Raw genomic sequence first — 72,089 nt, 5'->3', positions numbered from 1 at the left:
TTAAGATTAACAATTAAAATTATAATTATGAAAATTACTAATCATCACGAAAATAACATCAATGATCTATAAAATTTATTCGACTCAAAGGATACGGCTTGAAAAAAAATTTGGTTAATTATTAACCCAAACAAGAAATAATTAATTGATTGAATTAACATTAATTTAGAATTAACAATTAATAAAATTTTCCTGAAGCCAATCTTCAAGAATAAATTAGGATCTCATTAAAGAAAATCTAATTATAGGCTTCCAAGAGGGATTAAAAAATAAATTAACTAGCAAAAACTCAAATGAAATAAATACTAAAATTAATGGGAAGGAAATTTGACTTATTTGTCACTCGAAAGAAATTTGATGCGTTGTTCCGAGTAGGAAGCTATGCATGAAGTCATAAATTTTTGCTCATCATATCCTTGGACCTTGCTTTAGCCTTACTTGGTGGAGAACATAAAATTTCTTTAGATCTTCAAAACATTGCCCCTTTTCTTATCAACAACAAGCCCTCTTACCATCATGTAACGCCAGTCAAACTTCCATTGCAGCAACTCACGAGGGTATCCAAGATCAAACACAAGCTTTTGGATGGTGCCATAGTATGATAGAGTCTCAAATGTCTCAGGCCGGTATTGTGCAAGAGTATAATCCATATTAAATCCCACAACCACAATGCTCTTCATGTTCAATGATCTGTTACAAAATATATTCTTGTGCATACCAATCCATCGAGGCATGTGGTTCACATTTTTTTCTTTGAAAATGGTGCACTAAAAGGTCTGAAAACTTTGACTTTCTCATCTTTAGTATATTGTTTTTCTTTGGTGCATAAACCATTGAGTGCTTATTCTTGCACGGACTCTCTTGCAGCAGTTGTGGTGACTTCACTTGCTTCATGGTCATCTTTTGATTCCTTGCAATTGTAATCAAATGAATCTCTCCATAATGGCACCGATTGTGTTGTTCCTCTACAAGTGAGCAGCCTCTGCAAATCCTGGGCTCCATTCAAACGTCTAAAGATAGAGGCATTTGCAACTCTGTGTAGCTGCTATTGATGTCAAAGCAAGCTAATGTGATTGCTTACTTGTAAGGCCTATCTAATTTAGCTGGTTTAACTCAAGTGTCTGTAAGGAAGATCAGGTTTAGCCAATGCAGATGCCAAACGAATCGCCAACAGAAAGCCAAAGCCATGGCATGTTCATGCTAGACAACTAGTTCAAACAGCGATAGGTATCCATAGCCATAGTCAAAGATTGTTCATCGTTGTCAAAAACTTCTTAAAGAGGCACTAAGCACCTGAAAGCCTGTGCAATTTGATTTTGAAGCTCTCTGAAGAAGGTCGATTCAGGTCAGTTATGGCAACGAGTGCGGGAGGAGGGCGGTGATGAGCGGGTTAATTAGTGAAAATTAGTGCTAATTAGGTCTCATTTGCTTAATTAGCTATCTTTTGAGTGGGTTAACTATAGACCTAATTAGAGAGATTAATTAGGGGTGATCACATCATTGGATTAGCCTAAATGTTGCTAATCCACCTATCAAATCCCCATCCTTAAACTCCTCACCACACTAGAGAAGAGTAATTAGAGAGCAAAGAAGGGGTTAAAAGGTGATTAACAGTGGGAGTAAGAAGAATTAAACATTAGTTATGTTAGAGTGCCTCTAAATTAGTTGAAAACCACTAATTAGAGGTAACCTATAACTTTAGCCTTTTTCCACCTACCCTACATTAATGAGAGGATCTCAGTTGTCCCCCACTCACTTTCCTCCAAATTTGAAATCCAAATTTGAATTTCAAATTTGCCACGGTTGTTCATACCTAGAGCCACGAGCGTACGCTCGTAAGCGTATGGACATACCATCCAAAAAATAAAAAATAAAAACTTGCCACACGGTCGTACCAAACTTTCCACAGCCGTACCTTCCTAAAGCCACAACCATACCTTCCTAAGCGTATGGACGTACCTTCCAAAAAAACTTACCAACCATGACCATACCAAACGTGCCACAATTGTACCTTCCTAAAGCTACGACCGTACCTTCTTAAGCGTACAAGTGTACCTTTAAAGAAAAACTTGCCATGGTCTTACCAAACTTGCCCACGGCCGTACCTTTTTAAAGCTTGGCCGCCGTAACAAACTTGCCATGGTTGTACCTTCTTAAAGCCATGGCCATACCTTCTTAAGCGTACAAATGTTCCTTCCAAAAAAAACTTTGACTTTTTTTTTGCCACGCCTGTACCTTCTTAAGGCCATGGACATACCTTCATAAAGCCACGGACGTATGCTCCTAAGCGCACGGATGTACCTTCCAAAAAATTTGTTTTTTTCCTTAAAAAATCAAATCTTTAGTGGTACTTAAGGTCTACCTCCTCGACTCACTAGGGTCACTTTTACACGTATAAAACGCCTCAAAAGACCATTTTTTATCTTAAGGGTGCATTCACACGCAAGGCAAAAGAGAGCTAAAACTCTTATTTTGGGCCGCACGTGCACTGTTGAAGCTTTTCTAAGCTTCCCTACACACCATGGACACCTTTTAGTCATGGTTGCATGCCCCCATTCTATTAGGCAACACAACCACCATAGATCATTCACATGTGGTCGCCACGCCACACACATTTGGCCGTCAGGGGCAAAACAATTTATGGAGCCCTCATCTAGTTGGGCACCTCCATACATGCACCCTGACCATGAATAGATGCACCAAGCACACCTACGGATCTTCCCCTCTAACAATGGATCTATTCCCACCCTTGTACCACCTCCCCTTGAGCCACAACTTGACATTACGAGCTTAGCACAAGCTCTAGGAAGGGGAGTGGCATACAAAACCCATGTGGGCGAAAATTTCACAGTGTGGGAGACCTCGTTTTCCACATAGAGGTTTTTAACCAAATCTGTCAAGCATTTGAAATTTTCAACGATGCAATTAAAGTCCACCTCCTTGGACTCAGCCTTGAAGACAAGGCAATGCAATGGTTCCAATCCTAGGACCCTCAGCACAAAAGCACTTTCAAAGCAGTGAGAGATGCCTTTATTCTTGGCTTTGCACCCTACGGGCCCAAATGGAGCCCCATCATCCAACTGTTCTAATTGGAACAAAAACCAGAGGAAACCTTATGCGACTACATCACACACATCAAGTACCTTGATTTGCATTGTGAAGAGAGGAAAAAATTGAGTGACAAGCACATAATGGACCGTTTCCTCTTGGCTTACACAATCCAAGGCTTCACAACCACATGTTGGTTAAGGACCCCTCCACCTTTGATCAGGCTTGCAAGATCTTTCTCGATGACAACATGCCAGAAAGCTATTCCACACAATTGGCCACCACGTCAATGACAACCCAAAGCTCATTTGTAACATTACCTTCCTCTCCTCCCGGGCACTAAGCCTTACTGGTGACACCACTCCCAACTAACTACTCACACATATTGCCACCACGACCTTCTCTAGTGCCCATCTTTCCAACCGTTGCCTCTCTAGGCAAACCCCATTGATCATGGAAAGATTCAAACCAAGTCCATTGCTAAACCCCTAGAGCCCATGTGCTCTGCCATCCTTGAGGCACCCGTAACACATCACCTCCCTTTGTCTTTGCCTCACATGGATCCTAAACCAATTGTGCACACTATAGGTGCACCCCGCAGGGAAACTGCCTCTTCTGTGTTTCCTCTGCCAAGGACCCCATCGAGTGGCTGAATGCCCTCAAAAGAAAAGCCTGCCAATGACACCACAATGGCATGGATGTGGAATTACATTACTTCAAGGAGTGCCCTTTGCAAATCAATTTCTCACTCCACAGTCGAAGGCATGCCATCCCTCAATGTGTTGAGCGTTCAACATGGGAAAATATCTAATGTCCCATTGAATGTCATCACACAATTACAGGCTAAGCTAAAGAAGGCAACATCCCAAAAGAAACAATGCTCTAAGCACATTGGCCAAGGTGACGATCGGGTGAGTATCTGCATTGGCTTAACAAAGACCACATCATCCTCCTTCGAGAGCGATTATCTAGCCAAAATGCCACTCCCCCCAAAAACTCACCAAATGGCAAAAATGGTTGGCTGCATATCCCAATGCCATCCTCGAGAAGCACCGTCTTCAGGAAGCCCAAGCATTGATAGAGCACTACCAGGCTCAACTAGAATCACTATCCATTTTTGTGACCTTTGAAACAGTACTTGAGTGCGCATTGTCCCCCATAAAACCTGAACTTCTGCGCCAACTAAGGCAGGAGCTCCCACTCATGCTCAAAGCCGAGGAAGATCTGTTTGCCAACATGACATTGATAAATGAGGATTTTGTCCCATATGTGCCTCCTAACCCTCCAGTGCCTATTCCACAAGCGGCCAAGCCCAAATCCCATGTTCACATCGAACCACTCAATGCGAACAATGACACAGACTCTAATAGGGACTTGCAAGGTGCCCACACAAGATTTTTTGAGGTATTTTACCCTCCTATGGCACCCAACTCTTGACCTCCCCCGCCATTAAATAAGCACCAAATTGAACTTCCATATACCTTCGCTGGTTCAAGTTATGATAATCACGGCCCCGCACTTGCATAAACTCCTCTCATCCAACGCGACTTGGCCACTCTCTCAGCCTTTCTTTCCTCCCAAATCCAAATGCCCATTAGAACCTTGTTAAAAGGTAATCCAAATTTATGGAATGATCTTCAAATTGGATGGAACGAAAACTCCATGCTTCTATGGAGGAGGGAGCTAACTCAGGTTCCTCGGATGAATTTAAGCCCCATCATCCTGAACTACTCCATCACCACAACCCACACCCCAAAGGTGCACCAACAATTTAAGTAAATGTGTTGGGCCACTACTTTGAAGGTGATGACACAAACATAGCCCTGCTTATTTCCTATAATGGACATGTGGTCAAAGGCATCCTTGATGGAGGTGCTAGTGTAAGCATCCTCACAAGAATATGCTGGGAAAATTGGGACCAACCATACCTTAATCCCACCACATTGGTGATAAAGCTTGCGGACTGGAAATCTGCATGACCCCTGGGCCTAGCGCATGACCTCAAGGTAAAAGTCTATGACACGAACTTTAACCTCACATTTGTAGTAGTCATGGACTTTTGTAACGTCACCTATGACAGCATCCTAGGCAGACACTTCATGCAACAAACACAACTGATCCATGACTCGGACACACATCATGTCTACCTCTGCAAAGGGTCTCAAATGCTCAAAGTTAATTTATATACCTGGCACTCACATTCCATGGCCAGAGGTTCCTCTGTCGAAAAGACAATGTGACCCCACCACCAGGAGCAACGATCTCTTTGTTTGTGATGCTTGTCATCATCAAGTCCTTGATGATGCGCGGGTGCCATACACGGTCGCTTTTGTCAATAGTGAGATAAAGTTGACCCATGACTGATTGAAAATCCTTGCTACACTTGATACCCTCCGAGATAGCAAAATCGGCATGCAATTCGTGCTCCCCCCAATAGCCAGTCCCTTCATGAACCCTACAAGGCCATTGCCTCGCTTAACATCTTGAGTGTAAGCGTAGCTCCCCAACATGAAATGACCACCCTTCAGGTATGGCTAGATTTCCCTTTGGCAGAAATATGCAAAAAAAATGTGCCTTGCTATCTCCCATAGCTAGCCACAATCTTTTGCCATGGGAAACCTGGGTCTCCCTAGGCAAAACATCTCTCAAAACTACCCATGCCAAAATTCAATTGCCTAGTGGACAACGTATACAAAGCCTTGGGTCTTTTACACAAACTATACATACTGTCTCTAACCCATTGGTTTGTAAGTTTTATGTGGTTCCCACCACAGGCGAGACAAAAGAAGCAGCTATCCTCGGAGGAAGCTGGGTCTAGAATGCTACAAGTACAATCAACTCTGCAACATAGCTTCCCTCAAGCTTCCACACGGCAAGGTAACAATGATCCTCTGGGATAGGGAGTGCATCAAACCCGATCCTCTTCTCCTACCAACTGCTTTCCCATAAAGGGTACTCTCTCACCCCCAACAAATAACTGGTAGGTCTTCCACTGTCCCCCCTGAACTTCCGCCAGAACTAAACCCACCAAGAATATGGATTGGACTCCCGATTGAGAATGGTCTACAAACGGGGCAAGCCCACATATATCCCATGGTCCACACCAATCTCATATTCTTGGAGGTATGGAAAACTCTTGGAAAACCCACACTAATAAAAGAAAACACTTACATTTAAATATCACATGACGTGTCTAATGAGTGTTGGGTATTTCATTCCTAAAATTTCTATTGAAAATAACCAATTGGAGTGCAAATTTCATGTCATAGATGTAGGAGCACTCTAAGGTCGCGTTATCATTGGAAAAGAGTGGATTGACGCCACTCACTACAAATCAATTGGTGCGAAGAAATGGCCACCATGGAAATCAATGGCAAAAAGGTCACTGTCCTCTTGTGTCCCCAAGAGAAAATCATCCACACACCCTCACCCTCGATTGCCCTCCCCCCTCATGCCCCATCCTCATCATCACTGGGGTAGTCACCCTTGTAACCACACCCCATACCTCACCAAAGCCGGTCGATCAGGCACTGTTGACACCCTCCAACAATGACAATCAAGCCTCGTTGTTGATAATCCCCCTCAACTCTACATCCTCGACCACCCACACTGTAAGCACCTGACCTCTTGCCTTTATCAATGGTGGGTGCCCAAGAATCTTCTTGCCGCTCAAGGATTCTACGATGGCTACACATAACTATGTATCCCCAAACGGCCATCTCCGCCACCCAAGTGCAACCAAGCCAACAAAAACCAATCCTAAGCCAAAGCTTCAACGTTGGCTACTCTCCAACCTCCTGTTACAAGAACAAGGCTACTATGAAGGAAACACTTGCCTTTGGCTACCTAAGGACGCCGCATGTGCTCATCCCACCACAACTCCCCAGGAAGTTGTGACAAAAGGCCCCATGACCGAAAGTTAGGCAACACCAAGCACAATGCCGCCAACGACGTTGGTTGCCTACCAACGTGCTCAAAGCTCAAGGCTTTCATGAAGGCAACACACACTCGTGGCTCCCCAAGCCACCACCATCAAAAGCCTATCCTCGGAGTCGACAACCTACACCTAGCTCAAAGCCTCGTCGACCAAAAACCAAGAAGCCTCGACAACCCACGGACCTTCATCACTCGGCAATGATGGGTGCCTAAGCGCCTCTTAGATGCCCAAGGCTTCCATGATGGGAACTCCATCATTTGGCTCCCAAAGCTTGACCCTCAATAGCTTGTCCAAACCACACCAACCAAGCCAGTACCCGTCCAATCGACAAAGATGGTTTGGCGACCAACGAGCAAGTAAGCCCTCTTCCTCAACTACACCCTACGGACTTGCCCACACCCAACCCATGGGAACTCAAAATCTCAATTTTCCTAGCCCTTTTCCCCCACGGAGCCTCGTCCACGAAGATCTACCTCCCTTGACTTCGTCACCAAACCAAGGGGGGTCGCTGCTACAAATGGTAGAACTTATCCAACCACTCAAAGATACACTCGAAGGGTAAGCTCAAAAATCTCACCAAATGGGCCTCTTAGTACAAAACCCTCTTTAGGGTTGCTGACCAATAAACACATGTTCCACGGGAGCCAAGATACCCATTACAGTGTCTTGACAAAGATGCTAGAGCTTCATTAACATCGCCATCGACATACAACATCTCAAAGCGCAAGCAGTCTCCATGCACATTGCCTCCTTGTCCCTTCAGAATTCCCCCCTCGCCACTTTCTTACTAACACCATTGTTTTACTAACCTCTCCTTAATAATACTACCTACCACTTGGATACTGGTCATTAAGTATTACGTGCTAGTCTACTGATTCAAGTACTCTGACTCCTCTAAAAAGGATGTCCAGCCGCAAAGGCGATAAAAAAGAAAAAACACCAAAGACAAATAAAGAGTACTACTGGGGGCACATATAAGAAAGAAAATTCATAAGAGCCCATAAGATTAACTACATACTTAATTGCCAGTACTCCACTAACTTCTTTCCATCATACTAACTCCCCCACCCCTCTCATTTTCGGATAGATAGGAGATCCAACCAAGTGCGACACTTTCCTGCCTACCTCAACAACCTCTTATCGATCACGAGGATGCGATCGAGTTTAGGAAGGGGAGTATGCGATCGAGTTTAGGAAGGGGAGTATGTTAACCACATGTTGGTTAACACATTCCTACGATAACTATGTCCGCACACTTATGTAATGGGTGCCAGCACTGTATTATAAATCATGTCATTTGATGAGGGAAATGCCCGAAAGGACCCCAAGTATTGAGCTTTGAAGGACAAACAAGAGAATCTTGGTCAATTGGCCAAACCATAGAAAAAAGCCTTGTAACTATGTTTTGGGCACCTCGGGTCACTTACCCCCGAGCAGCCTAGTGGAAAAGGCTTGGAACTATAAAAGCCAATTTCTCTTGTTTGTAACTTTGTGCAATAGAAGTGGAGTGTTCTCTCTCAACCTCTGTCTTGCAACTCTAATCTAGCATGTGTGGTGTGCTTAGGGTTAGGGTTTGGAGTGAGCAGTGCTAATCACTTGTTTCCTCATGCTTCCCTCATGCTTCTTCTCTCCCTCTTGCTCGAGTGATTAGGCTATGCGATCATCTTCCGTAGAGATCTCACACGATCTTCGGGAGAGAGGTTGCACCACCTGTTGGTATGATGAGGAGTGCGGGAGGAGGGCCATGATGAGCGGCTATGGTGGAGCTCTTGAGCCTAGCTGGATAGGCAACTTCCCAAGACACGTTAGGGTGAGCTTAACATCATCTATGAGAACTGTTATTCTTGCATCACATCCAAATACCTTTGAAATTTTTGCCAAAGGTTTAAACATGGCCTCAGCACCTGGATTATCTAGTGGATAGAGTTTCCTCTTTCTGTAGGTGTAGCATCCCTCTTGACTCTAAGTCACAAAGAAAGAGAGGCTTTCTCCTACATGATTTTGCAAATATTTCACCATACACAATACATTATGTTGCATGGCAGTTAACCAAATGCCTACACTGAACCTCCCCAATAAGGCCTTCAAAAATTCTATGCATCTTGGTCGAAGAACCATGAACATATTTCCACATTGGAGTGATGTTTGTATTTGTCACTTGTACCAACATCGCTTTAAGAGCAATCCATTTAAATCCAATATTATTGTTAACTTGGGCTTCTCTAAAGACACCAAAAAAAGTAGATCATCGATATTTCTTATTGCAATTGACTCCTTTTGATTGCCTATAGTGGTGGATTTTTTATGAAGCTTGCTATTGGATCCACTTCTCTGCACTCTTTGTTATATTCTGTACAATTAAACATTAAGAATGTTTTGTCAATTTCTATTATGTATTATTACTAGCACTCATAAATGCATTCATTGTTTGATATAATTCTTGGTACTCACATTAATCTGTTTAACTACTAAAAATGTTAGTATCTATGGATCTAAACTAGTAACTTAAAGTAAAAGGTCAAGAAGTTGGCCATACGTGCTATATGTTCTCTATATGTTCTCTATATGTTATGGCTTCAAGGCCACTCTCTCTACTATATAACCCTCGTTAAGCTTGATTATCAAAATTATTATATTCACTTATATTCATAAATCTCCTATCCATATGGTTTTGAGCATGTCCAGGACCTTTCGTTATGTTAAACTTGTATCATCAGTATCTTTGTCTCCTTGGATGATCTTGTCTTTATAATTTTCAAGAAAGTCGTGTTGTCTCCTTGCCTTCACCACCTCATCACTCTCTTTGAATATCATGATGCACGAAAACTGCAAAAAATATCGACTTGACTTTTATTCCATGATTTCACCACTTCATCTTGTTGCATCTCCTTGCCTTCACACTTTTCAAGAAAACTAGTAGATGCATCCACATTTGAATTGACTCGATTGCAAGTTGATTCTATTTAAACTTGTTGTAGATAAATATGTTGCAACAACGAGTGTAGATTGTCTCCACTTATTTAAAAAAATTCAACATTAACATGGAAATAAGTTAAAATCCCGACCTTAATATATAAATATCTATTTGTGGTTAGTTTCCACTGCTATTTTTGCTTGGACATCAAGTTTAGACAATCCTTGTGGAGTTTGTTGCAAATCACTTCCATCATTATTGAGAGCCTCCATTTTATATTCTTTAAATCTTTCAACGACGCAATCTTTGTGGCCTACAAAAATAAATTTGATTGCAATCATAATGAAGCTTCAAGTCAAGGTTGATCTCAATGAATATAACAAAGGGTGACAGCTCATGCATACAAACCATGACATGAGAACGTAAAACAATCATAACCAAGACCAATCATAAACAAAGACATATTAGGTAATTATTTATGACAAAGTTACTATAAATATTTATCTTAGGACTCAAACTTTTTCTCGAGGATTTGTTACAACTTTTCATATGTAGGGTGGTCACAAACTTGTGCTTGAACTTGTGTTACGCTTTTCTAGATGTATCTCATTGCATTGAACTAAAATTTGAGCTAACCTTTGTATATCAAGAAATTGGTTTGTGTCCCACCATGAAATAATCTAAATACTCAAACCAAGAAATATGCTCAAACTTAAGTTTGAGCCTTATCCTACCACGAATTGATTTGAATTACTTAAACCAAGATATTTAAGCTTTTCTAGATGTTTCTCATTACACTAAGCTAAAATTTAAGCTAGCCATTGTATCAAGTAACAAGTTTGTGTCCCACCATGAAATGATTTGAGTTACTGATTTGAACCAAGAAATATGCTCAAACTTAAGTTTGAGCCTCATCTTACTATGAATTGATCTGAATCTCATACTAAGAGATATGCCCAAAATTAAGTTTGACTCTCATCCTACTATGACCTCTTTAATATCTATTAAAGATAAGCAAAGAATACAAGATAATTCTTTGGAAGCTTTCATTATAATGATACAAATTTACATTCAATGTAATCAAGTTCATGGACATAAATAAATCTAAAAACAATGGATATTTGAAGTCTCAATATGTGTATTGATTTTCATATAATATAATACAAATTTACATTCAAGGTAATCAAGTTCATGGACATAAGTTAAACTATATTTTGAAAAGTCAATTTGAATTCTTAATAGACACATTAAGGATGATGCACAAAAGAGGTATTCATACATGAAGCCAAAGGTGCTATATATCATTGAACCACATATGAAAAGATATGTTGTGAAGTTAGAATCTCCACTTTTCACACAAAATGACGTTCATTTATGATCCACATCATTTAGCTATCCTTTCTTGTCTTCATACACCCACACTGCTTCCCAATGTGGATTGCATCTTTGAGTTTGTCATAGAAGATGATTCGAAAACTAACTTATCTCTAGCTCTTTCAAAATAATATACACTTCCTAATGGTGTCCATTATCTAGCTTCACAAAGCAAGTCTCCAATATGCAAACCTTGTTCTTCACTTTTCTAGTTGGTACATCTGCAAATATTTATCTATTAGATCACATCAATCCTTCTCTATAGATGGCTTGAAATTAATGGAGGATAAGAACAAAAACATACCTTTCAAATCTTGTAGTTTAGGCGTTTTATCTCTCTCCATATCACCACTTTTCAATTGAGATACTTCAATTCCATCATCTATAGCAAAGAGAGCAAGTTGTTTATTTACCAAGTCACTACCACTTAGTGTGATAAATATGATATAAGATACATTCTAAAAACTATGATTCAATCATCCTACAAAGAATTCAACCAAGTGATTAAAAAATAGTCATCCTCATTAAAGCTAGAATACATACTTCGCTCACAAAAAATAAAAGTAAAATTTAAACTATTAAGGCACGAAGATCACTCAATAGTAAACCTTCACAAAGAAACATGATTGAGTTTGTACAAATCAATGTTTCTATTGACTATGACGACACTTAGCAAATGAGCTTTATTACAACACAAATCCCTCAAGAAATCTTATTCAAGATGTAGTTTAATTTAAATAGTTGTTGATTCTTCCCTCCATAGATGTGCCCTTCATAAAAACACATTGCATGCATAATAGGCTCAATACCTCTTGGTTTTGATGTTGTTTCATCATTTTCTTTGCCTTCTTGGTGACCATCATGACTCCCTTGATCCACTTGCTTCTTAGCTTTGAGAGTTGACTCTACCTGATCCATGTCTTGATCTCCACCTATAAGGCAATAAAAAAACTTTAACTTGGGTATCGGCATAGATAAAAAACCTTGATAGAAAAGCATATATTACTAGCTCTACCTTTTGTTTTAGCATCTACTCTTTGCAATGACTCGGCTTTATATTCATCTTGGAATTATTACCCTCATCCACATATTTTTGTTGCTCATTTGACATTGTATCATCATCTTCTAGTGCATCTATGCCTACAAAATGTCTTCCTCATTAAGGTTAGGAGCCTCTATTCTCTCATGAATTTTCCTAACTTTTTTCACACCACTCAGTTAGAGATGCATCTTGATCCACCAGATTGGAGCATGTCACCTCCAATGATCTTGCCTTAGCATCATCCATAGTTATGGCAATACATTTTCTTTTGTTAAGCAGGCATTCCACAAGTGCAACCCCTCCAGTTAATACATCAGTAACATTTTTGTACTGTATGCAAAATCCCATGATGAGAGATCTAATGAACTCACGATTTTTGATATCATAACTAAATTTGATCTTCTTTTCCTCTTCTTGGCTTAAAGATAAACTTCATGAAATGTGCACCTTTTGGAATTGGTTGTTGCGAACCTTATTAATGGTCTCAAACATGTCCACCTTGCTTATGAAAAGAACCACAACTGCAACTCCGAGGGTGCCACTTGTCCAACTTTTGGAGCCACCCATGTCATAGCTTCTTATCTCACATAATGGAACTTCAAGACTATATTTGCCACAGCTTTTAGAAGTGTGCCAGTCTTTGTAAAGTCTATAAACGCAATAAGAAGATATTCGAGTTCTATATTGAGGTCATTCAAACCTTCAATGAGAAGAGTCCATAGTCCACAAAGTTGGTCCCTTGCTTCGAATGTGGGCATCCAATACTGCTAGACTAAAAGCAATAGGATGGATGTTTCTATTCATCTCTTTGATCTTCTTGATGTCCATGCCAATTTTTGTAATGCTCCATGAAAGTGCTTGCTCTTTAGAAACCTGGCCAATTGTTTTTCTGAATAAGTAAAACAAGTAAGATATTATTGTCTTTGGCAGGGATAGGCTGAATTTTTGTACGATTGAGCCTATCTTTTACCCAATCCATAGACCAAGAGCACAATTTATCATACTCCTTCTCCATATATGGTATGTGTTACAAAGTTCATCCCAACCTTTCTACGTTGTCGTAAGGTCACGGTAGAATGCTATGATTGCCTCCCTGAGGACATGATCTATCTTCATTTTCTTTGCAACTTCCTCCATGTCTTTGAAGTCACCCATATTTTTTCCTTTTTTTAGTAGAACTTTTCCTTTCATTATATCATCCTGAAGTGACATGGTCTCAGCTAGGAAAATGCATGCAATACATCTAAATAAGGTTGGTCCTAGTGTTGCAGTGCTGGGAGATTGCTTAAGTTGGCCACCCTTGAGACTACTCTCTCTCTTTACTTTATCAATAGCGATAGTAGCCCTAAGTTATTCCTTTTTGTTTGGGAGATTTCTATGTGCATATTCATCCAAAATAAATTGCCAATGTTTGAAAATATCATCCTCACAAAAAAGAAGGTGACCATCTATCTTGTAGAAGCCATTTTGAAGTGTGTGCCCGCTCGGTTGTCTCCACAAAGTTCTGCATCAATAATATGAAAATGTGGTTAGCAAAATAATTTTAAGACTAAAAATCATTGAAAGAGTAGAATATTTTTGGAATATTGTGAGAAATACTTACAATCCAATCATGGTGGTCTATCTTTGTAACATTTACACCAGGTTTGGGCCTTTTGTGGTCAACCACATGCTAACCATTGGCCCCTTGCTTGAGTGACTTAATCTAAGAATGGCTCCTTTTGCATGGACTTGGTAATTGAAATGTTGGCATCCTTGGAGATTAATGTTATTATTTTTAGGGGGCAATTAATTATGATGTTTGCCTTTCAACCACATGCTAACCATTGGCCCCTTGCTTGAGTGACTTAATCTAAGAATGGCTCCTTTTGCATGGACTTGGTAATCGAAATGTTGGCATCCTTGGAGATTAAAGTTATTATTTTTAGGGGGCAATTAATTATGATGTTTGCCGAAACTTCTGCTTCACAACCTCCAGCTTTTAATTATCTGACTTTTGCAATCCCTTTGCTGCACTAATTGAATGTTGACCTGAGATGATCCAGTAACGACATCTTTGAGGCTCGAATCTTCTAGTGGCTTGTTTGTATTTAGATCATACGGCATCAAAATGGTCAAGACTTGCTCATGCTTTGGGTGAGTGGCTTTATCATGTCTTATTAATTTTACTTAATCCTTATTGAGCTTCCTATAAACATATTGAAGGGGTGCACATTTACACTTCAATACATCAATATTGAACACTTTTTCCATGCCAATCTTGTAATATTGGTTTTGGCTTTCCAAATTGAGCACTACTTATTCAAATTGTCAAGAAAGTGATAAAGTGACCAATCTTGTCATAGAGTCCATGGAGTCTAAAAAATTTCGTGAGAAATATCTTGGCTATGCTAGAACAACTGTATAGGTCTTCTTTACTAGAATAAGATGAGCTAATTTAGTCAACTTATCAACTACTACCATAATAGCATTATATTGTCCTTGAACCTTAGGGATTTGCATGACAAAATCCATACTGATACATTTACATTTTATTTGGGACACATCTAAGGGTTGAAGGGATTTGGGTACCTTAATTCTCTCTACTTTGACTTTTTGACAAACTAAACATTTCCAAACATAATTCAAGATATTCTTTTTCATACCTAGCTAAAGACACTTTTTCTTACAAAAGTGTAGGTTTTATTGTTGGAATTAGGGTTAGGGTTGCAACAATGCACACACATAAGATAGAGAAGCTTAAGAGCACACAAACACACTAGATTAGAATGAAAAAATGTGTCCCAAATACAAAAGATAAGTACACACCCCAAAATGAGTAGATAAGAGGGTGTACATACTGTGAGACTCAACCCCCTTCGCGCATCGAACTCTGGAGTGCTGGCAGTGGAAGTAGCAACCTTGTGCGTAGGGAAGACTTTCCCACTCGGGGCCTCGCCCATGAATGTCCGGACAAGAGACTAATCCGGCAGTTCTTCCAAAACCGAACCCAGACAAAAACTTCCCTCGTACCGAGAAAGCATAGGCGATTCCTCCAGGAAAATCTTCTAACGTAGTCAAGGGCCTTATCTATCCTTTGTATTCCGACCGAACCTATGGGTCACATGGCTGAATCAAGGAGGAACTTGCACTTGGTTCATATAAAACATCGCTTTTTTCCCCTTAAGCGAGGCGGCACAGCCATTGATTCTGTCCCATAGAACAAGAATCTTCATGGGACTTACTTTAACTACCGTAACTTAATCTTAACTAAACTTAGTTGTAGGAATCCACCGATCCAGCCTAACCCCAATGGCCCATGGGTTAGCCAACCGCCCTACCACTATATTGGTGGGATTCCTTTTTATAAAAATTTGGTTGTGTTGTCTCGGGTACCAGGGAAAAGAGTTCCCAGGCCGCCTAGCCGGCACTCATGCAAAATTCAAAATAGACACACCACTTACGCACCCAATATGAAATTGCCTTTTCTCAGATTCAACTATCTTCAAACATAATTGGAATGAAACCACAGTGTTTCCATCATAATCCTCAAAATTCGAGTTGTTTTACAATCAAATTGTCATCCGGACTCTCCGTTGAAGACATGGCTCTTTGAGTCCAAATATAAGGCATTAGGCTCTTTTCTTGCATGTATAAACTACATATATCATAAGATGCAAACACGATGTCTATTCTAGCATGTTCACTTGATTTTGCATAATGACCATACCTTTTAAAAGATGGATGATCCCTTCCTAAGAGGATATAATGTGTGGTGTATACAAAAGAACATTCACAAGAAGTAGGATCTTTCACAGCACAAAACAAAGATAGATAAGAATATTGTATTACTATAGTGATATAATAGATGGCAAAGCCCCATGCTCTTCTACTACTTAACCAGTGCTACTCCTCATAATGGGGGCCATCAAACATGAGCTAGCCAGTGTTGAAAATAGCAAGCAAATGTTAGGAGCAAGGGGGAGTGCTATGTGACCCTCAAATGATGCATGAGTTGTATTAGTCATAGACTAAGGTTCAAAGGCTCAAGGCCCAAGTGGGTACTCACTTCAAGGGAGGTGGTCCTCAAAAACAAGCAAGATTAGGGGATGTCTTAGTCAAACTTAGGAGCCACAATTACTGGCTAATAGAGATGCACTTAAGCCTATATAAAGGCCCTCTATCTAATGGAATACGATATGAGCTTTTTGCTAAATCTCTTTCGTGTTAATATGTTATAGTTTTGTCATCAGTCTTAATCTCTTTTTTGCATTCTTATTATGTGAAAATGTTGATGCGCACACGTTGATCCTCCTATAGGTATGAAATTATTAGAGCCAACCATCATCCCTTGATCATCTATGCCTCCTAGGAGGATAACCCTAGTTAGCAAAATCATTAGCATCAATAATTAGCCATTAAATCTTATTTTCCCCTCTTTTCCCAAGCTCCAAAATCATCAAGAATCAAAGTGCTTTGGTTCATGAACTATAAGGCAACATCATTTGGAGCAATTACATCAACTCAAGAGGCTACAAGGCATCTATGGGGGAGTGAAGTGATTAAGATAATCATCCAAAAAGCTCCATGTTAGGTGGCAGCAAAACAAATCCAACATGTGAGGGTAAATTTGATCTCTTTCTCATATTTAGCATGGTTGTTTGAGCCATGGGTTCATCATATACCATGTGGAGAGAAAGTGTATATTGATTTGTTGAGCACAAACAACAAGTATTTGACCTTTAATCTTCAAATCATTCTTGTTGTCAATAAAAAATTACCTCTTTTAATAGTGTGATTATTGCTAATCATACTTAATTTTTTGAGCCATTAAGGGTCCAATTCTACCATCATTGGGGTGTTGCTAAAGCCTTATGCATCATCAAATTCATTTTGCCCCTTGGTTTGGTGCTCTAAATTTCTCTCCCAAAACATGGTATTCTCTAGTTTTTCAATTTTTAAAATTGGGAAGAGTTAATCATATAAAATGCATCTCTCTACCTTTGTAAAGGACTAGACACTAGTATTGTGTCACTCCATTGCTAAGACCTTCCCATGCCCATAAATGAAATCATGAAAACTCCACTCGTAGTTGATAAATTAATGATGATCGATGGCAAGTAAAGCTTAAATTTATATTCATGAAGGATGGAGTTCGGGGGATTGTGAGTGGAAGGGATAAGTATCCCATCTTGGAGGGAGAAGGAGAAAAGGTTTTCGCTTAAAAGAGATGAGATTGCCATAGCCAATATCACATTAGGGCTAGGAGATAGTTTCATCCATCATATTGCATTAGAAGAAAATTCAAAAGAAGCATGAGATGAACTACAAAAGTTGTCATTGGTGGCAAACAAAAGAACTCTAAAATTAGTTTAAAAAATTAAGCATTTAGCCCATTGGTTGCTACCTTGAAAAATCTACCCTACCTGACCTCGACATTGAAGAAAGCAACCTTGATTGAAGAGGAGAAAAGACTCAAAGTCAAAGTAGGTGGCACATTATGAGGAAAAAGCATTCTCCACCAAAGAACCAAAGCAAAGTGCAACTTTACTGGTAAACTAGGCCACATGGAGAAAGATGCTTGGAACAATCAGAAGACCCAAGCCAATACTCAAGAAAACACAATGATTAAAGAAGAACCAAATGGAGGGGCTTCCCACCAAGAAGGAGGCCAATCATCAGAACATCTCTTCTAATTAATAGAAGAGGACACCTCTTCCACCTTGTGTTTAACTCACTTATTGTATACCTACCCTTGTGTAAAACTTCAAGCTCTAAGCCAACATTGTAGCCTATGAGAGGCACCTATGATAGAACACTCTAGCAAATGACTAAGAGTGTAGATCTAGTGTATGTATGGTGGTAGTAGTTCATCAATTGAGGGGGAGTGTTAAAAATAGCAAGTGATGTTGGGTAAATCTTAGGAGCAAGGGAGGAGTTCCGTGTGACCTCAAATGATGTATGAGTTATATTAGTCCATAGACTAAGGTTCAAAGGCTCAAAGGAAGCATAAATGTGAAAGTGTATGTGGAATGTCCAGTCCAAATGTGAAAGTGTATGTGGAATGTCCAGTCCAAATGGAGGCAAAAAGAAGGCACCAAGTGGGTGGTCCTCCTCAAATCTAGGCAGGATTAGGGGATGGCTTAATCAAACTTAGAAGCCACAATTGGTGGCTAATAGAGATGTACTCAAGCCTATATAAAGCTCCTCTACCTATCTCATGGAATATCATGTGAGCTTTTTGCTAAATCTCTTACCTTGTCATTATGCTCACTTTTATGACTAGTCTTAGTATATTTCTTGCATTCTTATTATCTCAAAAAGTTGATACTAATCCATTTCTACACACCTTAATCATCTCTAGGTATGAATTCAACTCCAGATATTACAATATGTGGGTAGAGTATTGATATCCAACTCCCTTTACTTCTTTGGAAATCTCTCTCTCAATGGCCTTTAATGTCACATAGTTACATGTCCATTGGATTGCATTGCTATTTCAACCTCTATTGAAAGAGTTTTCACTTCTTTGATCAAGTGCGCAAACAGTAGGTTAAGGTGTGTTAAGTTGGTTACCTTTACCATCAAAGATTGAGCTTACTTTACCTTTGCCATTGTCTCCCTCTCTTGCTATAAAGCTTGCTTTTTGTGTTCAATCTAGAAAATACATGTATTTTCCACAAAACCAAAGTTGTCATATCCTTCTCCTCGGCCATTCAATGCAATGTGAACGATCTTCTCATCACCATAATTGGATTATGAAATGCTTCAACTAAAACTAGTCTCGAAGGTCCCATAATCTCACAAGAATGTTGGATCCTAACTTACTGTATGATCTTTTGAGATGTAACTTTCTAGATTGCATAATAGAATCCCATGGAATCAAAATTGAGAATACCATATTGAAATTGTCCCACGACAAACTGGGGATGCACGAGGTCCATGAGAAAAAACACGACTTGTGCCTGGGTTGAAACATATATTTTTTTAATATACGTCTAGGTAGAACAGTCCCTGAAGTATTGACACTTATTATTGGTCCTTTTATCATCCCAAAAAGTTTACATAAATCTTTGAGAGGTTGTTGGACATTGCCACACCTTCTTCGCTTGTAAAGTTATGGTTCGTCGCCCACGATGCCTACATGGTAGATGTGGCCGCCCACGTCTGCTCGCCCGACCAACCCGACAATGCCTATCACCCGCTCATCGCGTTCACACCCGCTGCCTCACGTTTGTCGGCACCGCTGAGCTAGCTTTCGTGCCCGTTTACATTAATGGTTGCCGCGTGCTTAGAGGACCACGCAACGGCTGTGCCACTCAATCTTGGATGGGCGAAGGGCCTAAGGCGAACTATAGGAATTAACTCAATGTGTTGGATGACTTGGCAAGTATGCAAGAATAGAAATAAATGCATTCTTCATCTTGGAAAGTGGTTGCAAATTCTTGCAATACAAGGTACAACTACCAAAAGCTACAATTGTCAACGACAATCACAGCCCCAAAGAAAGGAAAAGGACCTACAACTAGCTGTCATTAGGCAAGTGTGGGATGCTTGAGTCCAAAGGCATTTAACAATGCAAAAGACCACCTCTATAGGTTGAGGCCACAAATATGATGTTAAAACCATGTCTTTCTTTGGAAAAGGACCTACAACTAGCTGTCGTTAGGCAAGTGTGGGATGCTTGAGTCCAAAGGTATTTAACAATGCAAAAGGCCAAAGGTATTTAACAATGCTTGAGTCCAAAGGTATTTAACAATGCAAAAGGCCACCTCTATAGTTTAAGGCCACAAATATGATGCTAGAATCATGTCTGCATATACACTTTAAGGAGAACCTTGAATTCAACACTAAAAACAAGGATCTTCTTTTTGTTCCCACGGAGTTGTGCTCTTAGTTAGATGGAACCTTTCGTGTGTGGCTTAAATGAATCTCCTTATGAAGGCTCAAGCAAATGACATATTTTGCAAACCCTTTGGGAGCATCACTTATAAGTAAATTCACGCATCAACAAAATGTGTCTACGATGCTCCTTTTTGGATTGATAGGTGACACCAAACCCAGCCTCAAGGCAATTTTCTCATTGGCTACTTATTAGCAGGGTAATTGTTTTCCCTAGACTTCAAAAAGAACAGAACTCCATATGGTGTAAATGCCATCAATCTTGGCCGGAAAGTCACCTCATGTAGTCACTTGCATAACAGGCATTAAGAGTTTACTTTCTACTATAACATTCCAAGCACATGCTATAAGCAACAAAGGCACTCAATAATCATGATTGCAAGGCCATACGAGCTTGATCTACCTTCAAAAAGGGCAAAATACTTAATCATTTCGACTGGTCACGTGGAGCATAATTAGTAGCAAATGTGTCTCCAAATCAAGCTATAATCCAAATGAGGAAGTGCCAATACATAGGCAAAGCCATCATAAAAATTGTAAGCGCAAAAACACAATACCCTTGAAAGGCAATCTTCAAGTATCGTAAATGTCATAAAAATGGGGTAACAAATGGTTCTCAGTTGTTGTATATGCACAATCATCAAAATCTCCAAGGGTGGTTACACCATTTAGGTTAGGAAGAGGGAGGAGTGTGAATAGTAGATAGTGTTGACAGTGCACTCTAACCTAGCACTAGCTCTTCTAGGTAACAATAAGAAGAGGGAGGAATAGTTCTCGCATCTGAAACAAGCTCCTGTGTAAGATCCCTCTGCCCCCTCCGCGCACTGGACTCCCGGTAGCTGACAGCGAAAGCAGTCCCCTCATGCGTGGGGCAGGGTTTCTCACTTGGGGCCTCGCCCACGAATGTTCGGGCATGAGACTAGGCTGGTGGTCACTCCGAAAACCGCAACTGGGAAAATTTCCCATGCCCAGAAAGCGGGGATGATTCCACCTTTTTGAATTTTCTTAACGAATTTTTCTAACGAGATCAAATCTAAACTATCCTTCACCTGAATAAACCAGATAGAAGGAAACTATCACTGATATAATTTGATCATCTGAGCGATTTCAACGCTTTTTTCCTAATCAAGATCAGGCACAGCCGTTGATCCACTCAATTGAGAAAATTATCAGGGAATTAACTAACTACTCGAATCCTAGCGTAATCCTAAGATTTTTCAGTTTGATTATTAAAACTCCACTGATTCCAGCCTCCCATCTGGCCCATGGGTTAGCCACCACCCTGCCACCACTGGAATCGGTAGATCCAAACAAGTACTCACCCACCCATAATTGAAATGCCTTTCTTAACTTTAGCTTTAGAAAACAGATACGCACACACTCCTCTTTAAAACTTAAAAATAATCCATTGACAAAATAGATATGATCACAGATTTCATAATTCAAAATTTCATTCAATCCATTGTTTTGAAAAAACAATACCAATCTGGACTCTCCGTTGGGACCAACTAGTCAGCCAACGAGATCTAGTAACAGATTACAATAATCACTTCGTTAACATATATATATCTTCCTCGACATACGTATGGGTGTCCTACGGACCACGAGCCCGTGCATCGCCTGGTCAGAACCCTCCAAGATCCTCCTTAGGTATCCTAGCACTTCACTCAGGGACCGCTTCGTTCATCGTACTGGAAGCACACCATTTTTCACCATACCCAGGCTGGTCAAGACCTGGGCAGGTTTTTGCCGTGTGAGCTGTCCCTCGAACACTCCCCGCCAGCTATTGCAACCGAACTTCCCTTAGATAAACATATATGCCAAATTCTCCCTCTAGCATTCTAGAGTAAGACAGTCCTTTAAGAAAAACAGGGTTTCTATGCAAGTTTTCAGTTTTGATTTTGTTTGAAAACCATGAATAAATCTTAAATCCGTATCCCAATACTTCTAGATCCAGGTCTGAATTCCAGACAAAATTCCTCAAATTCTGTTAACTTGATCCTCAGATCAAAATGAAAAGTCTTAACTTAGTTTCAAATTCGGTGGGTGTTTTGAGTGCATTTTTTCTGAACTGGGCACATCATCATTGATTGAAATTGATGAAGGAATTAGGTCTTGGTCAATAGTCTGAATCAGAGTTTAGGTCTAGAAAGGTTCTTTCTAAACTATCTTTCTTGAAAGGTAATATTTCAATTTCTCTTTTTCTAAATTTCGTTCATTGAATATTTGCTTACAGATTTCTAAACTAATCTCATGAATTCCTAGGAGGAATAAAATAATCATTTATCTCGATCTTCGACTTCGATAGTTTATTTGAATTTTCTCATTCCCATCTTAGTGAATATGAAACGCTAGAATTTCCTCTCTCATATTATCTGCTTATTCATTTTTGTAATTTTCATGAAAATTAATAGAGGATTAAGGAGAACCCTTTTTAATTATAAAGATTCTATATGCATCTATTTATGCATAAAAATCATTTATGATAAAAATCACACTTTTAATATAAAAAATTATCTTTTATGCATAAAAATCATTTACGATGAAAATCACACTTTTAATATAAAAAATATCTTTTATGCATATGTTTATGCATAAAAATCATTTATGATGAAAATCACACTTAAAAAAATATATATATATCCTTTATGCATATGTTTATGCATAAAAATCATTTATGATGAAAATCACACTTTTATTATAAAAAATTTATCTTTTATGCATATGTTTATGCATAAAAATCATTTATGATGAAAATCACACTTTTAATATAAAATATATATCTTTTATCATCATAAAAATCAATTATGATAAAAGTAACACTTTTATAATTAAAAAATATTCTTTTATGCATAAAAATCAATAATGATAAAAGTAACACTTTTACAATAAAAAAAATATTCTTTTATGCATAAAATCAATAATGATAAAAGTAACACTTTTATAATAAAAAAATATTCTTTTATGCATACTTTTATGCATAGAAATCAATAATGATAAAAGTAACACTTTTATAATCAAAAAAATATTCTTTTATGCATAAAAATCAATATGATGAAAGTAACTCTTTTATAATAAAAAAATGTTCTTTTATGCATTATTTTATGCATAGAATCAATAATGATAAAAGTAACACTTTTATAATTAAAAAAATTTCTTTTATGCATAAAATTCAATAATGATAAAAGTAACACTTTTATAAAAAAAATTATTCTTTTATGCATACTTTTATGCATAGAATTCAATAATGATAAAAGTAACACTTTTATAATTAAAAAATATATTCTTTTATGCATACTTTTATGCATAGAAATCAATAATAATAAAAGTACCACTTTTATAAAAAATATTCTTTTATGCATAGAATTCAATAATGATAAAAGTAACACTTTTATAAAAAAATATTCTTTTATGTATAGAACTCAATAATGATAAAAGTAACATTTTTATAATTTAAAAAATATTCTTTTATGCATAGAATTCAATAATGATAAAAGTAACACTTTCATAATTAAAAAAATTATCAATATGTATCTTTCTATGTATGAATGAAAATGGCACTTTTAGAATACTCTAAGGATGGGGATTACTCTTTTTGATTAATAAAAGATGAAATTTATTTCATAAATTTTCAAAAAATTTCGCCATGACCTCCTTTGTATGGCTGACCATTTTTCAATTTTAACTCTCTAAAATTAATTAAAAGTTCACCAAGAGTATTTAAATCATTCTAATGTAAACATTTTCTACTTATTTAAGAGAAACATTATGAAAAACTTGATTTTATCCAATAATCAATCATCTAGGATAAAGAATGGTTGGATTTACTAAAGAAGAGAGGGAAATGTCTTTTTTTAATGAGGCATAACATCATTTCATTTTAGAGAAGATAAAAATCATAAAAAACCATAAAAGAATTAGAAAAGAGAAGAATCTCCAACTTGCATGGATAATTTGAGAGCTTTCCTTTGGCTTGATGGTTTGAGGGTTCTACTCTTGTTTGAAACAAGAGTGGCCACCAATCTTTTAGAAGAGGGAAGGTCAAAAAACTAATGAATTATGAGTAAAATTCACAGTTTTTGACACTTGGGAGAAGCTGAGTAACAGTGCAAAACACTATTAAGTTTTAAAAAAAGGGGAGGCTTCTATTTATAGGAAAAATGAGCTTCTAAAGCCAACTGATTCTAGAATTTTTCAGATCAGTTTGGCCAATTTTTGACCATTTTTGGGTCAGTTTAGTCCACTTTTTGGATCTAGTTGAAACAAGAGAGAGGAGAGATAAATATATCTCATTATTTGGGAGTTTAAAACTCTTCCACACATGTGAAATAGGCGCCTCCTTCATGAGGGGAATTCCCCCATACTGAGGTGTCAAAAATGCATCATTTCATCTAAATATCTCTCTTTTTTAACTATGAACCTTGTCCTTAGTCAACTCTTCATCTTATGTGAGTATTTACTCATTTTTGGGGGATTTTCCTTTTATTCTTCTATTTATCTCCTCCCTACATTTGGATGAATCTTATTGGTCCATAGGAACCTTAATTTAAAAAATTTCAAAAATCTGGACCCCTAGGATAATGCCTCTTGAACAAATTATACATGATTTCTAATACATCTTCTGAAAATCTTTTTGAATATTTTAATAAGATGAGATATTTTCTATCCAAAAATATTTAAAAATTGAATTACCACTCGCTAGAATATTTTCTCTCTCTAGGCCAAAACTGGTAGAAACAAGATCTTTTATATTTCTGAAGAGGGATTTGATTACAGGGGAAGATGCTGGACATCTTCAGAGGTTAGGGAGGAATCTTACATCCTGGGAAGTTTCCAAACTTCAACTTCAGCTCCATTTTCCCCAGTTTCCCTCAGTTCATTTCAAGTGACTTCAGAGTTTCAACCATCGTATTCCAAGTTACACAAATTTTGTTAGAGTGTCAACTTTTGTCTTCGTCATTAGGCACAAACAATATAGGACCAAGGGAACTTGCTAGTTTCTTCAAAGCCAGTCTCAGCCAGGGGAGGAGGCATAATATATAAACCCAGACTCGGCGCACGATTCCCTAAGACTCTGATTAACATCGAACATGGGATCAAAGGGCATAGCATGAATTAATATTGACCTCATGATGAATAATGGTGCTTTTGCAAACAAATCAACTACCAACCGCTCTTTAACAAATAGCACACTGAAAAACCCTTTCTCGAGAGATGAGACAACCCTCTCATGAAATACTTCATCTTGAATCCACCTACCCATCTTTGCTTTATTAGGCAATTTCCCCGAGCAAAACAGTATTATTGCACTACTAATGGAGAATAGACCAACTTGCCTCTTGACCAACTCTGACGAGATGTTAATACATATCTTACTATTGCGCACGTTCTCCTGAAGTTGCTGAGGATTCAAACGGACAGAGATCCGATCTTCTTTGTGAACCCTTCTTCTCCTTTACCTTCCCTTTCTCTCTTCATTTCGCCTTTTGAGTCCCATTCTCCCCATCCCCCCTCTCTAGTCTCTTCCAGTTGATCTCAGTCGCCAACCATCGTTTCGTTGTGTGCAAGCATGTGCTCGTGTCAAGCAACTTTTTATTTTAACTAGTGGGCGAACTCGTGCTTCGTAGGTCTCCTCAAACCTTCAAATTTAAATTCTACCCCAACTCCTCTTCCCGAACCTCTCCAAATTCTTGCCACATGGCAGCTTTGTGAAACTCTTCCTTTATATATATATGTATATGTGTGTGCGTGCACACGCATGTGTGTGTGTGTATATATATATATGCATGCGTGTATGTATGTATGTATATATATATATATATGTATATATATATATATATGTATATATATATATATATGTATATATATATATATGTATATATATATATATGTATATATATATATATATATATGTATGTATGTATGTATGTATAGAGAGAGAGAGAGAGAGAGAGAGAGAGAGAGAGATTATGCTTCGTCCACATATGTCTAGTTGCTTCTCAACCACATTGAAATCCCCCATCTAAATACAAGGGCATCGGATATCCAATTTACAGATCCACTCCCACATTTCCCTCTTGATTTTGTGATTATGAGCCCCATATATGTTGATTAGCCATAGCTTCTCCTCATCTAATTGAACCTCCACAACTAGTATCCTACCATTGGGATGGTTGGTAATGATAATAGGCTTCAAATCTTTCTTAATGATAGACATAACCCCACTATAACCTGATTTCACCCCCCATACAATTCTACCCAATCTTCGAAGCTTTCTCTCCTCCCCCGTTTAGTATCAACTAGATTATGTTCTTGGATAGCCATTATGGACAGATTCCAATCTTTCACCATCCCCCAAAAGGTTGCTTTTTTTTTGGGTCCTTCAACCCTTTAGCATTCCAAGTGCATCCCCTAATCTTGATTCTCTTATTCATTCTAAACAAGTAGTAGAAACAATCGATGTCTCCAACCCTTCTTCCCCTCCTGTCTCTATCCTTAGCTCCCCATTCCCTGTTTGAAGCTCCCTCCAAGCAGTATTCACTTGCCAATTGAACCTCCCCATGGAAGAGGTCTCACTATCCTCCCCACAAAAGGAATAAAGGGGTTAGAATATATAAGAGAATTGAGCCCTTCCCTAGACTTGGCTGCTTCTACCCCTTTCCCTCCCATTTAGAAACTTTCAAGTGAGAAAGTTAAGGGTGAACAACAGGGTAGGTAAACTGAGAGCTCATCAGAGAAGACAAGAAAGGCAATATTGGGGGAATCTGTTGGATGTATTACAAAAGAAGAGGCAACTGAATGGCTTGTCTAGGATGGAGATGGATTAGTACTTGGAATGCCAGACTCACCTAAAGGAGGAAGATGATAAATTTTTCAGAGAAACATAAAAAGGGTATAGATGGATAGTATATAATTACAAGAGAAAACGAGCCATGTATTTGTTTGGGTTAGCCATAGAAAGAGGGAGTAGAGAGCTGCAAGGACAAATTAGAGATGAGAATGGGCAGGAATTAGGGGGTATTCAACACATTGCTCTGAAGTGGGTATATTTTTTGGGTCCTACTAAGTCTTAAGGAAGATACCTCCTAGGAAATATTTTAGGTAGAAACCAAACTCTTAGACTTGGTCAACAAAAGAATTAACCTAATAAAGCTAGATATAAGATAGGGAGATTGAGATGGAGGAATGTTGGGAAGCCATGAAAAATTTGGGTAAGGAGAAATCCCCAAGTTAGGATGGGCTTTCAATTGAATTCTTTATAGCCTTCTGGGACTCTTTGAAAGATTAAATATGGGCTACTTGTAAGAAGGCCTTCTCCTCATGTGAGTTAGACAATGATACGAGGGAAGGGATGATAAAGTTAATACAATAGCTTGCCTGTACTCATTTTAACCACTGGAGGCCTATTACCTTACTCACAGTGATTTACAAGATATTGGCAAAGGTCATAGCTTTGAGAATCAGCCTAGCTCTTCAAGAGGTGATCTCTAACAAACAATATGGGTTCATTAAAGATAGATCTATGTATGATAATATATTTGCAGCAGTGATTAGGTAAAGATATAGCTCACAGGAGGACAGGCTAGCAATGTGTTATCTAGATTTAGAGAAGTCTTATGATAAAATACATTCGTCCTTTGTGGCAACAGTGATGGAGAAGTTGGGTTTTGGTTACAAGATTGTTTCTTGTATTTACACTCTTACAGCTGGAGCATACTTTAAGCTGTTATTAAATGGGAGACTAGTTGGGGGTTTTGATATCAGAAGATCTGTAAGACAAGACTGTCCTCTAGCTCCCTTGTTGTTTGATACGGCGTATCATCCTTTGCTAATAGCCTTAGAATACGGTAGTGAAAAAGGGTCAGTCTCAAGACTGAAACTTAAAAATGGGGAATAGTTGATTATCCAATGCTTTGCTGATGACTCCCTATTATTTTTAAAAGTTGACAATGAGAATGTAAGAAATGCTTTACAATTAGCAGAGCTATTTACTAAAGATTATGGATCTAAGTGCAACATTCATAAATCCAAAATCATAAGCATGACTGAGGAGGACAACTTTGATATGGAAAGATGGGGCTGTGATGTTATAAAAAAGGGAAGGCTTATTAGACACATGGGGGTTCCTCTTGTTGTGGGAGTGAGCAATAAGGACTTGATAGATTGGGTAATTGAAAGATTTTGTACCAAGTTAGGAAATGGGAAGGGGTTAGGGTGTCTTTTCACGATAGGATTGCTATTGTAAATACAATCCTTAATGCTTATATTATGTTTATCTACCTGTAATAGAGTTTAAGAAATGTCACTGGAAAAGAATTATTGCTCCTATTAGAGAAAATATGTGGAAGAATGGTAACAATGGAAAAAAGACTCTCTTGGTTGGCCTGGGATAAGGTTGCCCTACCAAAAAACTTGGCAGGTACGGGGATATTGCACCTACCTACTCATGCTAAGGTTATAATGATAGTTAGCCTTCCCAAATTCCTTCAGCAAGAAAGAATATGGACTAAGATGCTAAGAAAGGGGATAGAAGACACATAAGTGCAACTTAGAGGCAAATGGTTTGGACTAGATTGGAAGGAGAAACTATTATCATTTTCCCCCTTGAAAATGATGAACTCTCCCTTTTGTAAATTCCTATGCTCAAATTGGAAAGAGGCAATGGGCTTGATTAGTTGGAATGGGTGTACCAGAGCTTTTGGGAATTCTTTATTAAGCATGAACATGTGGTGGACTCATAAGTTTAAACCCCCTCTAGCCCTCCTTGATACAAAGATCTCTAGAAGATTGAATAAAAGACGTTTAAGGAAACGAGGGGACATTTGGGACTTCTCCCAAGCTGGTTTGGAAAGAACTACAATAGGTGGAGAGAAAGCTCAGACTACAACAGAGTGAGGTTCAGATCTTGAGTTTAGTGCTGGATGAGGTTGGTCTTCCACAACGTTTAATGAAGCCTCTTGGTTTCAGGACTAGACCTGGTTCAATGGGGTCAAATTGGATATAATCAATACTATGATATTGTATGAAGAGATGAGTAAAGGTGAAATTAATGTTAAATATTGCAACAAAGTTCAGAGAGTTAGCTGGGGCCTGAACACCTGGAGGAAGAGGTGGAATCTGCTATGGGAAGCATTAATCCTAGTGAAAGCTCAAATTTTATGTGGAGAGTATGTTTGCTAGCTCTACCTCTTGGCTTTAGACTTCTTCAAAGGAATTTCACTATTGAGACATGCCCTAGATGTAAAATAGCAATGGAAGAGGGGAAACATGCTTTTTGGGACTGTCATGCATTAAGGGGGTTTTGGGGGGAAATTGGTAAGCGGTGACTCTTGAGGGGATTGGCTTCTGGGGAGATTAAGCAAGGAGGAAGATGAGATTGATCCAATATTTTGTATTATAAGATACCGTTGCTTGTGGGAGGTTTGGGTTTCTAGGAATGTGTTGATATTCAATAAAGGGGCCAATAAGGGGGTGAATGCTACATAAATGATATTCAAATGTGTTGGCATGTATACTATATTAATAAGATGAATAATAATATGTATGCTAAGGCATTACAATCGAGGATTAGGTGTTTCAGACCCTTGATGATGAGATGTTAATACATACTTGGATATCCTAATGTTCCTTGACTGTTGGCAAGTTTACACTTGGGATCATGTCAGAATCAAATATCCCAAACTTGGGTCGAGATCCAAAAGGTGGTATTTGAAGGAAAAGCAAACATAGGAGATATTTTTGGCCCTGATTGAGAACCCCCTGGGACGAAGACCAGTAGTGAAGGTGTGGACCAAAGGGGAGTATTTTGAAGGACAGTCACCCAAAGGCTTCACGTATGAAGTGATGGTTTTCATTTCTCTTGGGAAAGATCCTCCTTTGTATTGGAAAACTAGAAGTGAGATATGGTTTGTGATCTTCTTAATAGGAAGTGGGATTAGAGGTAGAAAGCTTTTTGTAAAAACATGTGATAAAGTTGTAGATACTAATATACTAATAAATTATTGTAAAAAAAAGCTGCTTCAAGTTGAAGGTAAAGAACCTTTGATTTTTGCGAAAATTTAGTTATTATTAATACCTTCATTATCTGATGGGCAGCTCAAATAAATAACAGTATAAATATTTGGCTTTTAGATTTCCAGGCCTCGTCTGGTAGAGGGTTAGGGTTTGGTCATCTACAGGAACGCTAGAAGAAAAGTCTAGGGTCAGGGTGAAGCGTCGCCATCTGAGCGTTCGAGCAGTGATCGCCTGAGAAGAAAGGGGCATCGCAGCATTGAAAGCAGGGAACTAGGGTTTTGTGAACGCTTACGTCTCAAGCAGGTAGCAGAGCAAGTTTTTGTCGTCTCTGCATTTAACAGCAAAAGGAAGGGATAGCGTTTGCGTACCCCGGCAGAGAACGGGTGAAGAAAAAGAACAAACAAAGGGCTAGGTTTAGGGTTTGCAGCTTGGCCATCCCTAAGCATTATACGAAAAGGCCTTTGCTAGATTTTTACAGCATTACGCTGTCAACAAAGCCATTTCAGCATCATCTCCGTCAAGAAGAAAGGGTCAGGGATAGACTTCTGCGATCATCACCATCCACTATCACAGCAGAAGATCCTGCAATGGCCGAGACTATTTGCCCCGAGTGCAGGAAGGCAACCGAGGTGGTCCTGGACCATGCAGCTGGGGATACTGTCTGCATAGAGTGCGGGCTAGTGTTGGAGGCTCGCTCCATTGATGAGACATCGGAATGGAGAACATTTGCCAATGAGTCAGCCGACAACGATCCAGTCCGTGTAGGTGGCCCGTCAAATCCTCTGCTCACAGATGGTGGCCTGGCAACTGTCATCTCTAAGCCGAATGGTGCGCAAGGGGATTTCCTTTCCTCCCTTGGGCGCTGGCAGAATCGAGGCTCAAACCCGGATCGCTCCCTCATTCAGGCTTTTCGCAGTATAGCGACAATGGCAGACCGGTTAGTATTGGCTCTCTAACTCGTGTACTTTCCTGCTCCTTGCGCTGTTCTCTCTACATATCCGTTTTCTTACAGACGAGTAAGGGTAAGGCCACAGGGATGCATCTCTCTAGGTATCCATATCTTGGAGCCAATTTTTGAAGTTTTACAGAATTGTGAGGGATAAAGCCAGTTTCTAAAGACGTGCAGAACTGCAAGCCTTACTGCAACAGCAATCCAGATTCAGGTTTCAGATGGCTGAGCATTTTGCAGCTACCTCAATAGGTCAGCTGTGGTCTCACAAGCCATCAGCAGCAGATGCCAGTTGTCATTTACGCATTGGCTGAGCATTCTTAAATTAGCATGCGAGCTAATTTTAGGCGGTTTAGCCTGTCATTCTTGGAATGCATCCACCCTATGCCGTCGACATTTGATAGTGAATCTCATTGTGCCTGAAAGAGTGCCTTGTGGCCTGTATTCTACAGTCAAGGTGAAAGCCTCCCACTTTGAAACTTAAAGAGATGTGTAGTAACCAAATCCCACCTAATCCCTGATTGTTTACTTACTTCCTTTGTGACATTGGATTAGCTTGCATCCATGCTCTACGATAACAAGTCCGGCTTAACAAGGATAAGTGTCAAGAGAGATATACAATTTGCAATGTTGACATTTGTAGGTCATGATTGCGGAGTCAAGTGCATTTTCATGCACACTCCAGAGCATGTGCAGGTTATTCACCCATGACCTTTTGGCCAGTCCCCAACATGGCAGCCTTATTCTATGGCACTGCTAGATCAGACTTTGGAGCCAAGCCTTTGGTAAGTTTGGATCCTGGAGACTGATAACACCATAGTTACAGCCAAAGCACAGGGATTTTCGGTGGTGTCCAAGTGTTGAAATGCGCTTCAGCCAGCTTTGGCAGAGCGGCACATTTTAGCCGTCTCAACCATTTCCTTCATGCCTTTTCAGCCGTTTTCCCCCGTAAAGTCCCCGAATTTTCTCTTTTGTTTTTTCTTCTCACCTGGTTTTCCCCCCCTAGTCTCTCTTCATATACTCACTTTGTTACATCTCCATTTGTTTCTCCTCTTCTTCTTCCTCGTCTCGTCCCCTTCTCCTTATTTTGCATCTCCCTTCTGACATGGGCATTTCCCTGTTTCAGCTGTCAGAATACGCAGCGGAGATGATGACGAGATCCGGGAACACGAGCAAAAAACGCATGCAGAAAAACAGCACAAGAGAGAGAGAGATGTAGGCGTGTAACTCTGCTTTGATATACACAAGAAGATCCCGGTATGATACACTGAGTGGTATGGGCTGGGGGCCTATTTATATGCCCCCAGATGAGCAGTTGGCCTGCCTGAAAAGGCCCTCCACGACTGTAGCAACAGTCGGCCAGCAGCACATGAGGCCCACGATTGCAGACATCCAGTCGGCCAGCAGTGAGACACTTCACGACTCCACGACTGATGTCTGAGCAGTCGGCCAGCTACTGGGTCCTCCAGCCGTCTCAGGGCTGCCTCCCAAGCCACAGAAAAATGGGAAAAATAAGGGAAAAAATACGGAGAGTGGGGAAAAATGATAAAACACCTCATAAGGGCGGGCACACCCACAACAAAGGCCCTGGTGTATAAATCTAGACAGGAGATGACTTCTAACACCCCCTCTCAGCTCCTGGCTGTGAAACCAACCACAGGGAGCTGGGGTGCCGCCTGAGCAAATCCTGAGAGAGCGACTTCGTGAAGAGGTCCACCGTAATGTCCTCCGTTGAATAGAAGTCTAGCAAGATGTCATCAGCAACGATTTGTTCACGAACAAAGTGCCTCTGGATGACCATGGGTGCCTCTAGTGGAAGCCCAAACCTGCAATGCAACCTCTGCATCCTCACCACCTCACAAGCAGCATCACAAGCAGCCCTGTACTCTGCCTCTGTACTCGACATGGCAAAAGATGACTGCTTCTCACTCCTCCATAAAACTGCTCCTGGGCCTGAAGTAGATCTCCTCGATCTACTGGAGGTTCTTTGTCCCGAACACTAGGAGACATCAGAGCATAAGTTACCTGTTCAATTTCCTCTGATTGACGAACACAAGAACTACCAACATCGGTACTGGAAAGTTCCTGCCAACTGCTGCCATCTACTGGCAAGCTATCCACCATCTAGTCTCGGAAAGCCTGTACCTGCAGCGTATCCACACACAAGTGGCCATTACCAGACTGCCACTCATCACAAACTTGAGGACCTGGGAGAGAGTGCTGAAAGCTTGTAAACTCCATTCTCCACTCCGCCTTCCCAAACCACTTGGCCTGTTGCTTTGTCTCGGAGAGCAACAAAATGCTCATCAAACTCCACCCGTACGCCAATCTTGCAAACCTGATGCACTGACAACAGATGAAAACCAAGTGCCGGAACATACAACACTTGGGAAGAATGCTTCCCCCCTTTGCCATTGGGAACTATCTCCATCCTGCCCTCATTGTGAACTGGGATAGTGGACGTATCCCTAGTAAGAATATGACCAGAAAGCTTGCAGAGATCCTGTAAACCGGAACGGGAAGGAGTCATGTGCCTGGAAGCACCACTATCGAGAATCCACTCCCGAGTATCCGTTGCGGAGAGTCCTCCAATCTCCTCCCTGCCTGAAGAAAATGAAACATCGGTGTCCATCACCTCTAGGTGCACAAAAGCCGGAGTCTTCATGATTGCTACAGAGGAATCTTCACGCTTCTTGGTCTTCCGCTTGGGACACTGCCTCCAATAGTGGCCTTTCTCGCCACAATCATTACAGGTCCTCTCTGCCTTCAGTTTCTCACGGTCAGCGTCGGACTTCTTCTCTGAAGACTTCTCCGATGAAGTCTTCCCTTTGCCCGAGTTACGGCCTTATGACCGTTGGCCAGTTAAGGCCTCCGAACCTCCACCCTGAGGAGGGTTCGTGAATCGTTCTTGGTTCAGGACCATGGGCACAAGCTCCTCCCACGTGATGGTGCTGAGCCTGCCACCACTGGTAATCAAAGAAGAGTAAAATGTTGAGTACAAAGAGGGCAAGTGCGACAGCAACGTTATGGCCATGTCCTCTGACGATATCTCCTTCCCAGCCTAAAGAACTTCCTGTTGAAGAGCCTGCAGCTTGTTAATATGCTCCCGCATCGTCGACGACTTTGCAGGGCTCATAACCCGCATCTGTACTTCCAAGGAAATCCTCTTCATGGGCGATACCCTGTTGTAAAGAGAAGCCAAATGCTGCCATATACCTTTGGCCAGCGTCATATGCTTTACATGATTGATTACCTGTGGTGTGCAGTTGAGGAAAATAAACGAACGAACCTTGGCGTTGACACGATCCCACATCTGTGTCTGAGCCTCCCGGTCCTTTCGGATCGACGGTAACTCCCCTTCCTCTACTTCCAGCGGTGGAACACCAACAACGACGAAATCAGCGAGGTCGTAAGACTCCAGAATAGATTCCATCATCACCTTCCATATGCCGTAGTTACTCCCGTCCAACTGACGGTCCACTGGGAACGTGGGGAGTGTCGGGATCTTCACATGTCTCTCGGCCATCTCAAACAGATTTGCCATTGCGGGGATGTCCTCTAAAAAGGGTGGGTAGGTGGGAACAAAGAAGAACTAATACCTGCAAGTGGCTGTCCAGCAAATCAGCTCGCCTTCCTCTTGCACCTTCTCTTCCCAATCAGCCCAAAACAGTCCACCAATCAGCCACACAACAGTCCCCCTCTTGCTCACACAAATCCCAAGAACTATCTAGAGCCTAGGCTCTGATACCATGTCAGTATACGCAGCAGAGATGATGACCAGATTTGGGAACACGAGCAAAAAACGCATGCAGAAAAACAGCACAAGAGCGAGAGAGATGTAGGCGTGTAACTCTGCTCTGATAAACACAAGAAGATCCCGGTATGATACACTGAGTGGTATGCATAGAAACATGGGACGGGGAACGGGAACGGGAACGGGAACGGGGACGGGGACGGGGACGGGGACGGGGAACGGGACGGGAACGGGGCAAAAGGCCGTCCCGGGGACGGTGGAAAAAACGGCAATCTGAAAACGATTGTTTTTTTGCAAATTTTTTTAACACACTTGATTTACACTTAGAAACCAAGACATTAAGCACAAAATTGCACCAAAAAGAGGAGAAATGCATAGTCGTATTAGCAAAAAACTATAATGGGGCACCGATGGCGTGATAAACAAAAGTGAGTGTACAATGATCAATCTAAACAAAAATGCCAAATGGCATAATGAAAGGCCCAAGGAGGGTGTACACTCAAGGCAAAATGACTAAGTGCCAAGATACAAGACTCAAGAGACTAGGCAAGAGGCTGAAAAGGGTGAAGATCAATCGTGACCTCCTCGGTGAAGTCCTCCATAGGCTGGTCCTCAAGTGGGAGGGGAGGGGGAGGTGGGGGGGACAATGCCTCGGGCACAACCTCAAGCTCCTCTAAAATCTCGGCCCTCTGCTGATCAGAGAGATGTGGGTCCTGCTGTGCCTGCTCCCATTCGGTGAAAGGATCTGCCTTCTTTGTCAAGCCCTTGCAAAGCATTCGCAAGTTGGCACTGACAAACATCAAATCATTTGCACGCTGTACACCAAGGCGGTTCCTCTTCTTAGAGGCAATGTGGCTATAAACTGACCAGAGTTGCTCTAGGCAACTGCTACTGCAAGCCTGTGAGAGTACGCGCACAGCAAATTCCTGCAACTTTGGAGTTTCCGCACCATAATCCTCCCACCAAAGTGCAGACCCTACCTTGAAGCGGTCCGCCTGTGCATCTGCCAAACCAAAAGCCCCCCGCTTCTCTCTATAAATCTGCAATTGGTCCTTGATTGTGCGGCGATCCTCCTCACTAGTGTAAAGGCGATCCAAGGTTTGTCGAAGGCCTTTGCTCACCTCTTTGTCCTTGTGTTGCCCTTTGCCTTGAAACTCGGGATCAACAATGTAGGCAGCAGCATGGAGGGGAGAGTGGTAGGCTTGCCACCTTTTCAAACATAGGGATTTGACCTGTTTATAGTGAGGCTTGACTTTGAACATTGCTTTTAGCTTCTCTGTCATGCGATCCATTGCCTCGTACACTTTGCCAATGCATGGTTGAGTGGAATCCACCACCCTAAGGAGATCAATAATCGGTTGCACCATCTCCACAAGCGCCTTGGCCTCCTCCCACCATGCCGCATCATCCGCCCTTTCCTTGCAAAATTTGCCGACCGTCGTGGAAGCCTCTGAAGTGCGTGCAAACTCATCACTGAGGAAGAGTCCCCTCAATGCCCCGCTACATGTACACAAGCGGCCTAGCATGAGAAAGTTGAATGCAAACCTCGTCTCGGAATACTTAAGAAGAGAGAGGCTTGACTTCTTGGAAAACTCGTGCTGCACCCTGTGATGGTTGAGGACAAAGGTCACTATTTTGTTGGCACCCTCAATGACAGGTGCAACCCAATCCAAGGCCCCTATGTCTTTGATAAGGTTGTTGAGGCAATGGGCCATGCAAAAGCACACGGTGATGCGAGGATAAGTTGCTTGGAGAATTGTCCCCGCCGCCCTATTTGCCGGTTCTCCATCCGCACATATGGCAATGACATTCTCCACCCCCACCGTCTCTAGTGTTGTTGCCCACTCCGCAGCAAGTATCTCGGCACTCTTCCCCGTCCCGGAAGCATCATGGGAGTCGACAAAGTATGTCTCCCCTCGTGAGTAGGCAACAACTCCATGGATGGAGCGCTTTCTAGTGTCACTCCACCCATCAACGACGAGGGTAACACCATTTTCAGCCCATTGCTCTTTCATGTGGTTGGCCGCCACCTCCACGCTTGCCTTCTCCTTGTCAAGGAGAGAGGTGCGGATGGTCTCCGAAGAGGGGGGAACATAAGAGGGTCCATACTCCGCTATCAATTTGCACATGGCCCGAAAGTATGGAGATCTATCCAAAACACCATATGCAAAACACAAACAAAATTCAGATTTTTACCATCATTTAGTCTTTTAAGTTTTAGTCTTTAAAGTTTAAAGTTTAGAGCATGATATTTGAATTTTGAATAGTACATGAGCATAGTGCCAAGGACTTACCGTGCCGCCCGAAATGCTATGTGGTCATGAAAGAAGAATCGTGCCACCGCCATGTCCACCTCCTCTTTCAATTGAGGGTTCCAATTCTCATCAAGAGTACTTTGGCGTCCCCGGGAAGCGGATGCCTCTCTTGATGAACGAGGTACATGCGGCGTTGATGTCCTCACAAAGGATGTGGGTCGACGGCCACTTGAGGATTGCGTTTTGCCAACTCGGCCGCCTCATAAACCACAAGCTTTTCAAGGAGCTCCTTCTTCTTCTCGGCCGAAACCTCCTTGCAAAATTGCACTTCGTTGCCGGGCTCATGCAAGAAGTGAGCACGCACACTGTGGGCACCGCCGGTTCGCTTGTAGCCGCAAAGCTTACATACCCATGGTCTTGAACCACCCCCTTGACCGTATTGTGAGCACTCTACCTCATCCCACCAACTCCATCGATGTACGGCGGGCCTCCTTCTTCGTGATGGAGTGGGTGTTGAAGTGGTGGAGGCGGCGGCGGACCCGGGTTGAGGAGAGGAAGGGGTTTGAGAAGAGGATGCCATAGTGATAGAGGCTAGAGTAGAGCTTGAGATGGATGGTAGAGCTTGAGAAAGAGTCAAGATGGAGAATTGGGATGGAGATGTTGGAGAAGGAGAGCTTGGACAATGGAGAGGGTGAGCTTGGAGAGGGAGAGCTTGGATGTTGGAGAAGGAGAGCTTGAAGAGGGTGAGCTTGGAGAGAGAGAGCTTGGATGTTGGAGAAGGAGAGCTTGAGCCTTGAGCCTTGGGTCTTGGAGAGGGAGAGCTTGGAGAGGAGATGGCTTGAGGAGAGCATGGAGGTCTCTTATATAGAAGATGGGGAGCCATGTGGGAGAGCTTCAGCCTTGAGGAGGAGTTGCGCATCACCAAACGGCTAGGAGAGACAGCCGTTGAAGCCCCGCCCAACGGTCAAAAACTGCGCCAACGGTCAGTTTGACCGTCCCCGTACGGACAGGGAACGCCGTTCCCGGAACGTTCCCGGGACGCGTTCCCGGCGTCCCCGTTCGCGTCCCGGCGTCCCCGTTCCGCTGTCTGGCTGCCGTCCCCGTCCCTCCGTCCCGCGGACGTCCCGCCCCCGTCCCAGGCGTTCCCCGTCCCTAGGGTCCGTTCCCCCCGTCCCATGTCACTATGGTGGTATGGGGCTGGGGGCCTATTTATATGCCCCCACATGAGCAGTCGGCCTGCTGAAAAGGCCCTCCACGACTGTAGCAACAGTCGGCCAGCAGTGAGACACTCCACGACTCCACGACTGATGTCTGAGCAGTCGGCCAGGGTCCTCCAGCCGCCTCAGGGCTGCCTCCCAAGCCACAGAAAAACGGGAAAAATAAGGGAAAAAATACGGAGAGTGGGGAAAACTGATAAAACACCTCATAAGGGCGGGCACACCCACAACAAAGGCCTTGGTGTATAAATCTAGACAGGAGATGACTTCTAACACCCCTCAAAATGCTTGGTTCTTTTTTTGTTTTCCCATTTCCCACAACCATGGATAACACTCTTGTTCACTTATGATTTGTTGAAACTTTTACTTTCCACTTGGAATACTCTTGTTTACTTAGTTTTGTTGTAACTTACTGTTTTCTAAATGCTCTGCTTGGATTAGTATCATTTAACATCCTCAGTTTGTTTTTTACTTTAAAGTTGCCTTGCTTCACTTTGAATAATGTTGAGTAGATTCCAATGGGTGTTTGTTTGATTGACAGGCTGGGTCTAGTGTCAACGATCAAGGTGATAGCCAAATCTTTCTGGTCAAGTGGCTCACTATAGATCAGAACCAAGTCAATGGCTCATTATATGATTTTTATACATTTTTTCCTGATTGGTTGTCGCAAAGAGACATTGTGATAATCTAATTACTACAGGGAAGTAGTGTGTTTTTTATTTGCCTACATTTGTGATAGTGCTCTGCAAAAGCAAGAAGTTATGACCACAGATTGTAGAGACCACAACTCTGGATTCCTTTAAGGTGAAGGTGTTCATACCGGTTTTATATTTTTTTTGGACATGAAGGATAGGGCAAATGAAATCTACAAGAAAGTGGAAGACCTGAAATCCATCAGGGGAAGAAACCAAGATGCTATTTTGGCTGCTTGTCTTTACATTGCTTGTCGCCAGGAGGATAAGCCTAGAACTGTCAAAGGTGAGTTTATCTGGCTTTTTTACTGTGTTGTTGTGTACCTATCCCTTTGTTACACTGGTTCTCACATTGGTTTTAACTTTTACATGACAGAAATATGCTCTGTAGCTAATGGTGCTTCCAAGAAGGAGATTGGCCGGGCAAAAGAGTTCATTGTCAAACAGCTGGAAGAAGAAATGGGCAAATCTATGGAAATGGGAACCATACATGCTGGGGATTTTCTGGTGGACTTTTTTTTTTCTTCCTTTGCAGTATGTAGTGATGTTGTTTACTTCAGTCTGATGCCAGCTACTATTTGATGATTTATTACTTTGTTTCTTTACAGAGGAGGTTCTGTTCTCATCTTGGTATGAGCAATCAGTCAGTAAAAGCTGCAACTGAGTCCGTTAAAAAGTCGGAGGAGTTGGATGTTAGGTAAGCAATTAAGTAGTAACTTCAACTTGCTTCACCTTTCGTGAGATGAAGACAGGAGCTCTCTCATCTGGACCAACAGAGAGGCTTGCGCGTGCACACCGCACAGAGAGAGAGAGAGAGAGAGAGAGAGAGAGAGAGAGAGAGATGTTAATAACGTCTATGAACGATCTGAAGGGTCTATGAGAATGAAAGATGTTACATGTGATCCATGAGTAAACTGGATGTCAAGACAACATGAAAATGAAAAAATGAGCTGCCGAGAAAAATATAGGGCCAAACTACTATATAGGCCTGGAATTACAATATGAGTAGCAGAAGAGCCTCATGTGTCCGAACTCATATGTCCTCCTCCTCATGGACCGAGTATCTGGCCTCGATGTCCACCACCTGTGGGAGTTTCTCTTTCCGTCGCTGAGGCAAGTCCCAGAACTGGAGCTGTTGGGGTTTGGGTCTCCAGGAGTGGGGATGTGTGGCTCTCTGGAGGACATGTGCTCTCTCTCGAAGGACTCCCTGAGTGCGTGGAGTGCTCACTCTTGCGGGGACCTCTAGCCCCGTCTTGGTCAATCTGATCAAGCCCCGTCTTGGTCAACTGAGCGTCAGCCAAGGTTTGCTTGGAGGGCCAAAAAAGTTAGTGATAGATGTTTGTGCGGTATCTTGCCTGTCGGGCTGCTGCCTCAATAGTCTCTCTATGTGGTCCCTCAGCTCTCCTAGCCATCTCTGAACTCTGTAATGCATCACCTGAGACCTGTGACAGGTCCTGAACACCTCCCTGCAGAGAGTGGTAGCATTTGTGAGACTGGGTATCTAAGTATGTAATGCTCGTTTGTCTTTCTCATTTGTGGTATATAGCCTACAAAACCGTCCGTCCCATGGGATGACCTCTGCACTCCTTGGCTCAATCCGAAGGCGATCTGGAGACAACTGGCCAACGGTCGAAAGGTCGGAATAACAACAAGGGCAAAGGGAAGGCTTCACCGGAGAAGTCTTTTGAGAAGGAGCCTGATTCAGAACGAGAGAAGCTGAAGGCCGAAAGTTCATGTAATGATTGTGGCGAGAAAGGCCACTACTGGAGGAAGTGCCCTAAGCGGACAGGGAAGAGTGCTGATTCCTCAGCCTCAGCTGCAAAGACTCCGGCATTTGTGCACTTAGAGATGGTGGTCAGGTCGTATCTTTATTGGCGATAACTCCACTATTCCGATACATAGTGAGGGCTGGATGGAGATTATTCCCGACGGCCGGTAAGGGAGGCAAGCATGCTTCCAGTGTTCTTTATGTCCTTGCTCTGGGTTTTCATCTTTTGTCAGTGCATGAGGTATGCAAGACTGGCTTTCGGGTGGAATTTGAGGAGCATTCAGTTGCTCCAAGGGACCGTGAGAGTGGCCAAGTTGTTTGGGCGGTGTGGAGAATGGTATCTACAAGCTCTCTGCACTCTCCTCATTGACAGGTTCTCAAGTCGGAGATTTGTGGCACTTTCGTTTTGGCCACTTAAATGTGGATGCTTTGAGGCGCGCCTTCCGGGACCAGATGGTGGTTGGCTTGCCAGATGTTGGTAGTAGGCAAGGACATTGCAGTTCTTGCATACGTGGTAAGCAGCACAGGGAATCCTTTCCGAAGCAGGCTTCCAAGCGGGCTTCGAAACCATTGGAGTTGATTCACACTGACCTGTGTGGACCTCAGCAAATACCATCTTTGGGAGGATCTCTCTACTTTATGCTGCTTGTTGATGATTGTACCAGATTCACGTGGGTCTACTTTCTTTCCTAGAAGGACCAGGCTTTTGCTCGGTTCAAGGATTGGCACGTGATGGTGGAGAAAGAGTCTGGATTTCAGGTCAAGACTCTCAGGGCTGACAAAGGAGGTGAATTCTCCTCGACTGTATTTCTCAGATTTTGTGCAGATCATGGCATCAAAAGGGAACTGGCCAATACCGGATCGCCTTCGGAGAATGGAGTTGTTGAACGCAAAAACAGGGCTGTGGTGGAGATGGCGAGGACCATGCTAGAGCATCGTGATCTTCCTCGTCCACTTTGGGGTGAGGCTGTGGCAACGACTGTCCATTCCATTAACCGATCTCCGACGACTTCAATACCCCATATGACTCCATTTAAGGCATATTTTGGCAGGAAACACGATGTCTCGCACTTCCGTGTCTCTGGGAGTGACGCGTATGTACATATTCCGAAGAAGCAGAGGGGGAAGCTTGACCGCAAGCTGGTATTTGTGGGGTATAACTCTCTTTCCAAGGGATAGAGGTTGTATGATCCAGATAGGAACGAGATTGTTGTCAGCCGAGATGTGGTCTTTGACGAGCATGTTCCAGCATCCACTGTCGAGGAGCCGCCACTTCTTGGAGATCCAGAGGAGTCTGATGATGATTTCCAATCTATCATTCCAGTTGATCCACCTCAGTCATCACAGGAGGTTGAGCCCGCAGTTGGAGTAGAGCCCCCGCGACCACAGGAGGCTCCACGATCTGTTCGAGTACCTAGGTGGTTGTTAGACACCCTTCGGGAGTCGGTGCGTTCCTTAATGGTGACCTGCAGGAGGAGGTGTACGTTGAGCAGCCTCCAGGCTTTATTGTTCCAGGATCGGAAGGGATGGTTTACAGGTTACGTAAGGCCTTGTATGGTCTTAAGCAGGCTCCCAGGGCTTGGAATCAGAAGATTGATTCCTTCTTTATTCGGACTGGATTTCAGAGATCGGTTGCAGATCCGAACCTGTATCTCTTTCGGGAACGCAGCATGGTCACACTTATCATCCTTTATGTGGATGATCTCATTCTCACCGGCGGTCATGTGGAGCACATTGGAGTGACGAAGGCTGCCTTGTCAAAGGAGTTTGAGATGACCGACTTAGGCTTTCTCCACTTCTTTTTGGGATTGGAGATCTGGCAGTCCCAGAGGGGGTTTTTCGTCTCTCAGCAGCGGTATGTTCGTGAGTTGCTTGAGGCCTTTGGGATGGAGAACTGCAAGTCTATTACTTCGCCGATGGACCCGAACACAAAGTTAACCGTTACTGATCCTTGTGAGCCAGTTGATGCCTCGCAGTACCGGAAGTTGGTTGGTTCATTGATCTGGTTGCTGAACACCAGATTGGACTTGAGCTTCTCCGTTGGGTTGTTGAGCTCTTTTATGTAGACACCATTGAAGTCTCATTGGGACGTAGGATTGCGGATCTTGCGGTATCTGCAGAGTACGAAGGATCTGGGACTCTCTTACACAGGAGGGAATGGAGTCAGGCTCCAAGGTTGGAGTGACTCAGATTGGGGAGGAGATCTAGACACGAGGAGATCTACTTCAGGATACAGTTTTACCCTCGGCTCAGGAGCAGTTTCTTGGAGCAGCAAGAGGCAGCCAACTATTGCCCTTTCTTCGACAGAGGCAGAGTATCGGGCTATGGCTGCGGAGGCTGCTAGGCGAGATTGGGTTTCCACAGAGGGAGCCCACAGTCATCCAGTGCGATAACCAGAGTTGTATAGCTATTGCTTGGAATCCGGTTTTCCGTGCCCGGACCAAGCATATAGAGATACAGTATCACTTTGTACGTGAGAAGATCTTGGCTGGTGACATCTTGCTACTTTATTGTTCGACGGAGGACAATGCGGCGGACCTCTTCACGAAGTCTCTACCTCAGGCCACGCTCAGGCGGCACTCCAGCTCCCTTGGGTTGGTTTCACAGCCAGGAGTTGAGAGGGGGTGTTAGAAGTCATCTCCTGTCTATATTTATACACCAGGACCTCTGTTGTGGGTGTGCCCGCCTTGTATAAGGTGTTTTATCATTTTTCCACACTCCCTGTATTTTTCCCTATTTTTTCCCATTTTTTCTAGTGGTGGGGAGGGTTGCCAGAGGGTGGCAGGCGCACTCCAGAGCTGGCCGACTGTCCCAACAGCAGTCCTGTGGCTGGCCGACTGCACTCAGGTGATGCGTGGGCTTCAGGGCTGCTGGCCGACTGCACATAGATGAGTCGTGGGCATTTTTCTGCTGGCCGACTGCATTTATGCAGTGGTGGGCACTTTTTATGCTGGCCGACTACATTTATGCAGTTGTGGGCACTTTTTATGCTGGCCGACTGCTCTCCCAAGGGCATATATATAGGCCCCTTGCCCCCACCACTTATTCATTCAGTTTTCTCGGGATCTTGTGTATAGAGAAGAGTTTACACACCTATCTCTCTGTGTTTCTTGTGCTGTTTATTTTCTGCAGTCTACTTGCTCTTGTCTACCCAAGTTTGGTTATCATTTCCGCTGCATATTCTGACACCTAATGGCTTGGGACATGTGTTTGTGGAGATAATTGGACCTCTGAATGAATCCGTTCCTAATGACACTCAAGAAATGCACTTTGGAAGACTGGAGCTTCGGGGAAAGCTCGATCGGGATATCCATGTCTATATGAAGTGGGTCATCCCAGGTGGATGATGCCATTAATTTCTTGCCCTGAGAGATCAAGAAAGGGGGAGTCCAAGCTGTACTCAAAGGGAGGGGGTGGTCCTTTTGTAAGCCACGTGACTCCAACCAATTGGTGGTGCGTGCATACCAACAATTGCTTTGACCCTCTTGTGCCAACTGTTTAAAGGACTCCAAAGCTAATTGTAGGAGGCCATCTCTATGTCATGCATAGACATGATGTTGCATGTATGTGACGGCCTGGAACATGCCATCTATGACGAGAGGGGCTGATCCAAACTCGGTGAGTACTATGGCATTTGGCATGGATGGCTTCTGATCGTGCGTGACATATCAACTATTTCTTTGACTCTCTTGTGCCAACTGTCTAAAGGACTCCAAAGCCAATCATAGGAGGCGATTTCTCTGTCATGTGTAGACATGCTGTATGTATGTGATGGCCTGGAACATGCTATCTATGATGAGAGGGGCTGATCCAAACTCCGTGAGTACTATGGCATGGGGAACAGATGGCTTACTTCTGATCATGCGTGACATTATCATAACCTGCAATCTCTCCACTCTCCTCCAGTCATTTGCTCCAAGGTTTGGTCCCCAAAAAGATGCTCCATGTATCACCATTGTGCGAACTAAAGTATCAAAGATTCAAAAAGCCAGCATTTGGTACTAGGCTCCTGTAAGTGAGCTTGAAAGCACTCTCTCTAAACGAGCCATACTGGCATATCCTCGTGCCATGTATGCCTGGCAGCCAGGATCATAGTAAAGAGTGGGCTAATAAAAGTGATCCAGAAATATGTGTATGATGTGACCAGCTCAACCTTATCTCTTTGTACGTGAAGGAATGTTTGGCTGCAATTGGGTAGGAGGTGTTAAAAAGCATAATCTTGGTCTTTCCAAGATTTCCTGTGAGGTCCCTCTCATCACAAAGGCCTGCAATGCGTCCATGTGGTGCTGCAATCTCTTCGCTGAGTTCGAGATGAGGACTATATCATTTGTGTATAAGAGGATAGGTATCATTGTCTGTGCTAGCCGCGACCTTGTGTCTCCCAATCATTTGATAAAACCCGAGATCTTATCAATCTATAGCCCAAAAAGTGTCCGGAGAGAGTGTTTGACCACCCTAGGACTACGGTTGCAAGTTCGAGATCATGTGTAGGATAGATCTCTAAATTTACGAGACTCGTAAGCTACTACTCTCCGATCTTGAGAAAGTACACAACCTATTTGGTTTCCACTTGCATTGCATGTGACTACAAATTGTTTACCAATCTCGGGGATTTTCAAAATACAGTTCTCCGTGGTCTTTTGTGTGATGGTTCAAATGCTTTCCGACACTCATACAACTATTCAAGCTTTGCACCCTTCTTTGTCAAGTCAGTCAAAGGTCTGGTTATGGTGGTAAACCTCCACTTCCATCGCATGTGACTACGAATAATCTTGAGGATTTGTACTTGTTGTACCTGCTGTACCAGCCACCGTACCGGCTGTACCAGCCACTGTACCTGCTGTACCAGCCCTTGTACTGGCTGTACCAGCTTCTGTACTTGCTGTACCACCCATTGTACCAGTTGTACCAGCTTTTGTACTTACTGTACCGGCTGTACCAACCATTGTACCTGCTGTACAAGCCACTGCACCGACTGTACCAACCATTGTACCTGCTGTACCGGCTGAATGGAGAGTTGTACCTGCTGTACTAGCTCTATTGCATGAAGACCCATGGTTTTTGGGGAAGAATCAGTACCCACACGGAGGTATATGGATTATATTGATGGCTCGGCATTTCTACAGCCTATGTTCCAGCTTGGTAGCCTTGTGTTGGGTTGTGTTATGGCATTTGTATAGGGATAATCCGGCATCTCCCGTGGGGAGAGTAAGGCCCTCAAAGCTTGTACATGATATTATTCTCCTTGGGTAATAAAATACTCCAAGGGGGGGGTCGGCCCATTCCGGCCTCTATGCGGTGTCACATGTTCAAGCTCCATTTTCAGCATTTGTGGATATTTTGTCCAGCCTTTATGTTTTATGCAAAGTGATGATGGATATGTGTTAAGGCTGTGGCCATGTTTAAGTGTTTTAACATGCATTGATGGTATCAACAAGTGTGTAAAAGGCCCTAGTCCCCCGGGCACCCGCCACGAGTTACATTGGTATCAGAGCATAGGCTTTCTTGGAAGCGGAGGCTTCCTTCTATCCATAAGAAAGAGAAAAGATCTCAAGTGGGGACCACACTTACCATCATTGTTGTTAAGCATGGCCAGCCGCTTCATAGCTTATGAAGCAAGAGCATGAGCAGTAGACAGCTTGTTGTTCTAAGGATTTATGAATTCACAGAATTTTATTGTGGAAGTGTGAAGTTGGCTTTATGTGCACACGTTTAGCACTCTTTCCATATGGATATTGTGGATTATATTATCAAGCTTACAGGCAAGCTATATGGAGATATATCTTAAGGATATGGTGACGAGATATTTCTTTTGGCTTCATGACCAACCTGGCAAAGAAAAGCTAAGTATACTTTGAGTTTGCAAAGTTGGTGCTTTGGCTATTTACTATGAACTGTTTTTGATGTTCACTAACCCTTGTGTAGCCATGCAAGAAGAAAGGTGTTGTTGTTTGTCTTGAGATGGTTTCAGGAAAACATTGTTTATGGCTCCCTTCAATGGGATGAATTCTTTTCATGGCTCCCTTTATTGGGATGGATTATATCTATGGAGATTTCTTTCTTGGACGAGATTTATATAGATATTGGGCTTCACAAGCAATTTCTATGGACGAATCTGCCCGAGTTTATAGAGAAGAAATCTTTGGTTATCTCATGGATATGATGCTTTTATGGATAAAGTCCATCTCTACTCCAAGGTGTGTGGTTAGCACAGAGTATGTGGTAAGAGTTATGGTATGCAAGGATTATGGTATACAGGTCTATGGATTCTTGGACTTCTTTTCTAGGGATTTGGATCCATCCTCAGGTTTATGGATTATGTTTATGGCTAATTTTTACTGGGATGGATTATTCCTTTTGGCTCCCTTAATTTGGGATGCATTGGACTTATGAAACTCATGATTCACATACCCTGTGTAGTGTTCTCTTGTCCTACGTGCTCTCTTGAAGATTGTTTCTACCATGTGAGGGTGGAACAATAGAGAGCAGATGGAAGGGAATATGGGCACTTCAAAGGGTAGTGACAAGCACAACATACCCTGTGTAGTGTTCTCTTGTCCTACGTGCTCTCTTGAAGATTGTTTCTACCATGTGTGGGTGAAACAATAGAGAGCAGATGGAAGGGAACATGGGCACTTGAGAGGGTAGTGTGAGTTGGTGGCCGAAATGCCTACAAACTATTGGTGGTCGAAATGCCTATAAACTATGTGTAGCAGAAATGCTTATGGAACACCAGGTTATCTATGCTTGCGAGTGATTGTTTTATCTTGTTACTTGAGCCCACCTCTCATCCAAGGTGTGTGGTCAGAGTACCAACACGGAGTGCAAGTGGTAAAGTGGACATGACGGGACTTATGTCTATGCCAAGGGTCATGTGGACCGATGTCTTGTTGGCAGGAGACTTATTTTGTCTCGCCCATTTACTTGGGACATGGATTATGATATCTGGACTTATGGGACTGTTTTTTCTCGCCCATTTACTTGGGACATGGATTATGATATCTGGACTTATGGGACTGATTTGTCTCACCCATTTATCTTGGGACATGATTATGATATCTGGACTTATGGGACTGTTTTTGTTTCACCCATTTATCTTGGGACATGATTTTGATATTGGTATTATGGAGACTTATTTAGTCTCTTGTCCATTTCTTTGGGACATGGATTCTTCAGTTATATTGGATTTTTGAGACTATCTCGTCTCACCCAATCGATGGGACATGATTATATCTTGAATATATGGCTTAAAGCTTAAAGTTGCGGACAACTTTTAAGAAGCTGGGGAGGATGTCACCAGCCTAGACATTTCCCAGTCTGAAAGGGGTTTGGTGGACTCCAGGATGTTTAAATATTTGGAAAGTACAAGCTTTGGGAATGGGGGATTATCCTAGAATACAAAGGACCACACTCCTAAAATTTAGGAGAGTTGCTATTTTTAGCCCGTCTCTGATGGAAATTCTGTTCGCTTCATTACATCTGGAATTGAGCAGATACCAAGAGTTGGCAAAGTGCCTATAACAGAATGTTTACCAGTTGGGATATTTTTAGAGGTAAAGATTATGGAAGGACCCATCTCTTAGATTGGGACATGTGGCAAGACAGTGGACCAAAGTGAGACAAGTGGCCTGACACTTGTTAGAAAGTGGATCAAAGTGAGACAAGTGGCCTCACACCCGTCACTTCAGCTATTGTGTGGCTCTCCACTTGTCATCGTAGCCTTCTCTGCCATTTTAGCTCATGGGAGGCCCAAATCTATAAATTGGAGCCCTCTCTCTTCATTAATAGAGGCTCTCTTGCTGCACACTAGCCTCTACCACCGTTGAAGGCTTCCCTAATGATGGCTACTCTCTTCCTGTCTCTCTTGAAGGCTGCCCATGAAGAATACCGGCTGTTGGGGACTGTTTTGGAGGCTTCCATCGGGAAGAAATACTGAAGGCAAGGATATTTAATCATTTATTATGATTTCTAGCCATTGTACTTGTTGTACCAGCATTTGTACTTGTTGTACTTGCTGTACCAGTCCTTGTATTGGCTGTACCAGCTTCTATACTTGTTGCACCACCCATTGTACAAGCTGTATCAGCTTTTGTACCTGTTGTACCAGCCACCGCACCGGCTGTACCAGCCATTGTACTTGCTGTACCAGCTTTTGTACTTGCTATACCACCCATTGTACCAGCTGTATCAGCTTTTGTACTTATTGTACCGACTGTACCAACCACTGTACCTATTGTACCAGCCACTGTACCGGCTGTACCAACCATGGTACCTGTTGTATCGGCTGAATGGAGAGTTGTACTTACTGTACTAGCTCTATTGCATGAAGACCCGTGGTTTTTGGGAAAGAATCAGTACCCACACGGAGGTATATGGATTATATTGATGGCTCGTCATTTCTACAGCCTATGTTCCAGCTTGGTAGCCTTGTGTTGGATTGTGTTATGGCATTTGTATAGGGATAATCCGGCATCTCCCGTGGGGAGAGTAAGGCCCTCAAAGCCTGTACATGATATTATTCTCCTTGGGTAATAAAATACTCCAAGGGGGGGGTCGGCCCATTCCGGCCTCTATGCGGTGTCACACGTTCAAGCTCCATTTTCAGCATTTGTGGATATTTTGTCCAGCCTTTATGTTTTATGCAAAGTGATGATGGATATGTGTTAAGGCTGTGGCCATGTTTAAGTGTTTTAACATGCATTGATGGTATCAACAAGTGTGTAAAAGGCCCTAGTCCCTCGGGCACCCGCCGCGAGTTACAGATACAACTCTCAAGTTTTCATCTTCATTTCATTCACAAACAGATGGTCAATCGGAAGAGGCTAACCCTACAGTGTTAGATCTTCTTAAGTGTTATGTGTCAGAGCACAAGCAACAATGGGAAAAGTATTTTCCTTTGGTGGAGTTTGCATATAACAACACCGTCCATACCTCGACGGGCAAGGCGCCTTTTATTGAATTTGAATAAAGAAATACCGAAAGGAGCGCCAAGCTTTGGGGCCAACAGGTGTCGATTTCATTTCAGTTTTGGGACATTCTAGCTCCAGTTAATTTTGTTATTTATTTGGACTACAAGTGGAAGGGTGACTGCTAGTCTACCGCACTTTGGTTTCTACCAGAGGCCGGTTTCAGAGTTGGTCTGCTGAAGCCACTTTATGTTGAAGAACAAAGTTGGCAGGAACAAGGAGAGTATGGCTATAAGCTGCTTGAAAAGGTGTCATTCCAATAGTTGAATGATAAGAATTATTATAAGCAAATTTCACCAAAGGGAAATATTCTTTTCATGAAGCTAATTGAGATTGAACATAATGACGTAGCATTTCTTCCAAAATCTGATTAACTCGTTCCGTTTGTCCAGCTGTCTGTGGATGATAAGCAAAGCTAAAGAGTAAATTTGTACCAAGAGACTTCAATATCGAAGTGCAAAAATGTCCTGTAAATTTTGGGTCTCGATCAGAAACTATAGATTTTGGCAACCCATGAAGTTTGAAGATATATGAATAATATTGCAATATCCGAAGCCTAGGTTGCTTTCTTGCATGGAATAAAATATGCCATCTTAGAAAATTTATCAACCACCACATGAATCTGTGTATTGCCTTTAGAGGAACGTGGCAATGAAGTGATAAAATCCAGACGTTCATTGGGAACTGGAAGTGGTTGAAGAACACCAGCTGAAACTTGTCTGCTAGCTTTCATACGTTGGCACGAAAGACATGCTGTGACAAACTTAATAACATCTTGCTTCATTTGAGGCCAATAGTATGTACATTGCCGCCGTCAAAAGACGATGTCTTCTTGATGCTTGGGTGTGCAGCATAAGTGACCTCGTGATGTTCTTTTACCAAGACTCTTCGAACATGAGGTACACAAATACAATCCTGATAATATAATAAACCATCTACTAATGTATATGCTCCATAAATCTTCAATTCGGAAGGAGTTGCATTTTGAGAATTGACAATTCGAAATGCATTTTCAAAATCACGATCGTTTGAATAACGATCCTTGAAACTTTGAGGTATATCCATTTCAACTATAGAAATAGCCAAGACCGAAGCTGGCGGCATACGACTGAGGGCATCCACAACCACATTGGTAAGACCAGGAACATAGTCAATTGTCATATGAAAATTGGCTAAGAATTCGACTCAACGTGCTTGCCTAATATTCATAACTGGTTGCGTGAAGATATATTTCAAAGAATGATGATCCGTTTTCACCACTGAATCTGCACCAAGGAGAATGTTTCCATGCATGATAGGCATGAACAATAGCCAAAAATTCCTTGTCATATACTGGGTATCTTACTTGAATTGCAGAGTGCTTATGACTGTCACATGCAATAGCATGTCCTTGTTGCATCAAGACGGCACCAATGGCAATATTGGAAGCATCCGTATAAACATCAAAAGGGAGAGTAGGGTCAGGAATAGCCATGACAGGAGTTGTGGTCAAAGCTGTCTTTAATCTTTCAAAGGTTGTGTTGCGGCTTCAGTCCATTGGAATGCAAGAGTGGACTTTAAAAGTTCTGTGAGAGGAGCAGCTATTTCTAAAAATCGATGAACCTTTGTGTGATAGAAGTTGGCAGGTCCCAAGAAAGAACGAACATCATGGATGTTTGTGGGAGTTGGTCAATTGACAATAATCTGTATTTTCTTTGGATCCACAGAAATACCGTCTGTTGAAACAACATGTCCGAGGTACTTCAAGGATGTTTTGAAGAATTCACTTTTGCCTGGATTAATGAAAAGAGCATTGTCATGAAGCACCTAGAAAACGATCTTAAGATGTGCCTTGTGTTCTTCCATATTACGAGTGAACACCACGATGTCGTCAAGATAGATAATAACGAACTTGTCCAGAAAAGGATGAAAAAGATCATTCATTAGGCTCATAAATGTTGCCGGGCCATTGGTTTAACCCGAATGGCATGACGAAGTACTCGTAATGCCCATATTTTGTGCGAAAAGCTGTCTTATATTCATCACCTTCGTGAATGCGAATCTGATGATATCCAGACTTAAGATCACTTTTGGAGAAGACCTTTGCATGAAGCAATTGATCAAACAATTCATCAATGCGCGGACGAGGATACTTATTCTTGATACTCAACTTATTAAGAGCACGATAGTGGATGCAAAGGCGCACATGCTTATTCTTCTTTTTCACCAAAAGTACTGGAGCTCCAAAAGGGCTTTTGCTTGGTCGAATATGTCCTTTCTCCAAAAGTTCAGTAAGTTGTCGCTGTATCTCCTAAGATTCGGTAAAAGAAACTTGATATGGAGCATGAGTAGGTGGAGCATTGCCAGGAAGGAGATCAATAGCATGGTCGATTGGTCGCCGAGGTGGGAGAACTGCAGGAAGCTCTTGAGAAAAAAGATCCAAGTATGGAGCAAAGAAAGGTTGCTTGAGGTACATCATCTTTGTATCCATGTCCTCGGGAGGATCATTGGCTGAATAGACGTGTTGAGGAACAACTACTTTTGCTGACCCACCGTTTTGCTTGAAGAGTTGAAAGGGTTGGTGTAGAGGGTTGGTCTTGGATGCCTTCGAGGGCCACAAGCGTATCATTTTGAGCAAATTGTATGGAATGGTTCCGGAAACTGATCAAGGGATCATATTGATATAACCATTCTTGACCAAGAATCATATCATAATGTGCCAAAGACATGACTTGGAAATCCAATTTGTCACGATAGTATTGAATAAGAAAGGAGAGGTGTTTGGCATCGGTGTTACATAAGGATGTGGAACCATCGGCAAGCTCTACTTCATAAATAACAGCACTTTGAGAAGTCTTAAGTCTTCAATCTCTGGGTCAAGGTGGTTCCCACAAAGTTATGAGAACACCCAATGTCAATGAGCACATGAATAGGGTGATTGGAAATAGAACCTTGAAGAACCAAAACCTGAGTAGACTGCTAGGGTAACGGTGATGAGGCAGATTGAGCTATGGTAGTAGCGGTGATCACTGAAGCATGTGCAATAGCATGGTGATTAACGCTTTCCTTTGTCAGCAACTGGGGGTTTCTCCTCGAAAGTGGAGGGTTTAGCAGTAGAATTCTGTTGATGGGTTGGTCTTTTGGGGCACTCAAACCAACGATGAGGTCCATTGCAAATTGTGCACAGTGTTGTCTTTTGTTGATCCCGCCTAGAAGGGACAGTGGAAGGACGAGGATTGTGAGATTGGTCACGTCCTTGGTCCCATTGAAACCGGTCTCTGGTAGAAACCAAAGTGTGGTAGACTAGCAGTCACCCTTCCACTTGTAGTCCAGATATAAAAACAAATTTGATTGGAGCTAGAGTTCCCCAAATCTGAAATAAAAACGACACCTGTTGGCCCCAAAGCTTGGCGCCCCTTGTGGTATTTCTTTATTCAATTTCAAAAAGATGTAAAGCTGAGTACAACAAAACCAGCCAGGGGATTACACCTGTATGTCCACTCTGCAGCCCACAATACCTCTTAGCACAGAGGATTCACACACAGATTTGTGTCCCACAAAAGCAACACTCTGTGCTTCCCTCTGATCCGCCAAGACCATTCAGTAGGAGAGCCTTGAGCACACATCTGGCATATCTCATGTACATGGTTCCACAACTCAGCACAAATATACATCCATTGTCCAATCTCTGTTTCCACCCTTTTAATCTGCCATACCCCTCCTCTCACAAGGGGCCAGATAGCACAACTCTGCAACAACAGACATAAGCCAATGGAAAGAAAGACAGATGAACAAGTTCAGAGCTTACCAAATCAGCCCGTGGTTCTGCACTCGTGAAGCCAATCGTACCAGTCTGTACTTGCCTTCTTGCAACCACCTGTGTGAAGCACCAAATATGCTCTGATAAAATCCCACAAGCAGTTGGAGATGTACCGCCTTACTGTCCAGAACTGACAGGTCAACACCGGCCTGTACCTGTCCGTACAGCACAGCAGAGTCTGATTGTACCTGTCCGTACAGCTCAGCACAACAGAGTCTGATTGTAGCTGTCCGTACAGAGCTGTACGGACTGTACTGCAGTTGCTTGAATCTGCTTGCTGTACCCGACTGTACCAGTTGTGCAGTTCAGCGCCTGCAATCTGTCGCATGTGTCAGCAGTCGTACAGCCGCTTGTACTCGTTGTCCGTACGACTGTACCTGCAGCACAGCCGCCGCCAGAACCTGCAGTGCAGCCTCTACCTGCTCTTAGCCTCTGTCAGCGCCGCCTGTACCAGCAGAGCCGTACCCTGTACTTGTAGCAGTCCGTACAGCTATACTTGCTGTCGTACAACTCTGTACGGCCTGTAGAACAGCTTGGTCTTCTCACACATAGCAGCAAAAACATATGCAGTCGACCAGCTTCTCTCCCACGCATGAGAACTTGCACGTTTTTCAAAAAGCTAGAGAGAGAGTGATGAGAGAGGCGTGTAACTCCAAAAGTGGAGTGGCCTCTCTCCAAAAATGTCATAGGGCCCCAACTTTAATAAATATTAAAGTTCCCTAGGGGCCACTTAGGCCTAGGGGCAACCCATTAATAAAACATTAAAACATTAATGTTCTTGTTCCCCCCTTCACACCTGGAGATGTCCACACATCATTATCTCTGTCCGGGCACCCCAAATGTGAATCATTTAATATTTTTGCTCAGCAACCACCATGCCCACACTTGTGCTGTTCCATTTTCACAAGGCCATGACATACCCCCTCTTGAAAAATGGCAAGCGTCCTCGATTGCATTCTGGTGATACAGCAAAATATTCAAAGTGAAATATACAATATGGCAAGATCAACGTCCCAATCTCTCTAAGCCATGCACATGTAACATCATTCACTGCAAACCAATGGCGTAGTAGTAGTCCAAGTTGTATACCACTGTGAACCATACACAACCACAACATCTCATGTGACTAGTACACATATATCATAGAAGTCCCATAAATAGATGTACTGTCAGCCATCAATACCTTCGGGTGAGATAAAAACTGCACCAAGCGACCTCTAGATGTCATCTGAGCCTGTCTGTATCAAGGGAGTGGAGGTGCTACCCCCCTCTTGAGCATCAGGTAATGCTCCAGACCCATGCTCTGTTGAACCTGAATGAGCCACAACAAGAGTCGGCTCTAACTCAAAGGCATCGAGATAAAGCTGCAAAACCTGAGGTGAATCTGTTAAGTCACCTTCCTCCATCCACTTTGCATCCATCGGTGAATAGTTCTTGAACTTCACAAGATAGCGACGGGAAACTTTACCTCGTACCTTTCTTTTCTTATGTGCCAGTATCTGCTCTCTGGAATAAGAACCTCATCAAATTTCTCAACTTCCGGCTGAGCCTCATTTGATACATCCTCAGGCACATCCCCACGGAAAGGTCTAAGGAGACTCACGTGAAATGCATTGTGAATCCTCCAGTGATCTGGTAGCTTCAAACGATAGGCTACCTCACCAATCTTTTCCAATACTTGAAAAGGTCCATAATAACGTATGCTCAACTTAGGGAATAAGCGCTCTTTACCCTTCATCTTCTTGAGTCTAGCCTTTTCAAAGCGCAAGAGAACCCAATCACCCAATGCAAACTCTAAAGCACGTCTGTGATGGTCTGCGGCTTTCTTTTGCTTCTGCTGAGTTTTATGGAGTGCCAACTTAACTCTCCGATAAGCTTCATCCATGTTTTCCACATACTGATGATCAGCCTCAAAGATCTTATCCTTTGTGTGCAAAATGGGTGGTACCTTCTTTCCTCCTTCCACAATCTCAAAAGGCGCCTTGCCTGTCGAGGAATGAACAGTGTTGTTATATGCAAACTCCACCAAAGGAAGATACTTTTCCCATTGTTGCTTGTGCTCTGACACATAACACTTGAGAAGATCTACCATTGTAGAGTTAGCCTCTTCCGATTGACCATCTGTTTGTGGATGAAATGACGATGAAAACTTGAGAGTTGTACCCATGTTGTCAAACAACCCTCTCCAGAACAAACTCGTCATCCGTGGATCACGGTCACTAATGATAGACGTAGGCAAGCCATGATACTTGAAGATGTTCGCCATGAACAACTTCACCATATGATCCACTTTGATCGTCTTACGCACGGGAATGAAATGAGCCTGCTTACTAAACCTGCATATGATAGTCTAAATGCCATCATTGCCCGTTTGTGTCCGTGGAAGATCAAATATAAAATCCATGGCAATGCTCTCCCAAGGTCTATCTGGAATAGGTAAAGGGTGTAGTAACCCTGGTGTCTTTTGACGGTCAAACTTTACCTTCTGACATACGATGCATTGCCTAACAAAAGCATCAACATCTCTTCTCAAGGTTGGCCAATAAAAGAAAGTCTCCACTGCTTTTACCGTGGCATCAATACCTCTATGACCTGCATACGGTGGAGCATGACTTTCAATCATAACCTTGAGGCGCAATGGCCTGGTAATACACAGTCTGCCATGCATCAATAAAAATCCATCTCTGAGAGTATAATGCTCATGCTGCTGACTCTCAGACATCTGATCATACAACCTTGCAAAGTCCTCATCATGGACATACTGCGCTTTCATTTCATCAAGCTCATGATGATAAGCAAGTGAAACTGGTGAGACCTGTGGCTTGCGTGACAAAGCATCTGCCACTACATTCTTTTTGCCTTCCACATGCACAATCTGAAAGTGAAACATAGACAAAAAGTTTGCCCATCGCATATGCTTCTCTGAAAGCTTAGTTTGCGTGAGGAAATAACGCAAGGTTTGATGATCTGTCTGCACAGTGAAATCAGTCCCAAGCAAATAATGTTTCCATGTAGAAAGAGCATGAATTACAACCAACATCTCTTTCTCATAAACCTGTAAATGCTTCTCGGCATCTTGCAATATTCTACTCTCATAGGCTATCCCATGTCCCTTCTGCATGAGAACTGCCCCAATGCTACTTCCACATGCATCACACTGGACAACAAAAGCCTTTCGGAGGTCCAATAACACCAAAACTGGATCCGAAGTAAGCTTTTCTTTGAGCTTTTTGAAGGTTGTAATTTCCCGATCAGCCCATCTAAACGGAGTTGCCTTCTTTGTTAAGGCATGAAGGGGCGAAGCAATTTCAGCAAAATACCGTGTGTACCGCCTGTAATAGGAACACAATCCTAGAAAGCTGCGTACATCATGCACGGTCCTCAAATGTGGCCAATTAAGAATTGCTTCCACCTTCGCTGGATCCATACGGACTCCATGCTTAGACACAATATGCCCCAAGTAATGTATCTCTTGCAAAAAGAACTCACTCTTCTTGCCATTAATAACCAGCCTATGGTTCCTGAGTTCTGCAAACACAATGGCCAAATGCCTTCTATGCTCTTCCTCAGTTTGTGAATGCACAATCATATCATCAAAGAATGTGCCCACAAACGCTCTATGAGGCCTGAAAATCTTATCCATCATTCTGTTAAATGTGGCAGGTGCATTTGTCAAACCAAAGGGCATAACCAAAAACTCATACAATCCAAACGTGGTTCGTAATGCTATCTTATGCACATCCTCGGGTCTAATATGTACCCTCTTTTCAAGTCAATGCGCCTAAATACTGTGGAGCCCTGTAAGCGGTCCAAAATGTCATCGATCCTCGGTATGGGGTATCGATTCTTGATGGTATTCTTGTTCAGCGCCCTGTAATCAATACACATGCGCCAAGAACCATCCTTCTTTTGCACTAAGAATACAGGTGAGCAAAAGGGTGATGAACTAGGCTGTATCAACCCTTTATTCAAAAGCTCTTGTACCTGACTCATAATTTCTTCCTATTGGGCTGCACTAACACGGTACGGCGGCCTATTTGGTGGAGTACTACCAAGAATTAGATCAATGGCATGATCTTCTGCCCTCTCCGGAGGAAGTTCTCCTGGCAAAGACTTGGAAAACATAAGAAATCAGTCCTGTCCTTATCTTGGAACCCACATAAGAAATCAGTCCTGTCCTTATCTAACATAGACAAATTAGACTTAGACTCATCATCTTGTGCATCCTTTACATAAATCAAGTACGCAGAAAGATGCTTTTTCATTACTGATGAAATTGCCGAAGCTGATACAATAGGAACAGATTCCTCTTTAAGTTTTACATCCAAAACATGTTCTTTCTCTCTATGAGTCAGAGTGATCTTCCTATTGTATGTGTCCACCACCGCATGTACTCTGTGGCACCATGGCATACCCAAACAAAACATCATAGCCATCAAGTGGCATGATGAAAAACTCTTCGCTGTCCACATAACCCTGCAAATGAAGCCTGAGCTTCCCAATGATAGGAGTAACGGGTTCTGCATACCCTGGATAAGCCATGTTAGCCTCATATAACGGCCCCATCTCCTCTGCACGAATTTCCTATCGGCCAGCCAAATCTGGTGAAATAAAGTTGGCTCTAGCACATGTATCAAAGAATATCAAGGCATTCTGATCTCTCACTTTGTCCCATGCCCTGCACAACTCTGTCTCTTCACCACCTGGCTGTTCCCCAACAAGATCAGGAACTTTCCTGCAAAAGGTTTTGGTTTCTTTGACTTGGGCTCTCCTTTATTGTCAGAGTCCTTTTGGGACTTTCTCTTGGGACAATTAAAATGACATATGTCCCTCTTCAGTACAGTAAAAACATTTCCGAGCATCTCTCAAAGCCTGTCTTTCCTCAGAAGTTCTCTTGGGCATTGGCAACTTCTTATACCGCGTCTCTGTGGACCCTTTTGTATCACGCGAAGCACGCCCAGATTTTTCAGCTTTTTTGCTCGAGTTCTTACTGCCTTTAAACCCAGATGAGACTCCAGTGAGTAACGCATTAGCTGTCATAGCATTCTCTATCATCTGTGACATATTTGTTACTCGAGTCTTGATACAATAGTCACGCATCTCTTTGGGCAGCCCGCAACAATACTTCTCTACCTGCTCAGACGAAGGCACTGCACGGTAAGAAGTCACTGGGAGTAAAGCTTCCCAAAACTTCTTGTTATAATCTTCCAAATTTTCACACTTTGAAGCATCCAACTTGTGCCATGCAGTCATAACATCCACCTCAAATGTAGATGTGAGCCATACGGAAGAGAACACCTGTTTAAATTGTACCCAAGTAGTTGGTGCTATGCCCTGTAGAAGAAGAGTAGACCACCACTGCAATGCATTGCCTTTGAGAAAAGTTGCAGCTTTTCTCACCTTTGAGGACTCCATGTAATTACCCCCAGAAAAAGCAGCATTAAACTGCTGTAAAAAGGTAAGTGCTTTTAATTTATCTTTGGCTCCACTGAATGTATCAAATTTCACAACAGCTCCCCCTTCCTTATAATCCTTCACCTTCCCCATAGGTGTTAGATTATCATATGGAAGTGGCTTCGTAAGATTGTTGCCCGCAACATTCATGCCCATCATAGGGTCAACATTACCCATTCCCACACCTGGCATGCCATACATTCCAGCCATGTTTCCAAACATTCCATTATGCATACCGGGCTGCATGCCACCATGCATTCCAGGTTGCATGCTCCCAAAAATATTTCCTTGCATTCCGGACTGCATACCACCATACATATTTCCTTGCATACCAGGCTGAAAATTAGCTCCAAAAGTCTATGGCATACCCATGCCTCCTTGAGGATAACCCCCAGTCATGGATTGGAACACCGAGCCACCACCAAAATAACCTGGATGCATAGTCTGTTGAGGAATAGATGGCTGTCCAAAGAAGGAACTCTGAGAGTTAGCACCATAAGCATGCTGCATGTTTGGAAACTGTCCAAAAGATGGATCCTGTGGGAAGGCAAACTTCTCACTTTGTGTGAGCTGCATAAACACATCCATAACACCAGCCAAACGAAACTGAGCATCATCTTCCTCTTTACTAGGCACATCTTCTGGCTGTGTTACATCCTCATAATGCTCATCATCTGCAGCCTGTTCTCCTGCAAGAATATCCTCGGATTCATTTCTCTCAGGAGAGGTTTCTTGCTCTTCCTCTTCATGATAAAAGTACTCGTCTTTTGTATCAGACATGCTGCTGAATTTTTCAGCGATGACTTTCCTCGAGTCAACCACGAGCTCACCCCCTTAAGAAAGTTGATGATAGGTCCCGGGGACGGAACCTTGAAACCGGCCTCTGGTAGAAACCAAAGTGCGGTAGACTAGCAGTCACCCTTCCACTTTAAGTGCAGATATAAAAACAAATTTGATTGGAGCTAGAGTGTCCCAAATCTGAAATAAAAACGACACCTGTTGGCCCCAAAGCGTGGCGCCCCTTGCGGTATTTCTTTATTCAATTTCAAAAAGATGTAAAGCTGAGTACAACAAAACCAGCCAAGGGATTACACCTGTATGTCCAATCTGGCAATCCACAATACCTCTTAGCACAGAGGATTCACACACAGATCTGTGTTCCACAAAAGCAACACTCTGTGCTTCCCTCTGATCCGCCAAGACCATTCAGCAGGACAGCCTTGAGCACACATATGGCATATCTCATGTACATGGTTCCACAACTCAGCACAAACATACATCCACTGTCCAATCTCTGTTTCCACCCTTTCAATCTGCCATACCCCTCCTCTCACAAGGGGCCAGATAGCACAACTCTGCAGCAGACATAAGCCAATGGAAAGAAAGACAGATGAACAAGTTCAGAGCTTACCAAATCAGCCCGTGGTTCTGCACTCGTGAAGCCAATCTTGCAACCACCTGTCTGATGCACCAAATATGCTCTGATAAAATCCCACAAGCAGCTGGAGATGCGCCGCCTTACTGTCCAGAACTGACAGGTCAACACCGGCGTGTACCTGTCCGTACAGCACCTTGTACCTGCTGTCCGTACGACTGTACCTGCAGCACAGCCGCCGCCAGAACCTGTAGCGCAGCCTCTACCTGCTCTCAGTCTCTGTCAGCGCCGCCTGTACCAGCAGAGCCATACCTTGTACTTGTAGCAGTCCGTACAGCTGTACTTGCTGTCGTACAACTCTGTACGGCCTATAGAACAACTTGGTCTTCTCACACAGCAGCAAAAACATATGCAATCGACCAGCTTCTCTCCCATGCATGAGAACTTGCACGTTTTTCAAAAAGCTAGAGAGAGAGTGATGAGAGAGGCGTGTAACTCCAAAAGTGGAGTGGCCTCTCTCCAAAAATGTCCTAGGGCCCCAACTTTAATAATTATTAAAGTTCCCTAGGGGCCACTTAGGCCTAGGGGCAACCCATTAATAAAACATTAGAACATTAATGTTCTTGTTCCCCCCTTCACACTTGGAGATGTCCACACATCATTATCACTGTTCGGGCAAATGTGAATCATTTAATATTTTTGCTCAGCAACCACCATGTCCACACTTGTGCTGTTCCATTTTCACAGGGCCATGACACCCGTCCACGATCCGAATTGCGTGGTTGGAAGGACTGAGGACGTCGGGACTGAAAAGAGGACGATCCTTATGATCGGCGAGGGTGTTGAGAATTATTCCATTAGGAATTAGGCTGGGAGGTAGAAGTGCCAAAAGATTCTCTTCGGTTATCTCAGTTCATACGAGACCCATTGGCTTTCTGAAAGGCATTAGCTCAACTGGAAGAGGGCGAATTTTGAGAAATAATGTCTGCAACGCGCTTGGCGTAAAGTATGGCATTGGCAAGATCGACAGGATTATATTTTTGAACATCGGCATGCTGTGTGGGGTTAAGACCTTCAATGAAGGCATGGAGTTTGTCCGTTGGGGACAAGGAGTTAATCTCCAGTATCAAGTTGGTGAACTGGGGGATATAAGAGGCCAAGGAACAATTTTGGTCCAAATGGCGTAAGCGAGTACGGGCTTGGAAATCCGCATTGGCAGGTATGAATTGCTTACGGAGAACACGCTCGAATTTTTCCCACGTTGTAACCGATTTTTCGGTGTACTGTCATTGCCACCAGAATGAAGCAGTGTCTTTGAGGAGGGATACCGCAAAAATCACCTTTTTGGAGTCAGAAAGGGTCATGGTTTCAAAGTACAGCCGTAGTTTGTAGAGCCATTGGTCTAAGATGCGCTTATTGCGTTGACCACCATAAGATTCAGGGGGTTCAATTTCTTTGTTTTACTGGCTTGTAAAAGACGATACAGAGTTTTAAGGTCATCGCCCTCTACCTCGGAAGGAATGATGTCTTCGTCTGCTAGTACTGTTGCTGAAACATCTGCTGCTAGTACTGAACTCGTGTGGGAGTGGCAGTTCGTGTGGAGCTGCTGGATTTGTGAAGCCAAGGATGCCATGGGCTCCTAGAGTTGCTGTTGGAACTGCTGCTGAAGTTGCTGCAAAGCTTGCTGCCATTCTGGAAGAGCCGGTGTGTCAACAGGTTTCGCCATGAGAGAAGATGTTGATGTAGAGACTGTAGGGTGATGAGGCTCTGGGGGTTTTTTGCTGCTGGGCTCTAGTAAGAACCATCGGCTAGAGGGTGCGGCATCTGTAAATCCCGTGAGGAGAGGCTACGTGCTGGTGAAGCGGCTATGGACCATCCAGTATAATGAGGGCGATCCTCTGGGATTGGGCTCGTGCGAGAGTTTGCTACTGGAGAAGAAGGTATAGGGGTAGGGGCAGCTGCTGGTGTCAAAGGTGTATAATCTGGTGTAGAAGGGCGCACCGTGAACTAAGATGGATAAACGTTCTCAGAATAGGTGCAATATTCATGAAAAATGATGCTACACTCGGGAAATATAGCACCCAGATAAGGATGACGCTCGAGTATAAAACAGTTAATGATCAAGATCCTGTGCATAAGTACGAACACGGATCACCCACACAGTGAACTCTCTGAGGTGAGAAGTCGGTGTGGCTATTTGAACATGGTAGTGAGTGGGCTGTAAAGAGGGGGGCACGTGACACTCACTGGAACAAGGGCAGAGACCGGTGGGGAAACATGGGTAGGAGAGGGCACTATGGACTGTGAGGGTGTATCTTGTAAATAACTGAATTCATAAGTTTCCTCTGCCATAAGCCGTCGGAGAAGAGGGTAATGTGTGTCCAGGTGATCTGGGAGGTGCTCTTAAACCCATAAAAAGTGATATTGGCCCCTTATGAGTGGAGAGCATGCAAAAGAATGAAGTGACAGGTTTCATATGCTAATGCGCCACATCATGTGAGATTTTAATGCCCAAGAAAATGGAAAAATCACACCTGAAGAAGATTGCCATAAATAATATTGTTGCTGTAGGAGAAGCACCAAGGAGATGGTGGCGGGCAATCCAACAAAAATTTGCAATTGCAAGCAGCTGGTCCAAGCAAAGGTAGTGGACAGTAGGAAGCACACGATAAAGGGGCTGAGGCGGGCTGAAGCTGGCAAGAAAGGAGGCGGCTGTAGGTTGGCGCACGTTGAAAACCGTGTGCAGGGTGGCGCAGGCTGAAAATTGCACAACCAGTTGGCGTCGGCTCATGAGGGAGCTCGTAAAGTTTTTTTTTTTTTTTTTTGCTTGTATACATGGCCACTTAGAACCTTAGACCATAACCTTTGGGTGTGGTTATATTATGTTTGTTTGTTTTTTTAAATAAAAAAACAACAAATCGTCGTGTGCTTCTCAACGGGCAGCCGGCTGGGGAAAATCCATGAAGGGATGCGACTATTGAATGGAGGGGTGCCTGTCCATGAATGGGTGCCGGTTGAAGAGGTAAGCCTCCGTATTGAGGGGTTGCATACTGTCTTGCCTCTGTTCAAGAGTTTTCTGCAAAGGGCTGGCCCAACATTAATCAGCAAAAATTGGGAGTTTGGGGCTGAATTTGATGGGGCATTCTCTCTTGCTCTTCCATTCAAGATTTTGGAATATGCAAGTTAATGAGGTGCCAGCTAGGTTTCCACGTTGACTAGCCTTCCACTAATTTGGGGCCAAAAAGTGGTATATTTACCCATGCGCACATCAAAATTGGTGTATTCAGCTTCAGAAAAATATTTGCACCTTAAAGATAGTGCATGCAACCTTGTTGAACTTGCATCAAGTGCTCAAAAATAGCAACTCCTACCTGTGCCCAAAACATGCGTTTATGGGTTTTTTGTCCTGGCCACTTCAGGGTCCCATCAGAGGGTGGGTGAAACCGGCCTTCAGAAATCTGATTGGGCGGTGGAACAAACACACGCACACAAAACACTTCATCACCCATGGGAAAAGGAAAACAAACAGGGGAGCTAGAATGCTCCTGCAAATAGTACAAGGACACCGATTGGCCCCAAAACGCAGTGGTGCCCTTTGCGGTATTTCTTTACTTGATCAAAAATGAGTACAAAGTACAACTTGTCGAATCCTTTACCAATAGGATTCCTTTTAGCTTTTCACCTAGGACTTCCAAATAAAAACTCTCGTTATCACAGCAAAGCATTCCATAGAGAAGGCACACCTGTACGACACCTTCCTGCTTGAAAAGGTCTTCTCCATCTCAACCATGGATCCCACGAACCCTTTTCCAGACAGTAGTAGGGCTGTACCAAACCATATGTCCTTCCTACGGTCACAACTTGCATGTAACCTCAAGAAAACTAGAACCTGTTCACATGAATCCAGAGACATGCTTTCCACACGAAACCAAAGACCTGTATCCGATAAACCATAGACATGTATACATAAACCATAGTCCTGTATCCTCGATACAAACATGACAGATAAATCCACATATGCACCATCCAATCACGATGCCAAAAACCCATAGACCCGCTTCCATCATGCTGGTCTAAGCCTGTCCGGTCTGGCTGCGGAGATGCCTCGGCGATGCAATCTGCTCCATGATGCAAGAAACCGCCTGCCTGGCTGTCACATGCAAGTAACCTGCTCCACAACTGCCAGCACCTGACCAGATTCACTGCTGAGTGCCCATCCTCTGCACCGCCTTCCCACACCTGGCGTCCACTTGGCTGTCCGCCTAACCGACGCTTGTCTGACTGCCCACCTGTATGGTTGCTGGTTGTTGGCAGCCCGTTTGCTGTCCTTTCGTTGGCAGCAAACCGTCTGGCTGTAGCCATGCGCACAGCCCGCCTGTCTGCGCCTAGCAGCAGCAGCAACACCCAGCGACGGCGGCGGCGGCAGCGGCGGCAGCAGCAGCTGCTGCAGCTCCTAGCATCGGCGGCGGCAGCAGCAGCACCACCACCCCATGCACAGCAGTGCCCAACAGCAGCGGCGCCCTAGGGGATACGCTTGCGTAAACTGTCCGGCCACCCTGAAGATCCATACGGCGACCACCACACGGCCACCTTCATGCTCGCCACCCTTCACCTCTTAAAGAGGCGATGTGTTTTTTTTTCTCAAAAACGCCAAAAGCAAAGTTTAAGAAAACCCATGCTTTTCAAAATAAATAATAATATTTTTAGCCATCAAAGGTTTAAAAACCTTATAACCTTATAAATCTCTTTTTGTCCCCTTTCACACTTGGGCTGGCCACACTTATGAATTTCCTTTTCACATTCAAACTGATGCTTGTCCACACTGTCCAGCCCGTGCTCGTGCCCGTGCCCGTGCCCACCTGCTTGTTGTCCAAAGGGAAAAACACAGGGTCGTAACATACCCCCCTCTTGAAAAAATAGCAAGCGTCCTCGATTGCACTCAATAACACAGTAAACATCCAATGAAGAAAGATTCCCCATATGACCAAAGCAATTCCCCTCCAGTGCATGTGGGTGATAAAACAATCATCTGAACAATAAGGCCACACTGTCACGTCGAAGTGACAAACAACTCTTGCTTGTTCCTTCAGAACCTGTAGCAAAAGTTTAAAACCAAGTGGAAACACGTAACTTGTGTTAGCCAAAACAAAATCATGCATTATTTTACATATGACAAGCATATGCATGACACATATATGACAATATGCTCCTGAAGATGCTCTATCCACTCCAAAATAACAGTCTCAGGGCTGCTTGCAAGCCTTACATCCATGGACATCCTGTAGGACCGTGACTGATGGTAAAACATGAGCATATGAAGGCACTTAATGCATCCAAACTATACATCCACGAAGTACTTCCCACATATGTCTCATGGCCATCTCGCAGGAGTCACACTCAGTGATGCATCTATGAACATAATAAAGTACTTGATGTATCATACCAATATACATGCATCACACCACACAATCCAGAGTATTACCCAATGTATTCTCAAGGGTACTAGGATCCAATGGCACCAGAATACAAAAATACCTCAGAAAGTGTATCAATACATGCACAAATAGAGTTCGATCCATATATCCATGAACCAAACCATCTCTAGGACTACTCGCAAGACTTATGCCCATTCATAGAGTCTCGAAGAGTTACCTCAGGTTGCCGTTGACTTTGAGCTCAACCAAACCATGCCATTCCAAAGGAGACCAACTCCACAAATAGCATCATCTCAATATCCAATTGACCGATCTTGTGGTCAACAACAGCCAGAACCATATGACAAAGATCAATGTCCCAATCTTCCTCAATCATACCTTAGTTTCAAAGATAGAAACCATCCATAGTTGCAGTTATAGTTCATGGTGCGGCCGACCGTGAACCATACCCAACTTTACCATCTCATGTGACTAGTACACAATATCATAGAAGTCCCATAAGCAGATGTACTGTCAGCCTCAGTACCTCGGGTGAATACAAAGATATCACCAAGCGACTTCTAGATGAAAAACTGAGCCTGTCTATAACAAGGGAGTGGAGGTGCTACCCCCCTCTTGAGCATCAGGCAATGCTCCAGACCCCAGCTCTGCTGAACCTGAATGAGCCGTCGCAAGAGTCGGCTCCAACTCAAAGGCATCAAGATAAAGTTGCAATACCTAAGGTGAATCTGCCAAGTCACCCTCCTTCATCCACTTCGCATCCATTGATGAAAAATTCTTGAACTTCACAAGATAGCGACAGGAAACTTTACCTTGTACCTTTCTTTCCTTATGTGCCAGTATCTGCTCGGGTATAAGAACCGCATCAAGTTCCTCAACTTCCATTTGAGCCTCATCTGATACATCCTTAGGCTTCCAAAACCTGCTTGCACTCCACCCAAGTAGTTCCCAATGAAGCATAGTAGATCACCATTGCTAAACATAGAAAGAAACTGTCTTCCAAACCCATGAAGCCTCCGTGAAGATACCACCAGTGACAAAGTGTCGAAAGCCATAGCCTTCAATCCATCTTTTGCACCATAACACTTCAATTGCTTTTTGTTCCTGGCTGTCTACTTCTTGTCCTTGGTGTCTTTTCTCCTGAGCTTCATCTTTAGCTTTTGCTCTTCACCTCATACAGGCAAAGACACACAATCCTGCACTGTCTCCTGTACTTCCTTTTCACTTTCCACATGTTGAAGCTTTTGATGTAACCACGGGCTCGCCTCCTTGAGAAAGTCGACGATATCCCGGCAATGGAACCATGAAACCGGCCTTCAGAAATCTGACGGGCGGTGGAACAAACACTCGCACACAAAACACTTCATCACCCATGAGAACTTGGAAAAGGAAACCAAACAGGGGAGCTAGAATGCTCCTGCAAATAGTACAAGGACACCGATTGGCCCCAAAACGCAGTGGCACCCCTTGCGGTATTTCTTTACTTGATCAAAAACGAGTACAAAGTACAACTTGTCGAATCCTTTACCAATAGGATCCCTTTTAGCTTTTCACCTAGGACTTCCAAATAAAAACTCTTGTTATCAACTACTCTCTCTCTCTCTCTCTCTCTCTCTCTCTCTCTTTCATATTTTGGGCATGTCCTTCAATCAATAATAATGTTCTGGCTATCTACCCATGCAAAAACTTTGAACAAAGGAGCTCTCTCTCTCTCTCTCTCTCTCTCTCTCACACACACACACACACACACACACACACACACACACACACACACACACATGCTCATCAAGGAGAAGCAACTAGGCTCTAGGTGCACTCTAGCCGTCAAGTATAGAGTTGTCGGGTGTTGTGTGCCCCTATGCCTTGTAAATGGATGACTCGTGAATAGAGATGCCAAGGGATACACTAGGAGAGAGAGACACTGAAGATATGCCACGAGAGAGGGGGAGGGTGGAGGGAGAAACTGAGAAAGAAAGAGGGGGAGTGTGGGGGGAGAAAGAAAGAAAGAGGGAGGACTTGGCAGGCAAAAGGGCATAAGAGAGAGAGAGAGGACCAAGAGGGAAAAAGAGAGAGGGAGAAAGGGTGAGCCACAAGACAAAAACAAAGTGGAGGAGAGGAAAGCATTCCATAGAGAAGGCACACCTGTACGACACCTTCCTGCTTGAAAAGGTCTTCTCCATCTCAACCATGGATCCCACGAACCCTTTCCCAGACAGCAGTAGGGCTGTACCAAACCATATGTCCTTCCTACAGTCATAGCTTGCGTGTAACCTCGAGAAAACTAGAACTTGTTCACATGAATCCAGAGACATGCTTTCCACACGAAACCAAAGACCTGTATCTGATAAACCATAGACTTATATCCATAAACCATAGTCCTGTATCCTCGATACCAAAGTCTTGTTTCTTCTCAAAAGACCAATGTCCTGTCTTCATGACAGATAAATCCACATATGCACCATCCAATCACGATGCCAAAAACCCATAGACCCGCTTCCATCATGCTGGTCTAAGCCTGTCCGGTCTGGTTGCGGAGATGCCTTGGCGATGCGGTCTGCTCCATGATGTAGGAAACCGCCCGCCTGGCTGTCACATGCAAGTAACCTGCTCCACGACCGCCAGCACCTGACCAGATTCACTGCTGAGTGCCCATCCTCTGCACCACTTTCCCACACCTGGCTGCCCGACTGGCTGTCCGCTTAAGTGACTGCCCACCTGTATGATCGCTGGTTGCTGGCAGCCCGTTTGGTGTCCGTTCGCTGGCAGCAACCCCCCTGGCTGTAGCCATGCGCACAGCCCGCCTGTCTGCGCCCAGCGGCAGCAGCAACACCCAGCGACGGCGGCGGCAGCAGCAGCGGCGCCCTAGGGGAAACGCCTGCGTAAACCGTCCGGCCACCCCTGAAGATCCATACGGCAACCACCACACGGCCACCTTCATGCTCGCCACCCTTCACCTTTTAACTAGGCGATGCGTTTTTTTTTTCTCAAAAACGCCAAAAGCAAAGTTTAAGAAAACGCATGCTTTTCAAAATAAATAATAATATTTTTATCCATCAAAGGTTTAAAAACCTTATAACCTTATAACCTTATAAATCTCTTTTTGTCCCCTTTCACACTTGGGCTGGCCACACTTATGAATTTCCTTTTCACATTCAAACTGATGCCTGTCCACACTATCCATCCCGTGCCCGTGCCCACCTGCTTGTTGTCCAGAGGGAAAAACACAGGGTCATCACAGTGCCTGCTGGGACAGACATTTCAGGCAAGGCCTCTTGTGGGCTGCAGGCACAAGTGAACAGGTAGGGGCAGGCTGGGCAGTATTCAGCAAGGGTAGGCTTTGTGTGTGCTTAAAACAAGGAGCAAGTTTTAAACAAGTTAATGCTAGCCAGGTCGGACTTTGTGTGTACATAAGAGCAGAATGTTTTGCACCATAAATACCACCATCAGGCTATGGAGCTGTGGTTGCTTGGCACCCACTCCAAACTTTTTCTCCATGGTCTTCCTTATATTTTGGTGTACTGCATAGCTCTTAAATTGTTGGTAGAACAGTCCTGTTGAGATGTATTCCTTTTTTTTTTGGGGTTACATCTTTCACCTAAAAATTTTACTCCTCTAGAAGATGCAACAATGCTGTCTTTATTTTTGCAGGAGGAGCCCAATATCCATTGCTGCAGCTGCTATCTACATGATATCACAGCTCTCGGATGACAAAAAGCCACTGAAAGGTTTGCTCTTGGTGTTACGAAAGTTTCTACTCATGTTTTAATGTTTCCAGATTCTTCTTGAACATTTTTTGAGGGATATGTGCAGATATTTCCCGTGTCACTGGAGTAGCAGAGGGAACTATAAGAAATTCCTATAAAGATCTTTATCCTCACGCTGGCAGGATAGTGCCAGATTGGTTTGCAAAAGAAGAAGATGTGAGGAACTTATGCGCTCCATAGGCCTGTTAGGGCTGAAGCTAGTTATTTTGTAACTTGCTTGCCTTAAACAAAAGGTTGAAAGAAAACATGTTTTCTGAGTGGTCGCAGTTCTGATTCTGGAACTATGGGTTTGCCCTCTCTGATACAAGAGGAAGAGGTTCGTCCTCTGTGATATCAGGGAAATGGGTTCGTTGTAGGGGTATTTATGGTGGAATTGATTCTTTAAGAGTCGGGTCTAACCTGATGACTAAAACAGGTCATGAATGAGGTTTGTGAGCTCGTGTTCGTTTGCTTGGTCTGCAATTTCACAATGTTTTCATGTAACAAATTTTGTTTGAACAAAGGCGTATCCAAGTGTCTCCCTTCTTGTATATGTTAATTTGGCCGTAATTGTATCCTCAGATGATCCTTAAGCGATTAATGGCTTTTTTTTGGGGGAATGTTTTGCACATTTTATTTCAACACAATTACAAAAGGGTTAAGGGGGCCTATTCCTTTTTTAAGATCGATGAAAGCCTTCATTTGGCAAACCAATGTCACAAAGTTTTTGGCTTAATGAACTTATGATGTTGAAACAAGCCTTTCAAAGGGATCATTTCAGTGACAGGCCAGAGAAGGAACACTGGCCGCAAGGGGTTTTGGGGGGTGGGGGGGCGCAGAAGTAACGTTTCCTATTTCCAAATGAATCTTAAATGGGGGTTCGAGGTTGGGTGCAAAGTTATTGGGCCTTCTACCCTTGAAAGTGCTAGTAGTATTGTATGTGTTATTCTTACGATGGCTTGAACTGGTCTTTGATGATTGTGTTTTGTTTCTACTTTTTTACAGTGTAGTCAAGGGAATGTGATTGTCACTTTTCTGCCACTAAAATCACTACAGAATGTATTACGTAAAGCAGGGTACTAGGTAATGATGAGGCTTAGCACAATCTAGCGAGGAAGCTCTCCAAACTGTCGATTCAGATGAAATCAGAATTATGCGTAGTTACCATGATTGTTTAGTAACTGGATGCATATGCGTATTTTATTAGTGTGCTCAGCTCTCTCTCTCTCGCTCTCCCTCTTAGTCACAGAAAGATGCAACTCTTGAGCATTCAAAGGGCTATAGATCAAGCAATCCTTTAGATCTATAGTGAGGATAGAGCTCAACTTCCTGCAAGAAGAGAAATCTCTCTCCTTGAGCTCAGGTGTAAGGCTATGAGAAATAAAGACAGAGGTCTCTTTGGCAACGATAAGGTTGATAACAACATCAGTGTGCCCCTCTTCCTACGAGTGATGTTATCATTGGTAGTGACACCTCAAGGATCTCACCAGCAACGTAGTGCAAAGAGTAACACTATTAGAACAACATTTGAAAAAAAGGAGTCCCAAATCGACGGGCACATAAAAGGCAATTTATAGATGATTCAAATAGCATAATCGTATCATTGTTGGGACACAAAACATAGAAGGCAATCAATAGGTGATTTAGATAGCATTGGTGAAACATAGAACATGCATAGAATCATTATGACATGTGTCCAAGAGTAGAGTAGCAAGGCATCATCACTAGCACTAATGCCATCACTAAGAGAAGTTGGCCACATTCAAGAGAAAATGCTATGCAAGCTTAGAGCATCTGCTAGGCCTCAAGAAGAAAGAAGAAAAAAACAACCTTTAAGGAGTCAACAAAAGTGTCTTTTTAAGGGCGTGTTTACATGGCTCGAGTGCGCACATTGGTTGAGGCCTCAAGGAGAGTGTCAGCTACATGGGGAAAGTCTTAATTGACAAAAGAAGTATCAACATCAACAAAAATCGACATTAAAAAAGCCTCATCAACAAAAACTCCAATGTGCAGTCAAGGGGGAGTACAAACTCTCAAAATTCAAAAATCTTTGTAAAAGGGGCCAAATGAGCACACTCAAATTTAAGCACCTCAAAAGATTAGGATGCCAACCCCATTAATTTATCTTTCCCAAACCATCTTAGCCACCATGTTAAGATGGTGGAAACCTTAAAAAATCCACTAGGTTAAGATGGTGGAAAGTATACCAAGTAAGTTGGTGAGTTCTAAAATAGGTCAATCCATACATGCCAAAAGATGGATATCACCTAGAGGGGGAGTGTTAGAAATAGTCGAAGTGACACTCACTCTAGGAGCAAGGAGGAGTTATGTGAACCTTGGAAAATTTTATTGTGCAAATATTAAAGGTCAAATGCCTAACAATGAGGAGGAGTTACTAGAGAATCTCTACAAATGGAGAAGATGCCAAGCATTTATAGTAGCCCACAAAGGTTGAGTTTAGCCCACATGGGC

General features: G+C 42.9%; 1 protein-coding gene across 1 annotated transcript; it reads left to right on the top strand.

The window, feature by feature from the left end:
- The first annotated feature begins 30,332 nt into the window (after window positions 1-30,332).
- Window positions 30,333-70,164, top strand: LOC147640430 (transcription initiation factor IIB). Its single transcript, XM_086780446.1, has 7 exons — window positions 30,333-31,147; window positions 38,927-38,951; window positions 39,234-39,363; window positions 39,454-39,584; window positions 39,686-39,774; window positions 69,523-69,599; window positions 69,685-70,164. The coding sequence occupies exons 1-7, from the start codon at window positions 30,798-30,800 to the stop codon at window positions 69,816-69,818; spliced, it is 936 nt and encodes a 311-aa protein (XP_086636572.1). The 5' UTR covers window positions 30,333-30,797; the 3' UTR covers window positions 69,819-70,164.
- The last annotated feature ends 1,925 nt before the right edge of the window (window positions 70,165-72,089 follow it).

The sequence above is a fragment of the Cibotium barometz genome, chromosome 3, assembly GCF_041138505.1.
Source record: "Cibotium barometz isolate CiBa-2024 chromosome 3, ASM4113850v1, whole genome shotgun sequence".
NCBI classification, from domain to species: Eukaryota; Viridiplantae; Streptophyta; class Polypodiopsida; order Cyatheales; family Cibotiaceae; genus Cibotium; species Cibotium barometz.
Note: the sequence above shows the minus strand (reverse complement) of the source record. Positions and strands in the feature narration are given on the sequence as shown.

Bases quoted from the DNA above. Each gene is read 5' to 3' on its own strand.
- LOC147640430 (XM_086780446.1), top strand. From the start codon at position 30,798: ATGGCCGAGACTATTTGCCCCGAGTGCAGGAAGGCAACCGAGGTGGTC. The intron at 31,148-38,926 runs GTTAGTATTGGC...TTTGATTGACAG, and splicing joins ATAGCGACAATGGCAGACCG to GCTGGGTCTAGTGTCAACGA. The intron at 69,600-69,684 runs GTTTGCTCTTGG...GGATATGTGCAG, and splicing joins TGACAAAAAGCCACTGAAAG to ATATTTCCCGTGTCACTGGA.